Source organism: Bacillus rossius (genome assembly GCF_032445375.1).
Source record: "Bacillus rossius redtenbacheri isolate Brsri chromosome 4 unlocalized genomic scaffold, Brsri_v3 Brsri_v3_scf4_1, whole genome shotgun sequence".
Lineage (NCBI taxonomy): Eukaryota > Metazoa > Arthropoda > Insecta > Phasmatodea > Bacillidae > Bacillus > Bacillus rossius.
In genome coordinates, this window is record NW_026962010.1 from 25,343,116 (window position 1) to 25,404,063 (window position 60,948).

General features: G+C 40.5%; 1 protein-coding gene and 1 long non-coding RNA gene across 2 annotated transcripts; both read left to right on the top strand.

The window, feature by feature from the left end:
- The first annotated feature begins 27,133 nt into the window (after positions 1–27,133).
- Positions 27,134–42,605, top strand: LOC134541514 (endo-polygalacturonase-like). The gene is made up of 2 exons (XM_063385020.1): positions 27,134–27,215; positions 41,291–42,605. The coding sequence occupies exon 2, from the start codon at positions 41,305–41,307 to the stop codon at positions 42,532–42,534; it is 1,230 nt and encodes a 409-aa protein (XP_063241090.1). The 5' UTR covers positions 27,134–27,215; positions 41,291–41,304; the 3' UTR covers positions 42,535–42,605.
- A 13,791-nt stretch (positions 42,606–56,396) lies between these two features.
- Positions 56,397–60,300, top strand: LOC134541507 (uncharacterized). The gene is made up of 2 exons (XR_010076647.1): positions 56,397–58,321; positions 58,414–60,300. It is a non-coding gene; the product is annotated as an uncharacterized LOC134541507 (long non-coding RNA).
- Positions 60,301–60,948: the final 648 nt, after the last annotated feature.

Below are 60,948 nucleotides of genomic sequence, written 5' to 3' on the forward strand. Positions count from 1 at the left end.
ATATTTGTGGAACTTGCAAAAGGTACCAAGTCCTGGACTTGGTACCTTTTGTTGAAGATATCAATCTCTGGACTTGGTATCTTTTGTTAATTAACATGGGCAGGGCATTATAATAAAAGGTTTTGTTGAAGTATATGAACAGCTACAGGGGTTGGTTAATCATACCTTTCATCTCCAGCTCCCAGGACAGTTGAGAAACATTGTAATGCCTATAAACAAAGCTTACAGAAATGGAACTGTACCAATTAAAAAAACAAAACTTAAAGACATTCACAAGTGTTTGGGGTACATTGCAGTTCATGATGAAGCTCTCACATTCTACGACAATATACTTCATTGGTCTGCCACAGACTAACAGACATGCCCATGTATGCCACAAGTGCATTATTTTGTTTATGACTTACATTATTGTTTTTGAAGGATCTGTTTGTATGTTGTTTGTAGTTACCTATTTCAATAGCAGGTACTAAGGTTCCATTAATCTATACCAATGACACTATGCATTCTCAGATGCAGATGTGTAAATTTAATACTTAACATTTCTTTATGGCTAAATGGTATCAGGTGGTATTGTAAAATATGTTTTTGTGTATCATATTATTAATTTTTGCATTATAATATACCAACACTGTACTATTATCTAACCAAAACATTATGTTTTATGTGCCATTGTTTGAATGATTGATACTTCATTTGCAAAAAGTACCAAGTCCACTAACTTTATTGATTTTTAAAATATTTCAGACAAAAGTGTATATATGTGAATTACGTTTAAAATCATCACACACCCACTATACTTTCAATTGATCCATTACTGATAACCTGTTTCATTACCAGGTCAACAATAATATGTTTTCTGTTGTTTCCCAACAATCTACTTACTTGGACTTGGTACCTTTTGCAAATTCCTGATTCAATTATGTGATCGGCTTAGATTATTACTTGCATTGCAAAAATCCGGGAACACGAGCCATTCAAATGAAGTGTTGGCAATTCTAGAAGAACTCATTGAATCTGTCTACATTAAAAACAATTAAGTAAAAAAAAATGACTGCCAGACACGGTATTGCGCTTGAACTTCACAAAAGCGCACGCAAAGTCTTTCCTCGGAGACGTGTAATCACTAACGGTCTCGGCAATCTTTTACAGATCGATTTGGTGGAAATGCAACTTTATCACCGTGCGAATAAAGGATTCAGATATATATTGGTTGCGATTGATGTTTACTCCAAGCGGGCTTACGCGGTTCCGGTACTGAAAAATACTGAGGAGCTTGTGGCTTTAGCTATGAAACGTATACTAAAGGATTCTGGAGGTTTCACTCACGTGCACTCAGACTGCGGTACCGAATTTTATAACAGAAGATTTCAGACATTGATGAAAGAACACGGAATTAACCATTATTCAACCAACAGCGAGCTGAACGCCTCGGTAGTTGAATGCTTCATTAGAAGTTTAAAATCGCTTTTGTTTACGGAAATGACCGCTCAGGGAAACTATAAATGGCTACCGCTCTTACCAAAAGTTATGGAAATATACAATAGCAGATTTCATAGGACTATCAGTATGAGCCCCAACGAGGTGAAAGATAATTCTCTTCTTAAAACGGTTTACAATGTTGTGAAAAAATAGACCACAGGCGACTTAAAGCTAGTGTCGGAGATCATGTACGTATCTCAAGAAATAAGGATTTATTTGCAAAAGGTTATTCCGTAAATTGGTCCCACGAGATTTTAAGGTGATAAAAATACGCAACACTTACCCTAGAACATTCTACTTGTCTGATCTAGATGGAAATGAAATCAAGGACGGTTTTCATTCTCAAGAAATTCAAGTGACGAAGTATATACACTTATTTAATTAATAAAATCCACAAGCGACTTCCTACACGTCTTCTAGTCAGCTGGAAGGGATTCCCAGAATCAGTAAAAACATGGATTTCTAGAAACGATGTGGAAGACTAATGGAGTGAACCAGCCTTAACTGACTCTAATCGCGACTGTCTGGAGACCCTTGCAAAGGTTGGGGTGTAGACTCCCGCACACGTGTCACGACGGCGCGTTCCCCCTATGCGGGCGGACATCTGGCAGGGTTATTATTTAAAAAAATGACAATGGGGGAGGAAGGTTTTGGAGCTGCGACACGTGTGCTGGTGCACCCCTCTGCGAGCGGCTTCCCTATGCGGGCACCAGAGTCTGGGTCATTATTTAAAACATGACAATGGGGGAGGAAGGAAAGGGGTTGGAGCCGCAGACGACGGCGCGTACTCCCTCGCAGCTACAGCCCTTGGGAAAAAAATTTATTTTTTAATATATATAATGACTATAAATTCACAATACATTTTCTTTTAAATGTCAAGTGACGTAATAAGAATACTTTTTTTATTAATAAAAAAGGTGATATATTATAAATAATAATATTTTTTTAAGTAATGAATACTACTGTATATTTCATTTTCACAATACACACTACAAGAGAACATTATGTCTTTAACACATAAAAAACGATGTTTGAATTCACTGAAATACGTAAAGTATTATTTTTTTATTAACATGCTATAAGCATAAGTAATGCCTATAGTTTTTATTATTATAGACAGACATGCTACACAACAAATTAAGCATAATATGACTATACTGGTCTAGTACTATAAGAAAACATGGCTACACTTCAATGTGTGTTTTCAAAATATGGCATCTACTACTACTACTACTATAGTCATAGAGTAGTGGCTGCCGAAATAATACTTTTTTTTATATTCAAACTTGAGAAATGAAAAAACAATGACTAAATGGGGAAGAAAAAAAAGATGGCGGCCTGGTATGCTGTGCTACAAGATGGCAGCCTGGTGTGCTATGCTACAAGACGGCGGCCTGGTATGCTGTACTACAATATGGCGACTTTCAGCAATCGATTGTCATACATATAATATTATTTAATTTTTTTTCAAAGTTGGCTGTTCTGGTTACTTCCTAGCAGTCGAAATTATTTTTTTTTCCAATGTTGAAATAAACATGGCGGCCGACTAGCAGCTGACACTATATATTTTAAATTTCCCGCTTAGCACTATAAAAAATAAACATGGTGGCCGACTAGCAGCCGATGCACCTCGTTTAAATTTACGGCTTACCACTATAAAAAAATAAACATGGCGGCCGCATAGCAGCCGACACTATATATTTTTTTAAATTTCCCGCCGTTTAAATTCGCCGACTAGCACTATAAAAAAAATAAACATGGCGGCCGCATAGCAGCCGATGCGCCTTGTTTAAATTTACAGCTTACCACTATAAAAAAATAAACATGGCGGCCACATAGCAGCTGACACTATATATTTTAAATTTCCCGCTTAGCACTATAAAAAATATACCTTTTCTTTAAAATAATATTTTATAAGCATATATACATCTAAAATTATTTTCTCCAGCATGGTCTCGTGGTCCTGTGGTTCGCGTAACGGACTAACGATCCAGAAACGAAGGTTCCTATCCAAAAGCCGCCCGCCCTCACATTTTTATACTTGTAAAAATAATTCTGGTGCGCGACACTAGCGCTACCTACCTTCCTCATTTAGAAACATACACACACAACCCTCCACGTGATGTCAACAACCCTTTGCGGACCCCCTCCATGTGGCTCCCGGCAATGCCCACCCAACCACGTGGTGCCACGCCCACATGACCACGTGGTGCCACTCCCCCCCACGTGCTCAGACAACCACCTGTTCTTTGTTTATAGTGTCCCAGAACCGGTGTGCTCCCCCTACTGTTCTTTGATGGTGTATTTAGAAGAACTTTAAGTGCGCTTTACTAGCGGGAGATATACTGCATTGTACGGTTACATAGTATCGCTTACAGACATATAAACTATTTATAAATTGTGTTATTAATATTTATGTATTCCTTTATTATTACTAATGCTCCAATTTTGTTTAACACTGTTATATAAGATATCTGACCATCGAACTACGGAACTGTCATGCTACAGCCTAGCATCTATAAACATTGAACTGAACATAATACTATCAAACCTAACCTGATTTAATATTTATGTAATTGTTGTAACTTCACTTCTGTTATTTCTTGTATTTTTCTCACCACAGATACTTTATGTCTAATAGTTTTACACTTTGTTTTTCGGTGATTGTTAATTACCTGCAATATTTTACCTGTTCTTGGCTGCAGTGTTTACAGCCGCAGGCTCTCTTTGATAACAGCATACCGCCGTGGGCGGAAGTGCGACCGTGTAATATGTTATGTTAAAGGAAGTAAGAAAAGGCGTATTTTCGTCTGGGATTATCCCGATGCCGGCCTTAGACAAATTATTAAATTTTACATAATATTTAAAGTACTGTAAATTCAGTGTATGTAAAATAATTTGTATTGTTGTAACTACGAACGTGAGCGTTTTCAACGAGATCCAGCTACAACGAGATAAGTTATCTGCAACTTAGATTGAGGCCTATGCTATAAGCTAAAGTTAGCCATTTTTAGCTTTGTAGCGTCCCTAGCACGAACTTTTATGGAAATTCATTTATGAACATTGTAATTATTTCAAAGTCATTTACACCTACTTTTGACATTTTGGACATCTGGCTGAACCTTCTTATAAATTTAAATTATTATTTCGACGTTGATAACAGTGTAATTCTACTCAGAGGTCCTAGTGCAGAGCTTCTGCAAACCCTGAGCTATAGCTGAGGCATAAACATTATTTATTGGAGAAACACTGAGATAATATTTATTTCACGTACATTTTTACCGCAACTGAGCGACGGGAATTTGCGTAATTTGAGAGATTTGACAACTAAACTGTTTCTCGTACACGAACTTTTGGTAAACGATATTTTTAATTTAACGAACTCTTGTTTTGATTATAAATCTGTGCCAACATATATCCAGAATTTTTAAGCAGTTAAACATAACCAGGAAAACCACAATAAACCCTATTAATTCATAATTTTGTCACTACCAACCTGCACAACAAATCCCTACTCCTAATAAAATATTTAACCACAGAGTCTTGCAATTGAAAGTGTTATTGTTTTGTGTATTTGTTCTTGTTGTGTTTTTTTGTTGTTATTAAATAGTGTTGTGTTCCTTTGCAAGACACATACACTCTGACCATTACATTTAACTGTCATTATTTTAATTTATCTGTTTATGTACCTACTCAACTACATACAACCCATAGAATAGGCATAGTTTCTGGATAGTAAAGGCGCCCAATTACCTATCATACTACATAACACTATAGACATACTATACACAAAATTGTTGACACAACGTGGAACACGTACATAGTTGTACTACCATAACATACTATATATACAGAGGTGTTGGGATTATTAATATAGCGGTCCTGTTTTCATATGTCTTTATTTAAATACACTCCAGATGGTGTACAGAGGTGTTGGGATTATTAATATAGCGGTCCTGTTTTCATATGTCTTTATTCTACATTTTATTTAATTACTTATCTTAACACACCGCCGAGCGCCTTTACTACGCTTCACACAAGTGTCTGGGTGATTGCTGGTGCGCACTTTGCATGGAGTCCCAGCAGACGACATCTAGATGGCGGTGACTGTGGCGCTCTCTGAGAGCGGAAGTTGTCATTAAAGATGATGGTGCCCTCTGTAAGCACGTGGTGGGGTTAAATATGGCGGCGAGAGAATGTGACGCTCTTTGGGAGTAGTAAGGCATCATTTTTTAAAAATAGCTAGAACTATACTCAGGTGGCGGCTTTAACATAACTAGTACTGTAAATCGTAAATTGGCGATCGCATCCTACTGAGTTGAATGTTCGTAAATTGGACGTCATTTTCGTTAAATGTACGTAGTCAAACTTGTATTATCGTATCCTACTGATGAGATCGTATCACACCAAGTAGAATTTTATGTTGAAATGTGCTTCCTTTTAGACTAATGCTTGTCTCGTGTGTGTGTTGTGTGTTCATTGTGTGCATTCGTGTCAACTGCATGTCTTGAGTGTGTACTGTGTGTCCATTGCGTTTCCAGTGTGTACTGTGTGTTCATTTCATGTCAAGTATGTGCATTGCGTGTTCATTGCATGTATTGTGTGTACATTGCGTGTCTAGTGTGTGTAATTGTGTGTTAATTGCATGTTCATTGCGTGTATTGGTTTTAAATTGCGTTTGTATAAAATTGAAAAAAAAAATATTTTGTATTGCAAATGTGATTGTTTTATTTCTCAAAATCTGATTTCTATCTCATGCCGAGTTCTCGTAATATCGCTTCTAACTGAAAGATGTAAAAATATTTACCATTGTCTGACAAAATGGAGAGTAATAATAATCATGTCATACCAGTAATCAGGCCAAGTTCGATCAAAATGCAATTGAAATCATTGGAAGCCAATTGTAGTTGGAGCTGCTTGAGAAATTGGAACATTTGGAGCTTTGGATCACTAAGAGCTGTTGTCCATAGGCGCCCATGACTGTTGGAGCCAAAAACAGTAGAAGCACTTGGAGCCTTTGGAGCTGTTGGAACCAAGGACAGATCCAAAGACTGTTGGAGGCAATGACGTTTGGATGCAAAGACATTTCGAATCATCGTATCCTACCGTATCTTGCGAGACCAATCGGATCTTACGGTTATTCTGGATTTTTATGTCTGTAGTCAGGTGATTGGCATAGTGGTTCAGAGACATCTGTTCTATACCTGTAGTGTTTACGAATCTCTGTCACTCGCGCCGCCATTACATACACACTGCCCGGCACCCGCAGTACCAACTGCCTAATTGTATCAACCATTATGCACGCAATATATACAACACTACTTCTCCCCCACTTTCTTTTTATATGTCCAGTTTCTGAGGTTTTCTTACAGCTCTCCCACTCTGCGTTGTTCTATCTGGCAGCTGCTTGTAGTTCGTCCTGGCTCCTTCAGTTTCACTCCTTTGTCCATATTCGTCTGAGAATCCACGGAAGGGCTCTCCTCCTGGACTCGATTCTTGCCTGCTATCTCTCCTGGCTCCTTCCGTTTCCTTGCTCCGCACATCTTCCTCCAAGGAGTCATGGAAGAACGAAGCTCCTCCTGAACTCTGTTAGCTCCCTGGGAAAACCTGAAATGCAGGATTCTCTGCCAGACCAGGTGACTTTTCTCTTCTGGCCTGCCCACTTGTAGTTGCCATGCCTCCTGTTAATATTTGGTTGCCCCTCCTGTCCTCGTCTTTTTGTGGGTGCACTTCGATCATCTGCCGTCTGTTCCTCCGTAGTGTCCCTTTTTTGTATTAACTACGTATGAACGTGGCGATTGTGAGATATTTTTCACTCGACCATACCTCTTCATGTCTGTGATCCATACTTTGCTACCCACCTGAAGTGCTGGTAAGTCTCGTATTCCACTTTTCTCATCGTGGTTCTTCTTGTTCCTTTCTTTCAGCTTTTCATCTCTGTTCCTGAACTGTAGCATGGCCTCTGCATTCCATGATGTCACTAGCTTCGTCTCTACCATTGGCAGTGTATTTCTCAATTTCCTTCCGAACAGTAATTCTGCGGGTGAAAAACCAGACTCAAGTGGTGTGGATCTATATGCGAGGAGACCCAGATTAGGATCTTCTGATCGGGAGAGAAGACATTTTGCAATATCCACTGCCTTTTCAGCTTCCCCGTTTGACTGAGGGAATCTTGGGCTGGACGTTTCCATGGTGAAACCACAGTCCCTGGCAAACTTTCTAAATTCTGCAGATATGAACTGGGTTCCTCCATCCGTCCTTACTGTTTCACGTATCCCATGCCTGGCAAACATGTTTTTGAGTCGTGCTATAACAGCCTCTGCCGTGATCTTATCTAGGCTAACGATCTCTAGGAATCTCGAGAAGTAGTCTTGTACTATCAGATAGTGTTGTCTGTGCAGTTCCATTATGTCCATGCCTAACATGAGCCATGGTCTAGTAGGTAATGGTGTAGTCTTCAATGTTTCTGATCGTTTTTTTTATGTTATATACAAACTGTACAGTTCTCTACTATTCTCTGGACATCCTTGGATACGTTGGGCCACCACACCGATTAATTTTTGCGACGACGGCATTTTACTATTCCCATGTGCCCTTCGTGTATGCGCCATAGCATGTCCGATCGAAATACTTGAGGGACAAAAAGTCTGTTTCCTTTCATGATGAGGCCCTTGTTATATGTCATTTCTCCTCTCAGAGGCCAGTATACAGAATCTTTGTGGAACTTGTTCAAAATGTTTTCTTTTAGCTGTTGGCATTCCAGGTCACTTTCTTGTGCTTTTCTGATTGCTGCTAGAAGCACATCTGAAAATGGTGTTTCTTGTATTATATTCTGAATGTGCAACTCTTCTTCAAGGATATCCTTGCCTTCTTGCAATGGTTTTTCTGTTGGCGCCCTCGACAGTGCATCCGGCACGTGGAAGTCTTTTCCAGACACATATTTTAGGGTGTACCTGAAACACAACATCCGCATTCGCAGCTTCTGTAGCCTTGCAGTTAAATCTGCCAGTGCTTTTGACCCCAACAATACTAACAGTGGTTTGTGATCAGTGAGAATGTGTACACTTGTGCCTATAATATATTCCCGGAATATTTCACATGCCCATGTGATTCCCAGTGCTTCTTTTTAAATCTGGGCATATCTGGTTTCGGTCTCACTCAGGCTCCTGGACGCATATACAACCGGTTTCCAGTTGTTTTTCTCTTGCCGCTGCTCTAGGACTGCTCCTAACCCATACGATGAGGCATCTGCCAGGATTCTAACATCTGCACCTCTCTTATACAGTGCGAGTGTAGGATGCTGCATTAGCTATTCTCTGACAGTCTGCAATGCCTCCTTCTGTGAGAGGCCCCAAAACCACTCATTGCCTTTAATGAGTAATGCTCTTAGTGGCTGTATTTTGCTCGATAGATGTGAGATAAACTTCATCAGATAGTTGGCCATGCCGAGGAACCGATGCAATTCATGGACATTTGTAGGTTCTGGCATGTTCCTTATCGCTTTGATTTTCTCCACATCAGGTTGTACCACACCATTGCCTATTATGTGTCCTAAGAACTTCACTGTGAGCACTCGGAACTGACACTTTGTTTTGTTGAGTGTGACACCCACCTCTTTCAACTTTGCCAACACTAGGTCTACCGTTTATCATGTTCCTCCACCGTGGCCCCATAGATGAGGATGTCATCCACTTGATTCACAACTCCAGTCATCCCTTCTAGTATTTCCTGCATCCTTCGTTGGTAATGTTCTGGACCCGAGTTGATACCAAATGGTAAATGCTTAAAATAGAAGCATCCAAATGGTGTCAAAAATGTGGTTAGGGTTGCACTGTGTTTACTCAGTGGCACTTGCCAAAACCCGTTCGATGCATCACGTTTTGTGAATACCTTTGCTCCTCCTAGCTGTGACAATGACTCATCCACAGAAGGTAACTGGAGACGTTCCCGACAAACATACCAGTTCAGTTCTGTGTAATCAACGCAGATTCTTACCGCACCGTTCTTCTTAGGCACTACCACCATCAGTGCACACCATTCTGTTGGGGAACTGATTGGTGAAATTACACCTTCTTGAACCATTTTCTGTAGTTCAATTCTAACCACCTCTTTAACAGGCAAAGCTACTCTTCTTGGGGCTGGAATTGCATATGGTGTGTAGTCTTTTTCTAGCACAATGTCATAATCTTCTTTTAGTCTCCCTAACCCCCTGAAAATCTCTGATAACTTGTTAATAAAAATATTGGTATTATGTGTGCCAAGTTTCCCCTGCATTTCTTCTAGCATCCTACCATCACCAACTTTGACGATGTTAAAGGCTCGTAAGGCTGTCCTACCTAGCAGCGGTATTTGCTGACCTGCTACCACAAATATCTCCTGCTCAATGCACTGTTTGCCTATACACATAGCCATTTGAGTTACCCCAACAACGTCGATAGACAGTTTACCAGCACCAAACAGCTTCTTGTTGGTGCGTGTGATGACTAGGCCTAACCTTTCACTTAACTCTTGTCCGGTGACAGTTGCATCTGCCCCTGTATCTACCTTGAACTTCACTACAGTGTTTCCCACCTTTGCGTGAATAAACCACGGATCTGAGCATATTTCCATGGACGATATTTCCCCCATGTAATAATAATTACCCTCTGTTTCACTTAGGCCTACGTTAGCTGTGTCTAACTCTTGTATGTCCACACTTCTGCAACACCGTGCATAGTGCCCTTTCTGTGTGCATTTATGGCATTTTATTTTATCGGCCGGACACTTAAACCATGGATGTGAAGAGCTGGTACCACATTTCGAACATCTGTTTGAAGTGGCTTCTTTGTTGTGTTGATGGCTATCACTTGTCTGCATCCTCGGCTGTACCAGCTGTGCTACTGCTAGCTGCTTCCTTGGCTGGTGTTGGTAATGTCTGGTACTACGTATGGCATCAATAGACATCTCCGTTGGTCTCACTGTTTGTTGTTGCTGGCGCAATGTCTCCGCCTGTCTTATTCGCTTAACAGCCTGTTCTGCGGTTAGTGTGCTATCCATTTGTAGTGTTTCGGACAGCTTATCGTCTGCTACACCGATGACCAACACTGTGGTGATATGCTCATTTTTCAAGGTCTGTAATTCACACGTTTCCGCAAGTTTAAACACATCATTTATAAATACATCAGCTGGTTCACTGTCTTCTTGTCTACGTTTGAAAAATTTGGCTCGTTCGTAAACGAGATTTTTGTTTACCGAGAAGAAACTGTGGAACCGGCCTTTCACTATATCATAATTGGCCGCCTAGTCCTTCTGAAGTGCGAATGTTTTCATCATGTCATCAGCTTCTGGACCCATACAGTACAATAACATGTTGACTTGAGCTTCCTGTGACTTTGCTTGCAAGTCGGACGCCAAACGAAACCTTTCGAATAGTTTTATCCACTTCGGCCACTCGGACGGCGTGCGAAAGTCGAACTTGTCCGGTGGTACAATCTGAAACTGCGCCGCGCTCGCCATTGTGTTCACGACCAGTTCGTCCGCGTTTACAAGACAACAATATATCACTATTACCGTAGCACCACTCCTACCCGCTGATTGCACTTATCTCGTACCCATAAATAACCGTAAATGGTAAGAATAAATCGCGATATGCGACGTATAACCCATTATTTTACATCTGACACCATGTAGTATTTACGAATCTCTGTCACTCGCGCCGCCATTACGTACCCACTGCCCGCCACCCGCGGTATCAACTGCCTAATTGTATCAACCACTATGTACGCAATATATACAACACTACAATACCCTTACATTGTGCATGGCTTGACCTCGTGGTTTGAAGACACTTGGTCTATTCACCTAACATTTTACAAGACCTGGTTCTAAGGTATTCCAAGTAACGAAAAATTAGCTTTCCATGGTAGGCTTAGCGCAAAAGTATTATTTTGGCAACAGGTATCTTGTTTAAAGATTTTTTTGTAGAGGATGATTAATAAACACAAAATGTAATTGAAAAAATAGTTTAAAAGTAATTTTTAATTTGAGTTACTCTTATCACTGACTGTAAATCGAACCAAGGCCAGGAATCAATCGCGTCAATAATTATTTTAATGATTAAATGTTTGATGATTTTTGGAAGCCAATATGTTATCATCGGCTTACTGGAGACTGGTAGTAGAGTAATTTAGGCTGTTTTTTAGAACATTTTACTATATTTATTTAATTTTTTTTTTTACCTAAAACCACATTCATTTGGATCAAGCAAGGATCGAATCAAGCACTGTATTCTATCAATTTTTTTAGTATATAAATGAGTGGTTTTTACTATGAATTTTGGATTTTTTTTCCCGAATTTCTAGCTAAATAATTACGAATTTTCAAGATGGCACCGAAATGTCAAGATGGAAGGTATCCCAGTAATAAATTATTATTGCACTCTAGCGGGTAAAAAATTGAACTAACATGGCGGTAGCATAATCTAGCAGACAAAAACAATATGGTGGCCTCCAGCAGACGAAAACAAGATGGCGGCCTTCAGAAGACGAAAACGAGATGGCAGCTTCCAGCAGACGAAAACAATATGGCGTACGTTACTTCATATTAGCTGGCGATATATATTTACCTTGGTATAAGTGGTATAAGGTCGATCTGTCGGTGGCTTCCGAGGAGTAAAGATCTCTCATCTTTTTATTTTTATTTTAGTCCTTGATGGGTTCGAATCTATAATTACATCATGTAATTCTGTTTTTTATTAAAATTTTATTAAAGTAGTATAGTTTGGCCGGAACTGGGACAGGGTTCAGGGTGTGGAGCCGAGAGCCGAGCCACATATCTGATTCTGACGTCACGGCGGCCATCTTGAATGAGTGTAATGTGACACTGCGTAATGGGACACTGTGTAACGGGACACATTGTAATGGGACAAGTAGATCACGGCGGCCATTTTTTATCCGCCATCTTGGATGACGTCATTTTGTTTTCTCGAACATTCTGGCATTGTGTTATCCGCCATTTTGAAATATGACGCCACCGTTGCAGTTTCCGTTACGATCGCCATCTTTAAAATCTTTATTTATTATCCGATTTTAATAAAAAAAAATTAAAATTTTTAAAAAAATTCATTTAATAAAATTTTTAATAAAATATTTTAAAAAACAAGCATTTACGACACAGAGCTCGGAGTCCTCGGTTCGAACCCGGCAAAGGCAAAAAAATTAAAAAATGGCGACCGATCCAACCCTCACAGTGGCTGCAGGCAGACTGGCCCCCACCACTTTTTGCCATTTATATATATCGTCACCTAGTATGACGTCATGTCTGCCATCTTGTCTTCGATGCTGGAAGCCATCATCATTGTATCGTCGGCGAGAGTGCGCTGACGCCATGTTAGTTTAGTTTAACATCCGCTAGAGTGCAATAATCATTTATTACTGTGACACCCGCCATCTTGAAATTTGGAGGCCATCTTGAAAATCCGTAATTATTTAGCTAGATATTCGGGAAAAGTTCCAAAATTCATTAAATAAATCACTCATTAATTTACATATTGATTCGATCCACTCCTGTCCTCGGTTCGATACCCGATCGATGCAATAATGTTTAATTTTATGTAAAAAAAATAATAATTTCAATAAACCATGTTCAACATTCGTAAAGAGACTTTAAATCCTCTACTACCATCATCCTATCAGACATCAAGACCAACATATTGGAAATTCGTAATTTTAATGCTAGAGATTCGGGAAAAAGTTCAAAATTCATTAAATAAATTTGTAATCTATATACTGATTGATTAGATCGACTAAGGTCCTTGGTTCGATCCCTGGTCGATACAAAACAACTTTAATATTTTAAAAAAGTACTACTAAAGTGACAGGTTTGAGAAATAAAAACACCGCAAGTTCTTTTAAAAAAAACTTTTATTACATACATACTACACTACTACAAGTACAAAAAAATACACAGTCAAATTACTAAAGTTTTGTGGATTCTTCGATTTCCGCATCAGCCACCCACGAATTAAAGCGAGGTGGAAAGCCCCACCACTTGACGTAGGACCGTCCTTTTCTTCGTTTTATAATCTTCTCCACCAAGTACGTATCGGGATACAACGTAGGCTGAATCTCTTCGGCATAGAACGCCATGGATAGGTTTGTGGTCCAAATCTTCGAGGTAGTAGGTCCTAGGCTCTGATTCACGAATATGTGTCACATGGAAAAATTCGGGACTCCAGTTCGCAGTGAAACCTTTCTCGAAGATACCTTTCTGCTTAGAGATTCGCACAATGTCACCGACTTTAGCTTTACGCTTTTATGGATCTTTCTTCTTCGTGTTGGAAAACACTGTTTGAAGCAGGCGATTGTCCGTTACGTCCTTTGGCTTTTTTTTCGTGGTAGAATGCACCGTGGAATTATACTCGCTTATTAGTTTCGGTAAGATGTCAAGCCACTTGAAATTTCCGTAAGCCGTGAACTGCCGCCACATCTTGGAACGCAAAGTTCTGTTAAACCTTTCGACAACGGAGGCTTAGACGTTACTAAATGTAGAGTAGTGTTTGATGCCATACTTCTTCATCAAAGCCTTGAAGGTTGCATTGTAGAATTCTTTCCCGAGGTCCATTTGCAGGTGCGATGGTACACGTCCATCACGCAAAATATTGTTCATGGCCTTGGCTACGTCAGTTGCAGTCTTTGATTTTACAGGTCTCGCCCAAGCGAACTTGCTATAAACATCGATGACTGTCAACATGTACTTGAAACCTTTATTCAATCGGGAATACTGTATCATCTCAACAAGGTCCGCCTGGAATAAATCATCAATTCCACGAACTACGACTTTGCGACGAAGGTATTTCCGTCTAGCAGGAGCCTGAAGTTCACGAGCGATTCCGGTTCGACTCATTGTATGTAGCCGGCTTCCCTCAGTTCTTCAAGTATGGAGGCTATTTCGTTGATGTGCGAATAGTTTCCTACACTAAGCGAAGCATGTAGAATTCTAAGGCGATCAACTAATTCATTAGGGTCGTCCCAATATACATAGTCAAATATCTGACCACTTTCTAGCTTTTTTAAACCTTCGCCATGTAGTGTTAGTTCACTGAAGAGATTAGCGAGAATGTCGATTTTTACATGATCTTCGTCTTTATATACACCACTATCTGGATCGTTATCGCGAAAATGTGCATTGGTTAGCTCTAGCAGTTTTTTGTACTCTTGCAAATCTTTGTGAGAATATCCTTTAGGCTCCCTGCGAAACAGCAATTCGTACAGACCCGGAGTCCCGCGCGTTTTGAACGCTTCTACGCGCACGATATTTTCTGGTAGAAAGTCTATTTCTTTAGCACCAAGGAATCACTTATTATGTTTTCTGTACACTCCGTAGGTCGTGTCATTATTCCGTCTCGTAAACTATATCAGGTATGGTCGGACCATTGCATTAACTTGATGTCCCTTTTTCGGTATTTTCTTCTTGTGCATGGACTCTGTACTTGTTAAGTCCTCTTCTTCTCGATCTGGTTCATACTTTCTCTTCTTTACAGTCGGCATTTCTTCTTCAACTTCTGTCTTCACAATGATGGCTGGTTCTTCCTTGTTTTTAAGTTCGTCTAGGCGACTAGTGATTGGTTTAAATATCTCCTCATTTTCCATCTCACGTGCAAGTCTGGTTCGTCTAGGAAGTAAATATTTTTCACGAACAGACTGTATAGCTCGATGAAGGTCACTGGCCAGGTCCGACATTGTACTGGCTGAAAACTTATTGCAAGACCTCCTTTTATACATTTTATTCGTTCTCAGAAACTTCTTTCTTGTGTTTGGCCAAATCTGAATTTGTTGACAAGTGAGATAGTGATGCTTTCAGACTACTTTGAAAAGTCCTCAGATCGTCACGTCTTTGTGCATTCGATACTTCGATCATGTCGCGAATGCGAGAATCCGAGGCTTCCACACGCTGGTCGATGGCAACGAGATACTCTAGTAATTCCTTTTTCACACTGTCTACTTTTTGAGCCAGTAGCGAAATGTATTTGCGGATATCGCCGTCATGAGACTTGAGAGCAGTACGTAAGTCTCGACTGCTACGACCGAATTTCGAAATGCGATGACTCATGTTTGGCGATAAACTGATCGAAACCTCGTCTGTACCTGCCCTTATATAGAGGCCAGTCTTTGACTATAACTAGGAATCCGTGTTCTTCTTTCCAACACAAGGAGCACATGTCTTTGAATTCCTGGAATGTCATGTCGGTGTTTACGTGATCGTCATAAGCGTGGCGTAAATTAAGTTCGTCCATGCGAAACAAAACTATGACATTCGCGTTGTCTCGTAGGAGATGTTTTGGAAGACGACTGTACGTCTGACACAGGTAAACGCAGTCTACCTTGGCGTGTCTGCCCATGGAAAAGTACTCTTATATTATGCCTTGTTTCTCACACATTACATCGTCGAAAACAAACACGGAATTGGCTTTTGTTTTGTTTGGAGGTACCACATCAGCATTATCATTAAATGGAAAATACTCCAGACCATCCACCGAGCGTAGAACAGTAGCTAGGCGCTGGTACTTTGGCTGTTGCAACGACTTGGAATACAAGTAAACGTTCTCGAACCGAAGACCGTTTGGCTCCTCCAGTAAACTCAGCAGAACGCACGTTTTGCCGCAGTTGGACGGACCCGCCATTATGCAACGTACGGCAGAAGGCAACAGTAAGCCATGTCGTGATTCACGCCCACTAAATACATCGTCTTGCGTAATGCGCACGGGCAAATACACATCTTGCTTGACGACCTGCATTGTACTAAAGTAATTGTATAAAATCAAACACATTTATACTTTATGGTCAGTTGTGCGTAATGACTCGAAGAGGTAAGAACAAAAAACACATCGGTGCAGGACTCGTGAACTCGCTGATAAACAATCTGCCATTCGAGCTATACATTCCCGGCTACAGATTCTGCAGCCCCGACACTAAACTAGCGAAAAGGTTAGCTCGCGGTGACGTGAGCATTAATTCTCTCGACGAAAAGTGCAAGCAGCACGATATCGCATATTCATTAAGCAAGGATCTGGAATCCAGACACCGGGCCGACGAGATATTGGCACAGGAAGCCGAAGATATAAGTAAATCGTCGAACGCGGGACTAGGAGAGAAAATCGCAGCGTGGGGCGTTTCCAAAATCATGAAGGCAAAGACGAAATTAGGACTGGGTGCTCGTCGAGCCAGTTCCATCAAGTCAAAGACTAACTCACGCAAGACCAAACGCAAGACTGGTGCAGGCGTGCAAAAAGCCAAGCAAAAATTACAGACTCTCGACAAGAAGATTATAGGAGGATTTCTTCCTTTGCTTTTGCCTGCATTGGGTGCTCTCGGCGGCCTCATCGGTGCAACGAGCGGTATAGTGCGGGCAGTCAACACTTCGAAGAATGAGCGAAAGCAGTTAAAAGAAGCACAGCGACACAATGCCAGCATGGAAACCATTACCATGGGTAAAAAAACGGCGCAGGACTCTACTTGCAACCTCACAAATCAGGTCGAGGCATGAGAAAGAAACGAATGAAAAAATCCTAAGTTCTTTGCCGAAATGTCCGCTCACCAATATAGATTTGTTCAGGTATGCTCTAAAACTCAAAATACCAAATTTCCGCGGCGTGTTTATGCGAGACACTTTGCCCAGCAAGCCAAAAACGCACGAACGTGCCATCATTAATTTAGACACGTCGGCGGGTTGAGGCACGCACTGGGTGGCTAATGTGAAGTCTGGAAAAATGGCCGAGTACTACGATAGTTTTGGAAATTTACGGCCTCCGCCAGAACTGCGACAGTACCTGGGCCGGTCCACTACGTTGTTTTACAATTACGAAACGGAACAGAGGCCTAATCAAACAAACTGCGGACACTTGTGTCTTCGCTTTTTAACAAACAAAAATTAGCTGACAAATAAAAATTGCTATTTAAAGGTTGTGCAGTGATGATAATTTATTAGTCATGTCGATAACACTTACATTGACAGGTCACGCATCTGAGCTGCGGGCGGTTCATTTCCCGCCTCTGGATTTAGACGGAGAATGGTGTATCAGACTCGTAGATTTTCAAACGTATAATGCCATACCTAATATCGACGAGGAAAACTGCAAGATCTGCTTCCTGAAAAGCGATGGGACCGCTCATGAAATACAGTTACCTGTTGGCTCTTACGAAATTGACGAAATTGCAAAGTACATCAGGGATATGTTACCACAGGATGTAGACTTTCAACTGCGTGTAAATCCAAACACTCAAAAAAGCATTCTAACATGCAGTGAAAATGTCGACTTTACGAAACCTGGGACCATAGGTAAGATGCTCGGATTCGAATCAAAGGTGTATGATACAGGAAGAACGTACGAATCTACGCGCGCAGTAAACATTTTGCCTGTGAATGTCATAAGAATAAACTGTAATTTGGCAAGTGGAACGTTTCTCAACGGAAGACTAAGCAACATGCTGCACGAGTTTTCGCCGATGGTCCCGCCAGGATATAAACTGGTAGAAGTATCGAAAAGTATCATTTACGTTACAGTCGTCGTGAAGTGCGCACACGAAGTCGTCGTCAGAATCGTTGACCAGCGAGAACTTTTGGTGAATTTTCAAGACGAAGAAATTACATTACGTCTGCACTTGAAGCGATGGGCATAAAGTTCGTAACACCGAACAGTTATAAAAGAAATCGCATTGGCGTTAATAAGAACAGTTCTCTACCAGACATCGGTGCATTAACACCTGACAGCATAAAGTATCTTCTCAGTATTGGACAAGTGCCGAATAAATATGGAAGACAAAATCCACAACGTGTAAGATCCGGTCATTTTTGAAGACAGCATTACGAAAATGGAATTGCACGAGTACCAGCCTTTCCTGCTCGGACCATACGCACTACCATCGGAAGTACGCATTGCAGTACAGCACCAAGCAGTGGCGAGGCGTGAGGTTTACATGAGGGGAAGCAATTACTCCGTTCACACCAAAACATGATGAGGTTGGGGAGGGGGGGGTCTGGGGACCCTCCGCCGGGAAAATATGGATTTCAAGGTACAAAATGGTGCTATTTAAGTAGTTTTCTTAACTGAACATTGACTATTCCACAGGTAGAAAAATTGACATTTTTTTTAAATACATTATTTTTGAAAAATAATGATTGACTTACATTATTCTGATAGTAAAATACCTACTCTTCATTACTTATATACTAAGTGGGAGTGTAGTATCATCGTACGCCCACAAATCCCCCACGCACTGCCAGCCAACAGCCCGCGGGAGAGATGCGCGCGCCCCGAGAGACGACCGCCGACTGAAACGCGACATCGCCACCTGCCGTGCCGAACTGTACCGGACATAGCCGAAGCAGTCGGCGGAAAAATTCCACATTCTGCTTCGGCCATGTTCGCTCCAGTTCGGCAAGAAAGCGTTACCTTCGTAGCTTCTACCGCGTATTTTTCCAGCCAATCCCCTCCCTGAATCTTTGTACCATGCCACCCCCCTTCCGAAAGGAAACTACTGCGGCAGCCTTCCTGCTGAAAGCGATCCTACCAGCGCTTCTAAACCTAGCAACGCTTCTAAAACAGCATGTTTTTGTGTCAACGAGTTCTTTTTTTATAGCGCACAGCGCACAGTATTGGGTCCCAAGAAGATAGTGTAAAAAATACATACACCTAACTGCACGAGCCAAAGTAAAATACTATTCTGAATAAAATATTTATTTAAAAAATACAATGTCTGGAAACTGCCTGGGCAAGCACTGCTTGCCTTGCTTGCCCTGACGAGACATCACTGGCACCAAGATATTTGTACTTTACCTTCGCAGTCATTTCTACGTATAAGAGGCACGCTGACAAAAGCGGATGGTACGCACCCGACAACGACGTCAATATCCTGCAATGGTATTCTTCACCTAATCGAGTGCATTACATATGTACTCAATGGTGTCGAGGTAGACCAGACGAGAGATGTAGGCATAACATCTGCTATGAAAAATTACCTTTCGCTCACGCCAAATGAACTGTCTGCTGCAAAGATGGTCGGTTGGGCTCTCGAGGATGAATATAAGCTTCCGGTTTATGCCGAAGGGAAGTTCGAAGTTTGTGTTCCTCTGTCCATGCTTCTTGGATTCGCTGAGGACTACAAGCATATAATCATTAATTCGAAACAAGAGCTCGTACTGCTTCTAGCCAACACGCACATTAATGCAATTGTCGCCGCTGCAGAAAACCCTCAAGATGTCTCGCTAAAACTACAGTCTATCGAGTGGATGCTGCCCCACATCCAAGTGAGCACCGTTGAACGAGTCAAGATGTTGAAGAACATAGAAAATGGCAAGAACTTCGATGTGCCATTCCGATCCTGGAGCCTGGAAACTTATCCTGGCTTGCCTCACAGTCAGCGTATCAATTTGATAGTAAAGTCCAGCTTCGCTACGGAAAAACCAAGATACATCATCGTCGGGCTTCAGACCGGAAGACAGCTCAATACAGGAGTGAGTCGCTCCGTATTCGATAACTGTCAAATACGTATGTAAAAATATTTTTAAACAGCGAAAGTTATCCGTACGTAGACATGAACATGGACTTTGAAAGTGGAAGATTTCTTCTCGCATATCAAATGTATGCCAAGTTTCAGCAAGCTTACTATGGGCGGAGACAGTCACCGATACTGAGTCCCGACAGTTTCAAGAACAAGGCTCCGTTAATGGTGTTTGACGTTTCCAAACAGGATGATCGAATAAATTCAAACATCATCGACTGTAGGATCGAGATAACGACTAGCGGAAATATTCCGCCAAACACCTATGCTTTTTGTCTGATACTTCACGATCGGCTTGCATCGTACAATTGTCGAGACAAACTTGTGAAAATTCTGACATAAATACTGTTTCGTTTTCGATAATAATTTAGTTACGACCGAGCATTGCTAGCGACAAGATGTACTGCAACCTGCAAGGTTTCCAGAGTCAAAATGGATTCGTGCTCAAGGAAATTAGCGTCACCTCCGGAGACAAGACTCGAACACGCACTTTCCAACCTCTGTATCCGTGGAAACTACTAGACAAAAAAAGTAAACGGTCGAATGAATGGCTATGTAAATATTATCACGGACTAGAGTGGGACGAAGGAAAAATTCCGTACCACCAAGTGAAAAACACTATTGAAGATTTACTAGTTCAAAACGAAATAATCTACGTTGCCGGACCTAAACAGAAGAAATGGCTGAGCAAGTTGTGTGATGAGTCAGTTGTAATTGTAGACCGACTACGGCTGTCCTTCCCTGCGCAAGCTTAGTGCAATATACGACGTGCAGCCACGTGACAAGTTTGAACGTGTCTGTGCCTGTACAAACTCGCAGTTTATTCAGAAATGGCACGCACAGTGTTAGTAGGAGTCTGTATATATAAATGACGTACCTACGTACGTGCCTTCAGTTGTCGTTCGACCTGCAAGAAGATGTTTATGTTTCATCCTGCTAACGTGTACGTGAGCGCAAGACCTAGCTTCAGCAGTGTTGAGTACAGCTACTGGGATTCCGGGTATCTACGTACATATACAGAAACCTGTGATGGAGGCGCTCAGCATTGGCGGTTTGCGCACTTTCCTGTGTCCTACGAACTGACTCAGCAGCTGGTAGATTGTTGCAAACCTGGAAACTGTGCCGTCTATCACATGAGACCACACACAATCCTTCCTGCTAGCATCGCTGAGGTAGTCACCTCGTCTGCATGTGCAACACCAAACATGGACGTGTTGCAACCTGTTGCGACCTGTGATGCTTCTACGCAGACGTCCAAACGGTGTGCGTCTCGTCGTCGCAGTTCAGGCAGTGAATCTGTCCCAACTGGCACTGAGCCAAAGCCCAGGCGTAGACGTGGTCACAGACGTCATCGACCATGTCTTGTCGGAGTTGTCGACGTCGCAGAAGATGACCAGCTGGAAACCTGTGTTCCTGATCCCGTGGCCTGTGAACCAGCTGGAACCAGAGTCGATGTTACAGTGCGTGCGGCATTAAAGACTTTGCTTGTGAAAATGCATGATTCCTTAACCTAATGTGTATTTGTGTATATTTTATAAATAAATGTGTAAAACTTGAACTTGTGTGTGTTTTTATTTCTATAATTTTTAGGTACCTAATAAAAAAATAATTTTAAATACAGACAATATTTTGACTCATGTAGTATACCAGTAGACCGCGGGTATATAAGCGAGGTTCAGACAACTGGACCCGCAGTTCACCTCTGACCACGGTGCAGTACGGACTTGCTCTCTTCAGATAGTTTCGTGAGGTTTAGTTATGTCGACCGGAATAGACTGTTTACCGTCAACAGCGGGGACCTCGATGGCAGCAGCGATGATGATGGAGTCGGAGATCCCGATACCGACTGCAGAGTAGACCGCGACAGCGGTGGAGATCTCGATACCGACTGCAGAGGAGACAACGATACGTGCTGTTCCATCATCAGCTGAAGTTTCATCATCTGCATTCCAGACTTCAATTAATGAAGAGCGTACAGCGCATCAATGCAAATATTGTGGTGCATCTTTTACTAAACCTACAAATGCGCGCAGACATGAAAGAAGCAGCTGTCAGAATAATGCTCAAAGAATAATGTTTCAGTGTATAAAATGTAATAAACTAATTTCACGTCTCGATAGCTTACATCATCATTATAAAAAATGCTCCGAGAAAGTTAAGTGCGAGTATAATGAACATGGTTATTGTTTTGACTCATGTGTTGTACCAGCTGATGAGACTATATAAGTGAGACCCTGGTGTAATGAACTTCAGTCCGTATCTGACAGCGGTGATGAACGGATCGGATAGTTAGACTTGTATAACATAATAGACCGGTATCTAGCTATTCTTGAGAACTCGATGGCATCATTACCACTATCTACACCAACCTGGATCGAACGTCTACCATCATCAGTGCAGAGCACGATGACAACGATGTCTACAGCTACACCTGCTCTCTCAGCACAGCAGGAGATTTCGACGCGTGCAACATCTTCTGCAGAGCAGACCTCAACGGCTTCAGAAGTTAACATGTCAGCAGTGTTACAATGGTTGTCAACAGTTCCAGTGTCATTGATGAAGGAAGGAGCATCCAGCGGTGTTCAATCACCCGACTGCACGTACTGTGAGAAGATCAAAAACTTGAAATTACGGGATTATGTAATACACAATTGTAGTAATAACTCTGAACGCATTAAATATCAGTGCAACAGGTGTTTAAGCAAGTTTGTACAATATGGAAGATTAAAACGGCACCTCAGGAATTGTGATAGACTGGCTGTACATTCATCGGAATCAAGCTGTATATTTTGTAACAAAACATTGGCAAATATTCAAAGTGCATAACAACACGAAATATATCACTGTCCTTTTAATGAAATCGATAATTCTTCTTTGTGTGAAAATTGTGGTGTACCAATATGTCGACCAGATAAACAGAATAGACATTTACGAACATGTAAAAGACTTACTTCGTCCATTAAGAAGACTGTTTGAATCAAGGAATCCACAAAACTTTAGTAATTTGACTGTGTTTTTTGTACTTGTAGTAGTGTAGAATTTGTGTAATAAAAGTTTTTTTTAAAAAGAACTTGCGGTGTTTTTATTTTCTCAAACCTGCCACTTTAGTGGTACTTTTTTAAAATTAGAGTTGTTTTGTATCATCCTGGGATCGAACCAAGGACAGGAATCGATCGAATCAATCAGTATATTTATTGCCAATTTATTTAATTAATTTAGAATTTTTTCTAGAATCTCCGGCATTAAAATTACGAATTTCCAATATGTTGGTCTTGATGTCTGATAGGATGATGGTAGTAGAGGATTTAAAGTCTCTTTACGAATGTTGAACATGGTTTATTAAATTATTATTTTTTACATAAAATTAAACATTATTGCATCGATCGGGTATCGAACCGAGGACAGGAGCGGATCGAATCAATATGTAAATTAATGAGTGATTTATTTAATGAATTTTGGAACTTTTCCCGAATTTCTAGCTAAATAATTACGGATTTTCAAGATGGCCTCCAAATTTCAAGATGGCGGGTGTCACAGTAATAAATGATTACTGCACTCTAGCAGATAATAACTAAACTAACATGGCGTCAGCGCACTCTCGCCGACGATACAATGACGATGGCTTCCAGCATCGAAGACAAGATGGCAGACATGACGTCATACTAGGTGACGATATATATGAATGGCAACAAGTGGTGGGGGCCAGTCTGCCTGCAGCCACTGTGAGGGTTGGATAGGTCGCCATTATTTAATTTTTTTGCCTTTGCCGGGTTCGAACCGAGGACTCCGAGTTCCGTGTCGTAAATGCTTTTTTTTTTAATATTTTATTAAAAATTTTATTAAATTTTTTTTATAAATTTTAATTTTTTTTATTAAAATCGGATAATAAATAAAGATTTTAAAGATGGCGATCGTAACGGAAACTGCAACCATGGCGTCATATTTCAAAATGGCGGATAACACAATGCCGGAATTTTCGAGAAAACAAAATGACGTCATCCAAGATGGCGGATAAAAAATGGCCGCCGTGATCTACTTGTCCCATTACAATGGGTCCCGTTATGCGGTGTCCCATTACGCGGTGTCCCGTTACGCTGTGTCCCGTTACACTCATCCAAGATGGCCGCCGTGACGTCAGAATCAGATATGTGGCTCGGCTCTCGGCTCCACACCCTGAACCCTGTCCCAGTTCCGGCCAAACTATACTACTTATTAATAATTATTTTATTTTTACCAATTTTTAAACATAATTACTGGTTTTCAAGATGGCGGACGTGATGTCGTAATCCAAGATGGCGGAATTTTTTATTTAAATATTAATTTTAATTTTTTCCCGAATTCCTAGTAAAATACGGATTTTCAAGATGACGAACGTAACCTAAATTACAATGGCAAAGATGGCGGCCGTGACATCCTAATTTTCATGGTAATGACATCAGCGGCTTATAGCTGCTTGCAATTAGGACTTTTAAGCCGCTTTTAGACATTTTCAAGCCATTGGCATTTTTGAGGACTTAAAAATGGAATATTTTTCCTGAAAAACAGAAATTATTACTTCGAAATAGGGAAATTTTTAATTGTTCAACGTTTTGTTTGATATTTTCTGTCGCACTTTTTTCCCCAATAAACAAGATATTTTGGTTGATTTTGGTGAATATTTGGGTAAATTTTGATGGTCAAGGTAAAGTTTCAGGGTCAAAGTCATTCAATATGGCATCCGTTATGTCACAATTCAAGATGGCCAATATATGCTACTGAACGTGTACTTACGAAGGGAGTTATGATTTTTTTTTTTTAACTCAACCATTTATTTTTTCAACCCCTTGCAGGAATGGTTCGACTAATAAAAAATTGTTTCAGACAAAAGTTTTGGATAAAAATTATAAGATTAACACCAAATTTGCACGAATTCGATGTTGTTACTATGAAGGAAGTTATGATTTTTTGTTGTCCTCCAACCCTTGTTTTTTCAACTCCTTGAAGTTATGGTTGGTCATATCAAAAACTTATTCAGACAAAAGATTTTGGTATTACTCCTACAAGTTATAAAACGATCAAAACGGATGTGAGATCTTCCATGTTATAGGAGATACAGTGGTTTTTCTGTTTTAAAAAAAGTTTCCTATTTCTACCCGTTTGGTAGGATATTGCCCATTAACGAACTAGACCAAGATTTTATGTATCAGTTTGGAAGTGATTTTTGAAAAATGGCGACAGTTATCGTGTCAACTCAAAAGTGTGAGTTTACCGAGAGACTGCCTGGAGGGGATTGGTTGCTAGAGCCGAGAATAGGGTGGGGCTTAAAGAAGTTCGAGACAAGCTCGGTAGATGTCGCTCGCAGTGTGACATACAGGCCTAAGGGCCTGGCATCAGTTGCCGAAGTGGCGACGAGATTGCGTACAATGCGCGAAAACACGCATAGAAGTGGGGCCTAATTTATTTTCAACTTTGGCCAACAATGAGAGAGTACCGGTAGTGTGACTTAACACGGCGTGCCGATGGTACCTCAGGTGGTTCCTGGGGATCAGCCACCAGGTTAGGCTCAGAATAAGCAACCCCAAGCAGACGTCACTTCTGACTGACAGGGGTTTCATTATCGCCCGTGCGAGCCTAGGGGGCAGAGTACCGAGAATTGACATCGAACCACGAGGCCGTGAAGGAGTCCCAGGTCGCGTGATGCGACCCCTAACCTCCTGATTTGACTGATGTGAGTTTTGTTTTGGTGTTTTTGTGTACAGTGTTTCTAAAAATGCTGCGAAGCAGTGGTGAATGCAAGTGGCCAAAAAATTTAAATTTAATTTTGTGTGATGTTGTACAGCCCTCCCTTTAGTATAAGGAGGGGGTGGGGGTGAATTTAGTTTAAGCTGAGCAGCTGGCCTTAGCTGCTCAGGCAATCTTGATGATGTTATTTACTGTTATTTACTATGTTGATTTAGAATTTGTTTTGCTTGTGGGCAAAGGCTGGACTAATTTATGTGTTTTACTAGTTGTGTTGTGTGTCAGGCGAGGTTCCTGAGACCGTGGGCTGCTGACCCCCTCCCTTTAACGGGAGAAAGGGCTAGGCCGGCGGAGGGGACAAGTCCCCTCTGCCCACGGCTGGCTCGTGGTGTACCTATGACGGCTCAGCACCGCAGTTAGCATTTCTGCCAACTGCAGCACTGCGCCGCGAGGGATTGGCGGCAGCTCGTCGTGGCCCCAGGCCCTGGGGAGCTGCGGCTTGGAGTGTGCAGCCTCTGCTGCGTAGTGGGCGCCTCCAGCAGGCGAGTGGCCTCCTGAACAGTGGCGAAGGCCACTCTGTAGAGGCCGGTGAGGCGCCCTGTTGCTCTGCTGCAGATGCGCCAGCACCTGGTCGGCGTGTGGCCGGCCGAGCGCAGGGCTGCAGTCGGCACCCCGGCCCCACTGCCACCCCTGAGGACGACAAAGTGCCAGGGCGCACGGCGATCTTGTGGGCGGAGTTGGGGCGGGTCTTCCGAAGGCCGCCGCGCAGTGATTGGCCACCAGGTGTCGTGGTGCTGCAGAGGTGTGGAAGAGGACCAATCCCAGGAGAAGAAGGGATCACTCTTGCTACTGAAGGTAGTGAATAACCTGACACAGGGCAAGACGGTGGTAATCCCGGCTCGCAGGCAGGTCCAGACAATGCCTGTGTCTCGCCGTGCCGTGTCGTGCCTGGTGGCATGCCGTGGGACTTGGCTGAGAGCACCTGAGACCGTGCGTGCGGGCAATGTCATGCGCGAATAAGCATGGGGGGTGGCGCACGGCACCCGGTGCTGAAATATTAGCCGCGGTTAAGCCGCCTGTGAAATTTAAAGTTGGAAGGACCACACAAAAGCAATGATAATAGTTTTTTTTTAATTATGAAGGCCCTGAAAGCATAATCTCGATATCTTTACAATGTGCTTGATCAAAAGTCCAAGATAAAAATTTAATTTTTGCCATTTCGTTCACGAAACCTCGACCCTATCTTATCTCTTGTCAGTAACAGCCTTTCTTGTGTGGGAATGTGAAACTTAAGCAATCACTTCTCATGGTCGATAGTTCAAGTGGGACCATTATCTTATATGTGATTGTAATGACCTTAAATATAACTTGTGGTGGTGCTAACATTTGTAGGCACATAAAGTACCGTGCGAACGTAAATTAACATCACATAACTTTACAAGTTCAAGTGGGCAGCCATATCTTATGTTGTAACTATAGAAGGTGCGTATGTTAAATTTATATTGTATTAGTTTATTTAAATATTTTTGGTTATCAAAACAAAATTAGTTTTTTTGATTCATTAGATATTTTCAATTTTAAACATACTTTTTTTATTATTTAACGAAACACACATATATAGCGTAATGAAACTTTTTAAAACAAGTATTGTTTATGCATACATTAGTTTTTGTTAGTATAATCATGTAATCATACAAAATTTCTTAGAAGTATACACATAATCCTTATCAAAATTATAATTCATATCAACTTGTTTGACAGTAAGTCGTCAGTTGCATTGTTTGGGTATAAGTTATGTCAAATGCGTTCTCAAGCAGTTCATGTGACTTCGTAATGATTCGCGTATATTGTATGGTGTTAGGCCACGAAATGGCAGAGAAAACTGGTGAAATTCGCTCAGACCGTTTCTTTTACTGTGCAGTACAAGCTTCGATATTTGGCTGTCAATCACGTTTTTAATTAATCTTAATGGCCTACGCCAGAGCAGTCTCTCCATGTGGGCTGAATGAGCACGCTAGAACAGGCGTCTGTGCGCCATTGTCGGCATGTCTCGTTGCGGATATTGTGTCAAAGAATAGAAGAGCGGTCAATACAAATTCACGTGAATACGTTCTTTAATAGTAAAAATTACTTCTTATACTTCTTTTTCTCCTCCTCCATCTATCCATCGCTCTTCTCCCGCGCCAATCGATCACACTGCCATCGGGGAATTTAGTGTGTCGTGAGACAAGAAACAGAAATGTCTACTACTCACTCTGTGTATATTAGGCACCCCGCCCACTATTTCGTCGAATCGCTTGGATCGGAAGGCGTGTTCTGTAGGATAAGTGGCCATGTGGACCAAGAGTACTCTGAAATTACTTTTGTTTGCTTGGCGCGAGGGATTGTTCTGTGTTGGTGAGCAATGGTGGCTTGCACGTGTGCTGCAGTGCAAGTTGCCAGTTAATCTCTGGTGAGGCATGCAGTGTGGTGTTGTGCGAGATGGTCCATGTGGACACGTGTTCGAGCATGAAACTGGTAGTCAGATATGAAGCTCGGCATTGACATGTGTTTAATTCGGCCGAGGAAAAGAGAGTGGTCGGTCAGAGTCGCAGAGCAGTGCTGCCACATGTGCGCCCACTAGCGTCACCAGCCCTGTCCCAGAAGACCGGGTAACGCTGGTACTTCGTCCCGTACATATTCTCTCTCTCGGTCTTATGCATTCCTTTGTGCAAGGCATGAAAGATGGTATGTTAGCCACTCACTCCGCTCTCATAGCCGGCGATGCGCAGAGTTGTAGTACAATGTCCCATATAACTGTTTAATTTAGACTATTAACAACAAAACATACATATAACTGAAGGTTAACTAACCTAGTTTTTACACGTTTTATATTAGCTTCACCTGTATGTTTGTAACTGACTCCTTTGGGTGCGATTTTGACCCACTTTAAACGGCCAGATTTCATTGAAACTTTGTAGATTTATCGAGGACCGATGACAATACACTAATTTGATAAGATTATTCCATTAATCAATTTGCAAAATAAGATTTCTGTAAATTTATATAATTGGTAAAATGAAACAAAGACATATATGTACAGAAAACCATTTCGCTCATGTGCAAACTCTTTTCTTTCAGTTTGTCTTTGGCGCGATATAAACAAAGCCTGCTAATAAATATTGTGACATTTAATTAAATGAAAATTGAGAGTGGGTTATGATTATTGTGAACAATATACTTTCTTGAAGAGAATATTATCTATATTTGTAAAAATGTGAAGAAAAAAAACTGAAATAAGGGCTTTAAATGTTGTTTCTTTCGTTAAATAGAGAAACACAATTACGTCTTTGTTTCATTTTTACCAATTAACCAAGAGTGAAACATTATTATAAAACAACATTTTATGCCAATATTTCACGAAACATGGAAAAATTGAGGTTTGATTTTGCTGTGAAACCAACAGCAGATGGGAAATCAAACACCATATGCATAACCTCAATAGCTACACCTGATGGGCAGATTTTTGAAATTCCACTCGAACACCAACCTGCAAATCTACACCAAGCAGTTAAGCCCTTTTCACAATACCGCGACGCGACGCCACGCGGCGCGATGTGACGTGACGTCATACCAAACCAGCCAATCACAACTACATCGCCCGCGATGCGCGACAGCTCACTTGGCGACGAAGCTGTTTCGTCGCTTCGGCGATGTCGCTAATGACGTCAGAAATAACAGCCAATCAGAAACAAGATTGTGGTAAAGAAGAACTGAAAACAAGAGTTAAGAAACGATGTATTGATGCATCTAAGTAACGTTAGTAAACAACACGTCGATTTTGTTCAATTGAAATGAGTTTTGAAGAGCGTCTGATTGATGAAGTTCAGAAAAAGCCGTGTTTGTACGATGTTTCTAGTACCTAACAAATATTGTAATTAGATGGAGAAAAATAATGCTTGGTTAGAAATATATTATAATGGGCTTCGCGATTCATATCCATAATTAAATGCTTCTACCAGTCAGTCAGTGTACAAATATAATAACAATCTGATTATTACCGCCAAAAACTTTTGTTTACAACCATGTTGTAAAATATCACCACTGGGGAGCAGCAGCAGAGTGCAGGCTGGTTCGGTTTTTTTTTGCCAGCTGCATGGCGATCGCGTCGCGCTATTATGAAGTGCACTAGCTGGCGACATATATTTACGTCGCTGCCTTCGCTACATCGCGTCGCCAGATCGCGTCGCATCGCGGTATTGTGAAAAGGCCTTTACAAATACTCCAAACTATGCCAAGGTCAGTAAATCATTAAATAAAATACATCAAACACGGAAAATATGGATAAGTTTGACAGATGATATATCAAAAAACATATTTGGATAGAGAGCAAAACTTACAGTTTAAGGATTTTTACCTGGAAGAAATTGAGAAAAAAAAACACTTTTATAAATAAACCAAACTAAAAAGTAGAAAATAAATAATAGTTTCAAAAACTAAAAACACGCTTTATATAGAAAACCAAACTAAAAAATAGAAAATAAATTTTAATAAATTTGAATTAAGAATAGTGTAATTTTTTTTTATAAATATAAATTAACAAAAGTGTAAATAAGAAAATAATGTATTTTATTTTTTAAAAAAAGGCGTGGGGTGCTTTTTAAGATATTATCGAAATGATAAACCTTCTACTCATATCTGTCAATAAAATATTTATAACTATTGACACCATGCACCCCACGCATTTTTTAAAATAAAATACATTATTTTCTTATTTACACTATTATTAATTTATATTTATAAAAAAAATTTACACTATTCTTAATTCCAATTTATTAAAATTTATTTTCTATTTTTTAGTTTGGTTTTCTATATAAAGCGTGTTTTTAGTTTTTGAAACTATTATTTATTATTACCAATGTTCAATATGTGCACGGCACTCATCCAACCTAATGTCAAATTCTTCTCACACTTTGCTTAACACGTCCGGAGTAATGGAAGAAATAGCCTCTTCAGTTCTGTGTCTCAACTCTGGCAAATAATTCGGTAGCAGTGGAACGAAGACACGATCTTTTATAAAGCACCAAAGGAAAATATCGCATGGCCTTATGACAGATGATCGTGGAGGCCAGCGAAAAAGAGCTCTGTTGTCTCGACCATTACGAAGAATCAAACGGTCAGGGCACTTCGAAGTTCAACCACTCTCATACAAAGAGATTACAATGGGGAGGGGCTTCATGTTGCCAAATACAGTTAAAAGGTTCACTCTCTACTAACTAGAGAAATTGCAAATCTTTCGCGCTGCAAAAATAAAAAAGCAATATTCGTGCCTGCGCTTATCTAAAACTGTTTGAATTACTCTTTAATTGTGACCGTGAACCAAAACTTTTACAATAACTGGGATATTATTTTATGGACATACTATATTGTATTCGCACCTATTCTTCAAACTGCTAAACCTTCGACTAGCTACGCAGTCCCGGGGTTATTGCTGTTTCACATTTCGGTTTACAACGGCAATAGCTTCTTATCCTAATTCTACGAAGATGCCAGCGACTCCAACCTGATCGTCAGTAAGCTAGTAATAGCCTAATTATTCCCCGCGCATCCAGCAACCATCCAGAGCTGCAGTCCAGCCTCCGCCCCTCGCAGTAGGCTGTCCATTGCAGATGACTAGAGACCCCGAAATATGGTGAAGCGCGAAATTCACGAAATAACGCGAAAATTTGATACTTTAAACGAATTTTGCGACTTTCCTTTGATTTTGACATAGTCGCGAAATTCACGAATTTTCGCGCGAAATTCGCGCTTTTTCGCACAAAATAGTGTCCTTATGTCGTAAGTTCTATTTATTTACGCCATCATAAACATAGGCGTGAAATAAACATAGACTAAAAGACTAGTGCCGTGATATTATCTTCGTTTTGACACGTTACTGAAATTCACGTATTTTTATTACTCTGTTTACAAACAGTAAATCTTGCCATCGCAAATGAAAACAAAATGTAAAAATTGTCAACAATCGATATGTGCGCACTACCAACATAACAAATTGACTCCACAGTTTTCGTGTTTTGAATAATGGTCGTTTCTGCCGCAAGGCGTACTGGTGTCGATTTTTCTAACCTAATTTAATCGCATCGAGCTAAGATGGCAGTCATTTTTGCGTGCACATTATCTATGAGTGTTTACAACTACCGTCCACATCATAGATAAGGGAGTCCACATTTTGTAAGTTTTGTGATACAATTGAATTTGTGGCTAAGATGCCGAAAACTTCGACAATGTTTGATCGCGAAAGAGAGATAAAATCGGATGATTTTATATTTTTGATCAGCGGGACAAAATTATGATGTGCAAGTTCTGCAACGTGCGGGTTGATTGTACACGCAAAGACACGTGCAAAAAGCATGTGGCAAATGACACACACAAAACAAAACAAAAAAGACAATTATTTTGTCAAGCATTCTACCGTGTCTAAACAAATCTCGATAGGCGACAGCGTGAATAAAGCAAACAAGCTTTAAAGTGCAGAAAACAAGAATTTTTTTTCTGATTTTGTTAATATGATGCTGTAAGTTAACATTCCTTTGGAAAAAGCTGATCATCCAGCTATGAGGGAATGGTGTAACACCCATGTTGAAGGTTAGCCTTATTTATTTAGAAATGTTTTCCCCCTCTAATAAAAGTTCATAAGCATATGTAGGCCTACAATATTATCGATTAACTTACCTTTACTTTAAATAAATATGCAAGTACCTCAGATTAACAAACACATAAATAGGATGGATTGCATTGTGAAATGGTGAGCACACCACAAGATATTTTTGACTGATTGATTGATGGTTTGACTCTGTAATCCAGCAGTACCTAATCTAGAAAAGGTTAGGTTAGGTTTGGCTAAGAATTCTTTTGAGTAAATTAGCCCATTAATATTTTCAGCGATAACCTTATAAATGCTACCTATTTATAAGTATATTGTAAGTTATGTATACATTTTAGGTGCAGGGGATTTGCCATCATCAGCCAACACTCTTAGAGAAACTTATGTCCCAAAAATTGGCCAGGCAAATAAGGAAGCAGTAAGGCTATGATGTTTTTTTTTACACCGCCAATGGCATAATTTTTTCACAATTTTTTGGGACTCTACTGATTGCTTATTTTTACACCGATTTTTTGCACCGCTTGCTAATTTTTACACCAGTTTTTTGCACCGCTTTTGTCATTTTTTTACACCGAAATGAGCCAGTTTTATTTACCATTTTCTGGGGTCCTTACAGATGACCATATCGCATCTTGTATTTGTCATGCAAAAATAACACTCCACACGCATCTCAAGATGTCAGAGGCAACGACACCCACTAGAACAGTCAGAGAAATTTCTGGCGATCACAAAAGGAGCAGAATGACAACGACTGTTTGTAGCTGTTGGGGCAATAGACGCTGTGCAACATGCAGTGCCCTGTCGTTCCGAGCTGGCAGAGGCGAAAAACCAGTGGTAGAGTAGTCCGAGATTTCCTGGCGATCACAAGAAAGACAGAGTGAAAAAGCCTGTCTGTGGCTGTTATGGCATTAAAGCAGTGCTTCCCAGCAGTGGCCTGTCCTTCCAAGCTGTCAAAGGCGACGAACTCCCGGTAGAGCGATAAGAGATCTCCCTGGCAACAACTACTATCTGTGTCTGTTAGGGCATTAGAAGCTGTGCCGTTCGGCAGTACCCTGCTCGTCCCTGCAGCAATACCATCACATTTATTGTATGAACAGTACTTTCTGTATTTGAATGTTATTCCAAAGCTTTATATTATAATAATTTATTTTCAGATAAATTATCACGTTTTATTTTGATAAGTTAGAATATTGTACCAAAAATATATAATCTCAGATAATAATTCAGCGATACTCTCCATTTATTAGTTAAAAAAAATAAAGCGAGATTCTTACTTTCATTCCAATACCTGGGAGTTAATTTAAGAATTATGTCTTCTTACCAGCTAATTACCCGCAGAATCACTTGCGCAACCTCCAGGATATTTTTGATGCACTATTATTGCACAAACTATTTGATTTACTTCAACTCATAAATAAACTAACTTTGGTTGAAATTTTATCTGTTGTTTGGCTTAAGCCTGTTTGTTTTTTAGTATAAATTTCATGTGCTAATTTTATAACTCCCTTTTTTATGAACTTAAAGGTTAAAGGTATACCATATGTCCCTACAAGAATGTTCCAGTTACAAAAATTAATATTATCTACTGTAAGCGTTGTAGAGTGTAGGTTAAAAATCACATTAATTAAAGAGTAACTCAAATAGTTTTAGATAAGCGAATGCGCGTATAATGCTTTGTGGTTTTCTCGCTCGCTTGCAGCGCGGAATAATGACTATTTTCCTATTTACTTAGAAGAGGTTGAACGTGTAAACTTTATTTGGCAACATGATTTGCCAGAGTTGTGACACAGAATTGAATAGGCTATTGCTTCCATTACTCCGGACTTGTAAACCAAAATGTGGGAATATTTGGACTTTAAATCGAAAATGTGCCGTATAACTAAAGGTGCGCATATTGAACATTTGTATAATAGCTAGGTTAGTTTACCTTCATTTTGATGTATGGCTTGTTCTAAATAGTCTAAATTAAACTGTTATATTATACCCTTGAAACTGGGACATTCTTTTATGGACACCCCTTATTTTACAATCACACTTACCTCATTTTCGTTTGATGCGAGAGTACACACACATATATATATATATATATATATATATATATATATATATAAAATTGAAACACGCGCCTTTTTAAATGTTTTATATTATACCAAATTTAACATGTAAATTTTCAGTTAAAATTGGCCATATGCACTGAATAATAATAAAAATAATTAAATTTCTCCCTTTTCACCCCATTATGGATAAATACTTTAAGTTTTTTTTTTAATAATTGCATCTTTATTTGAAATATAGAATATATGTATCAAATTTGTTATCTTATGTATTACTTGATTAGTAGTTATGCTTAGTATTGACAATGAATATAAATAATATTTATGGAAGTCGCCAAGCCAGCTCAGATACATTGCGTAATGACGCAACCCCAGGCGACCGGGTTATGGCCGTCTTACAGGGAGATCATCATCGCTATAGCGAGCCCCTCCGCCTGACTGCCATGTTGCGTCAAGCGAGGAGGCTCGCAAAGAGTTCCAGGCCGCGGAAAGCTGCCCACTACCTCTAGTTATGTGTTTGTACCATTGGAATTTTCCGTTGCTAGTAGAGCTGCCAGACACGAGATGGCATTGTAGTCGCCTCGTGAAGCTGGTGGTGGTGTGCTGTGAGCCGGGAAATGTAATCATTCAGTTATAATTCCGTTTTTTTTATTGCGTTTGCTGGTTTTCTGAATGGCCCTGGAGAAAACATACCACGGAAAAAGCTGCGCGCTTGCTCCGTGGGTACTTGGGATGTGTTTTATACTTAAAACAGGAACACATTAATCACTAATGTTGCTTATGTCCTGCTATTTTGGCTGTTGTGGTTTCGATCTCAACTTAGATTTAACAGAAATAAACTAGAAAAAATCTAATAAAAACTTCTCCTGCTAAAAAAAACTTAACTAATTTCGTCATAAAGCAAAAAATTAACAAATAAAAACTTTCTTCAGAAAAATCGAAGAAATATTAAAATAGCTCTTTGCATTAATTATCGTTTTACATTTAATTATTCTGTATCTACCAATAACAGCTTAAGTTTAACATCTACCGATATCGTTACAATCCTATATCAAACAAAAAATTAGTAAATTTCCCCCAATTATGATTTTCAGTGTAGTAACGAAATGTGCTGCCTGACAGGAAATTCGTTTTCTTGTAAGCTTTCTCATTTAGAAATTTTTGTTAGGTATTAGATGTAATAGCCAGGCACAAAATAATGCGTTTTTTATTTGACTTGCCTCCGGTTTCATTCAAATGAAAACAATAAATACGGTGAATGGTTAAACGTTTGGTGATTGAAAATATGCTTCAATGCTGACTTAACTTCACGCAATATATTTTGATCTTCAGATCAAGTTTTTATTTGCTTCGTGGAAGAAAACTATAATGTGAAATTTTTAGGTGTTAATTGTTACTGTTTTTCACTAGGTTATTAAGGGCGTGCCTCCCATTTCAGGTCATGATTTTATATTCATATTAATCACTGATCAAATTTTAGACCTTTTTTAATTGTTTAACTTCACGAAATGAAAAAAATTATACAGCGCATACTTTTTGCATAATTAGCTGCCAAAATCACATTTTTAAACGTTTTTGGGTTGTACAAATAGGAGAATTTAATTTATTGCAGAACTGAAACTTTTTAAATTTAACTGCAATGCCACTGGCTACTTCATGGTACGGTAGGTATGGTTTGCATTTCTATCACAACAACTCATTTCATGTTTCTTGGCTGTCAAAATCGTAACAAATATGAGAATTTTGAAATGCCAGGTAAAATTAATTAACATTTTCTGAAAGAAATTAAAACTATTTCTTGAAGTAGCCAGTGGCATTGCAGTTAAACCTAAAAAGTTTCAGTTCTGCAATAAATTAAATTCTCCTTATTTGTACAAACGACAACGTTAAAATTGTGACTTTGGCAGCTAATTATGCAAAAAGTATGCGCTGTATATATTTTTTCATTTCGTGAAAGTTAAACAATTGAAAAAGTCTACAAGTCTATCTGTAATTACTGTAAATATAAAATCTTGACCTGAAATGGGAGGCACCCCCTATAGTATGGAGATATATGTTTAGTGGAAAGGAGCTTTCCGTTTCATGATGATAACCGAAGAAATTCCTTTTATAAAAAAGTTACTGTTTTTTAATTTTATATTTTAATAATTATTTATTTTCAATTTGGTGGCCAAAATTTCTGACAAGATGGCGGATACTACGACAGTTGACGTTATGATGATCGTCACTACTACACAATAGCGGATATAAATTATTTACATGTAATATTATAAAAAGATGGAAAGTTCTAGAAAACAAACTGGTGGACTTGATGTCAATCCAACATAGCGGCCAGGGACGATTTCAAGGTCAAAGGTACCCTCCAGGATATAGTGGAGGCTGGTAAATGGGGAATTGAAGCCTCGTTGGGGACATTTAGTCCTTTAAAAGGCAAACAATTTTGAGGAATTTTGAATTTTGAATTTTTGATGTAAAATTTCACATTATATTTTCAAAAATTTAGCATATTTAATAATATTTTGAACTGTTTTTAATAGTAAGGTTATTTATGATTGCGTAGAAAACATTTTAGTCACATTATCCAATAATTTGGTGCAGAAAGGGAATTTAAAAAATAATTGGTTGTCTGTAAAGTCGGTTTACGGACGATAGTTTAACGTGACGTCATAACAAAACATTGATGAAATGATTGATCCAGAATAAAATGAAATATCCAATTCGGCCTGAGACTGAGCCGTAATAGGTTTTTGCAACCAAACCATTTAAACATTAAAAATATGTTATTCTTTGAGGAAGTAATTTTGTTTTAATTTTTCTATCTTTTGTATGATAAAATCTACCTCTGCATACTTTTATGAATAAAATTGAATCATTTTTATTGAATTATCACTATTTTGTATGGATACAAAGAAGGAGTGAAATAAAATCTACAATTTACTTGATAAATTTACTTTTATTTTCAATAATTAATTCAAATATGTTTATTACTTTTGTAGTGTCGCGCGTGCCATATTTATTTTTACAAGTACAAAAATGAAGAGTATCGCGGCGGTGGGAATCGATCTGTCAACCTTTATATTGATAGTCAGCGATGCTAACCGCACGGCCACGAGGCCATCTTTGAAATGATAGTTTCAGATGTTGTCAGTAGCGGATCCAGAGGGGGGGCTAAGGGGCTCAAGCCGCCCCCCCCCCCCCCCCCCCAAAAAAGCATCTGGGTCCACTATTGTTTTAGTGTTTGCCTTGATAAAGCCTAGCCTCAGCTGGGTCAAGCCCCTCCCAAACCAAAATCCTGGATCCCCCACTGGATGTTGTATATATATTTATAAAAATTTTGTTTTGTGTTGTGGAAGTTTCAAAAACCGTATGTAGTCCGCCATGTTTATTTCTTATAGTGGTAGGCGGGAAATTAAAAATATATTGTCGACTGCTAGTCGGCCGCCATGTTTATACTAACTTCAAGATCGTCGAGATTGTTTTACGATTTTTCGCAATTACACATTTAACGACGAAGTTTGTTCGTCGTGAAATTAAACGCAGAATTTAATAAAAATGCCCTTGAGTTAATAAAAAAGTATTAGTAAGTTTAAGAAAGAATTTCGGCTTTAATCTCCAACCCAGATGCTCGTGGTGCGCTGGGGCAGAGATTAAAATTCGTCGAGAATATTTTACGTTTTTATGTCTTCCAGTGCTCAAAATGATATGCAATTGTGATACCCGGGCACGAAATTTTATTTATAATTCAAATTCATTAATAATAACGCCCCTCGCGATAAACAAAGGAAAATATGTATTAACGAGTGCCTGGTTTCCGCGGAAGACAATGAGCGTAATGGGACACATCGTAGTGGGACAATGTGCGTAACGGGACACTTTTTCGTGCGTGCAGCCGGCGTTCATCGATTTATTAGACGTTGTCACGTCAAAATGAGTAAATATACCTATCATCCGAAAAATTTAAATTTTGGTTTTTGATTCAGAACCGTTGTTTAGCCTACTGGCTATCAACTATTTTCGGTTTGACGATGAGTTAAGGGATGCTCTGTATGTGTGTGAGTGCATGACAGCCACAAAATTCCCTCCGAGCAAGCTAGACATGAACGCGCATGCCAAAGCGTTTTAGGCAAAGTCACAGAGAAAGGCAGTTTCGAAAGTTATATGTCATTCTTTATGTGTTATAACTTATAACCTAATCGACTCGTTGTCAACAAACTACAGGATGCCAATAAAAGAATGTCCCAGTTTCATTGATATATTATAACAGTTAAATTTAGACTATTGACAGCAAATCATGCATCAAATTGAAGGTAAATTAACCTAGTTTTTTTTCAAGAATGTTCAGTATGTGCACATTTAGTTATACCGCACATATCCAACCTAAAGTACAATTCTTCTCACATTTTGGTTAACACGTCCAGAGTAATGAAAGCAATAGCCTCTTCAATTATGTATATCAACTTTGGCAAATCATTAGATAGCGGCGGAACGTAGACACGTTCTTTTATTAAGCCCCAAAAGGAAAAAAAAAATCGCATGGCATTAGGTCAGGTGCTCGTGGAGGCAACAAAAAGAGCTCTGTCGTCTCAACCATTATGACCAATCCAACGGTCAGGGACTAAAACGTTCAACCACTCTCGTACAAAGACATTCCAATGGGAAGGAGCTTCATCCTGTTGCCAAATAAAGTTTACAGGTTCACACTCCACTAATTGGGGAATGGGCTATTCTTTCGCGCTGCAAGCGAGAAAACAACAAAGCATTATTCGCGACAGCGCTTATCTAAAACTGTTTGAATTAATCTTTAACTGTGACCTTGAACAAACAATCTACAATGCTTACAGTTTACACTATTAAATTTTATAACTGGAATGTTATTTTATGGACACACTGTAGATGCACCACTGTGTCCAATATACTCTAAATCCGACTGATGCGCGTTCCCAAGTTGTCTAGTGGCTGAGTTAATTACTAAGTTAGTGAGTGAGTGTAAGTTCTTGTGATTTCGCTAATTCCATTTCGAACGAGTAAATACTGTGTTGTGTTACGAGAGAAAGGTAGTAGACTGGCGAAGCGATGAATATATGGGGTTGGAGTGTTTCAACTAGATATTTTCTTTTGTAATTTTTATACTTAAAATAGTTATAAAATGCAACTAAAAATACACAGAATTTCTGAGACACATTTTGTGGTTGGACCATGGCACCATGTTAACTTTCTTTCAGTTAATTCGTTCATAAATATTTTATACTAATTCACGTGAATGCTGTAACATCCTACACTGTAGAATTATTACCAACAGCTTCTCGGGACATTCCTGTTTTAGGTGGACCCTGGGTGTCCTATCTTAATATTCCTATTTTTGGATCAGAAATTCCAAGTTTGTACACAACTTTATGAAACACGCTAAAATTATTTTGGTCGTTTAGTTACGTTTTCTCGTCATCAAAAAAATACACACTTTACATGCATTCTTTAAATCTTGATTGCATTTCTATCCTACCAGGCAGCTGATTAAGTTCGTCCCCGTGGATATACCCTGCAGGGACCGGCCCTCTAGAAGTTGTGGTCCTCTGCCAGCCCTCTTCGGTAGCGACCCTGGGCTCACCTACAACTGCTAGTCCATGCTCCCAGGCAGCGCCTCTTGTCGCTCCCGCTACTCTCCTGGCTGGTAGCGGCCCTGGGCTCACCTACAACTGCTAGTCCATGCTCCCAGGCAGCGCCTCTTGTCGCTCCCGCTACTCTCCTGGCTGGTAGCGGCCCTGGGTTCACCTACAACTGCTAGTCCATGCTCCCAGGCAGCGCCTCTTGTCGCTCCCGCTACTCTCCTGGCTGGTAGCGGCCCTGGGCTCACCTACAACTGCTAGTCCATGCTCCCAGGCAGCGCCTCTTGTCGCTCCCGCTACTCTCCTGGCTGGTAGCGGCCCTGGGCTCACCAACAACTGCTAGTCCATGCTCCCAGGCAGCGCCTCTTGTCGCTCCCGCTACTCTCCTGGCTGGTAGCGGCCCTGGGTTCACCTACAACTGCTAGTCCATGCTCCCAGGCAGCGCCTCTTGTCGCTCCCGCTACTCTCCTGGCTGGTAGCGGCCCTGGGCTCACCTACAACTGCTAGTCCATGCTCCCAGGCAGCACCTCTTGTCGCTCCCGCCACTCTCCTGGCTGGTAGCGGCCCTGGGCTCACCTACAACTGCTAGTCCATGCTCCCAGGCAGCGCCTCTTGTCGCTCCCGCTACTCTCCTGGCTGGTAGCGGCCCTGGGCTCACCTACAACTGCTAGTCCATGCTCCCAGGCAGCGCCTCTTGTCACTCCCGCTACTCTCCTGGCTGGTAGCGGCCCTGGGTTCACCTACAACTGCTAGTCCATGCTCCCAGGCAGCGCCTCTTGTCGCTCCCGCCACTCTCCTGACTGGTAGTGGTCCTGCAGGCCCATAGCAGGACTGTTATATCACAGTGTGTGACACATCAGCCTTTGGCTAAAACAAACTTCTTTCGAACTGCTTGTAACACTCTCTATGACCTTTAATTGTGCACACACACACACACAGGATTTTGTGTTTCCCTTTTTTGGGTTAGATAACATGTATTTGTTTTATTTAGTTTCGCTATTTTGAAAATAAATAAAAAATATTTGATACTTAATGTAATAAAATATATTAATATAATCAGGCTGATTATTGTTTTAAGAATGTTAGAAGCATTAGACTGTTATAAATATGTTTAGTTAAATATTTAATCAAGACATTTTAATTTGTATATATTATTTTTTAAAAGTAGTAACTACAGATGGAAAATTCTATTTATCTTATAATAAGAAAGCTAAATGGTTCTAAAATTTAACAAAGGCCATTAATTATTTGTTTCAGGTGATAAAATCAACATGCAGAAACCCAATCAGTTTGGCATTTTTGCAATCTTCACGATTTTGGCCTTGGTTCATATTGGACATGCACAGGATCTACGAAAAGTCTCTGAGCCCAAGACTCCGCAAACCTGCATCTCGCTAAAAGCAAGTGGCAAAGATGACACTGAAATCATTCAAAAGGCTCTCAACTCTTGCACGAAAGGAAAAGCTGTTGAATTGGCATCTGGCACTTTTAACTCTGGTCACCTGACCATACCATCTGGTGTGAGCCTTGTTGTAGATAGCGGAGTGACACTTAAAGCTATACCAAATCCTAAATTGTATGGTACAGGAAGTTGCGGAACTGTTAGTACCCATGGCAGCTGTAATCCTTTCATTGCCATATACGGAGCCAAAGGAAGTGGAATATATGGGAAAGGCACAATTGATGGACAGGGAAACCAGAAATTGACTGGCACAAGCACGACCTGGTGGGATCTCTCTCATATAGCTTTAGTTGAGGGAAAAAACCAGAACAATCCTCGCCTGATAAATATAAGAGACTCTGAAGACATAACCATACACCAGATCACTCTTAAAAACTCACCTCTGTTCAATATTGCCACCAGCAATACAAATGGCTTCACAGCTTGGGGTGTGACTATCGAAGCCCCTGCCAGTGCTCGTAATACTGATGCCATCGACCCAACAGGATCACAAAACGTCACAATCGCCCACTGCAACATAAGTGTTGGTGACGACAACGTGGCCATATCCTCCCTCCATGGACCCTCACGGCATATTTCCATCCTGAACAACCATTTTGGCTCTGGGAATGGTATGTCGATAGGTAGTGGCACCCTCTATGGCATCAGCGATGTGCTGGTGTCAGGATTGACTTTCGTCGGCTCTCTGAATGGCGTGCACATCAAGAGCAGCTCCTTGAACGGCGGCCTTGTGACGCGCATTACCTACAACAACCTTTGTGTTTCAGGGGTGATGAAGCCTATTGACTTGGACATGAGATACATGAACTACACCGGCAGCCATGTGCCTCACTATAGCGATATCACCTTTAACCACATGAAGGTGGTCACCAAGGGAAGATTTAAATTTCATGGCATCAGTTCGTCGAACGAAGTTTCGGCCACATTGAACGATGTGCACATCACCAAAGGTTCGATTTGGGACAAAAGCTATGCCAGTATCAAGGGAAGTGCGAAAGAAGATGCTACAGGTCATTGTGGATGGGCTGGGTATATGTAGTTGTGCGCTAGATTAACAATTCTTGCTTGAGAACTAGTTCGTATGTTAATAAATTGTAATTTTGAGGTCTAGATTGTGTTTTTATTAATAAAAATTAGGTTTTTTTGAACAATTCATTGCTTAAAAATATGATTAAAATTATTATATGAATCCTCATCTGGCACTGAACAACTTCTGTGCATTCACAGCCTAATGAATCATATTATTCGTCACCTACCCAAGAAAGATTTCCATCTTGTATCATAAAATATTAGAAACTCCTGCATGTTGTTACAGCAACCACGCTCTGATTACCATTTTGTTACAGAATTGCTCATAAATCAAAACAAAGCAGATAGAAAGTTAATCATGCTAAATGCTACCATTTTTGTTACGTTGAGGTAGTGTAGGTAAATCAGATTAACTACATAAATACTATCATAAATATTATACACAGCTGTAACAGTGGGTCTTTTAGATTCACAAGGACATGAGGAATGAACAGAAATAAGGTGTGATTCCGTCTGAATATAATTACTCCATATTTATTTAAGGAAACTTAAAACCAGATATTAAAATGAGTTAACATAAAATTTCAATTACATACTTAAAAGAGCTCTCGGATATGTTTTTTTAAAAAATATGGGCCGGCCCTAAATTATATTATTAAAGGTTTCATTAAACATAAAGAAAACAAATAAAAAAATAAGTACAAAGAGGCTCAAACAATACCACTGTAAATTCTTGAAGTCCAGAACGAAAGTTTTATATAATTCTTATTTCTTCGAACCTAGTATTTTAAAGATGGTTCCAAAAGGTTAAAAAATACTGTAGCACCGAAGGTCGGTGGCTCGCTGCCCGAAGTTCAGCAGCCAACATGGTGCCAGGGCGCCTGTTTGTTGAAGAGGAAGAGTGTGAAAATGCTAAGTCCGCATCCGGCTCTTGGACCCTGACAGGGAAGTTGGCTCCTAGGTTCTGAAGCGTAGCAAGTCCGGATCTGAAGATCGCGGAAACGCGGGAGGCGCGGACGTTTCCATCATTTCAAAAAAATATTTAAAAAAATAATTGTACTGTACTGTACAGACGGACTAAACTACTTAAAGAATTTATAGGGATAGCATCCCTTGTCTAATTGACTACATCGTCGGTTACAACCGGACAGAAGTCTTGTAGTACGTCTCGCCGATCCGCCGATAATCTAAAACAGTCCGTCTGGAATCGCGACGCGAAGTGTCTGCGGAAGGGCCGCGTCTCATAATTAAAAGGTATAGCTTAAACAAAAGGTGTGGGGGGGGGGGAAGACTAGGGCGTCCAGACCGAAAGGTTCCGAAGTTCTCTGAGTGGGAATCACAAAAAACTCTAACTTCGATATCTCGAAGTTGGTAGCACTGGCCGATTTTAGCGCTACCTGTTGGGGTGTCTGAAAAAAAAAGGGATCGACTTGCCCGAGGCGTTTACTACAGCCTGGGGCTAATGGCGCAGTCGGTGCTGCTCTCTGGCGGCCTACAGGGGAAAAAAAGAGTAACGTTATAAATGTCGCCACCAGGTGTCGCGGGCGTTAGCTCCACTAGCTGGCGACAAGAGAAGTTACTATTTCTGCCGCTAGATGTCGTGTGTGGTCCATATTTGCACATATTTTTTCTGTGGAAAATCGTCCTTGAAGTAGGCCACTGCCTGGCGAGTTCACGTCAGGGTAATGATCCTGGGCTAAATTCTGAGAACCCAAAGGGGGCGGGGCTGGGAGGTGAGGGTGGACAAAAAACGCCACGAGGCTGGGAAAGAGCGTCCTAACATGACTTTCTATGAGTGAACCTAAGACGTATGCGTGACGGGAAGAGCTGTTGTAAGGTCGTCTCTGAGAAGTGGTAACAGCTCGTCCAGAGCTGTTGTGTGCAAATTTAGTCATGCAGGGAAATAATGACAGGCCGGGAATGTGACTGCAAGCGGGAGAAATGTCATCCAGGCTGCTAACATCGTCTTAGACTTGCAAAAGATCAGATTGGCCCCTGAGAAAAGGTGCCTCGGGCTACTGCCGCAAAGTTTTACTAAGTAGAGTACACCAGCCTAACAAAGTGTTAATCACCCTTTTGTTACCAAATTAGGAAATAAAATTTCCAAAAATTATTTAAAATTATAATAAAAAATTAAAAGAAACGTGCCGAAATAGATAATTTCCGGCACAATGTGTACAGCATGAATGAGATGACTATAGCTCACCTACTTTGCTAAGACAAATACAGCTGCCAAGTTGGGGTTCTCAGGTTACCACTTCATCTAACTACAGTTAGCGTTAAACTGATCGACTGCTTGACGTCACACAGCTCCCGAAGCCTCCGGGAAGTCGAGAGATTTTTGTGGGGATTATCACATTAATGGTGACCATGTTGTTTCAAAGGTATGGGCATTTGCTTCACACCAAGATGGTCTGGATCCGATTCTCAGGAGGTTCGAACCCCTTAATTTTTGTAAGTGGAAGAAGATGCCGTAAGCTAGTGAGTTTTGTTTTATCGAGACATTCCCGTTTCCCCCATCCATCCCCATCCATGACTATTCAGTGTGTATTTATACAGAACAATTATATAAACCACCGCGGCAATGCGGTTCTGATATGGACGCAACTCGCCTTCATCTTGTATGTGGATGATGTGATGTCCCGGGTCGTCGGGATAACGAGGACAGCTCCACTCAGCGAGCAGAGTCACGAGTTCAGTCGTGTGCCTAAAGATCTTTCCCCTCGGACTCGCTGACTGGGCTGCACACCGCAGCTCCGGGGCGCAGAAGGCAACGATACGGCCCACTGACTCCCAGGACGGCTTCTGCAACAGTCTTGTCCTAGTCTTAACACAGGCAACAGGGACCTTACCAACACATAGCTTAGGGCTGGAAAATGGCACTCGTCTGCCGCACCCGTGGTCTTGGCAACTCGTTACTTGCTGCTCAGTTTACTGTGCGATATCATGTCACTTGAAGAAGTAACGCCATGTAAACTGTTATGCGGCAGTCTTAAATCAGGTACAAGTATGCACAGTCCCACTCGCCTGCTGCAAACCACGCTGTCGCCACACACCAACCTTTATCAGCCCATTACTAGTTGCGCCAAAATATTTCCAAGTCCAAACGAGTATCACTTATCACTAGCCTCGTTGACTGGCAAATTCTTCCAAGTCCTTGTAGCAGCATACAGGACAAGTCCAATACTTTAGGGCGTGAAGGAGAACAGAGAGGGCTTACCAATGTTCAAGTCCAGTAGGTGGCGGCGAAGGCGGCGACATAGCGCGAGCTTCTCTGACGGCGCCCACGGGCAGCGGTGGTGTTTGCCCCCTTCGCCTCTCGGAGGAGGAGGGGGTATTGTACTGTAACATCGCCCATCGAGAAGGCGGTAGAAGTAACTGAGCTACGGGCGCAGGTTCCTGTTCCGAAGACAGCCGAATATGAACGAGCGGCTCCGACGCTAGAACCACTGCGCGCGAGACAAGCTGTCCGGGTGGCATCGTCCGGCTTACTATAAAATAGTACAGATGTTTGGTTAGTTTAAGTAAGCTAAATTATATTGGTAATTCCTAACCAATAGTTCAAGCAATATCTTAGAATTTTTAATGTAGCTAACCTAGCTGATCGTTTTCACAATATCACACTATTTGTAATATGTAACCTAACCTCATCATTTGGATCACAAAAATGTTTGTAAAACACTTACAGAAGTAAAAAAATGCTATTTGGAGTGTCTAGCTAATTACAGTCAGTGTGTTATTTTCAATTTACTACATTTCACTGTTGACAAAGAATGTGTGCGCAAAGGAATTTCATCAATATAGACAAAGAGGAGTGCTGAAGGTGATGTTGCCCAGACATGATGATGGAGAAACTGAAGATGTATAGGCCTACAACAGCCTAGTAAGTGTATATATTTATTTCAACACAAATACTATTAAAATTTTTCGAAACATTTTTACATTATGTTCATAAAAATTTATTTTAAACGAGATCAATGTTATACCGTAACCTGACAAAACACATATTTGTTGTTTTTTGTTATTATTATTTTAACACATAAACAGTACATTATTTTCGTTGTCTTATAGCGACAAAAAAAATTTCTGTTTTCAGTAGTATATAATAGGGTATCCGGGGACAGGGTTCAGGGGACCGCGGGTGACGCGAGAGAGGACGGACGTGAGAAGAGGAGCTCCGCGCACTAGTATAGCCTGTGTACTTGTACACAGGACAGAGGTGGTATAGAGAATATAGGCTAAGAGTGTAAGCACACAAAACGCCCGGGGCGTAGCTGCCCCTACAGCCTAGCCGCAAACCTCGATTAATTTCAGGTTTGTTGGTCAGTGGGTGCGAGTGTGTTGTAGGATGTCTACTGTACAGAGAAATAACAGTACAGAGATACAGATGGAGGGAATCAATGTGCCCTTGCCGAGCGAGGACGAGGCAGAGATGAGCAGCGATGACGGATTCATCACTGTCTCGAGCAAGAAGGTGAAAAGAGGGGAAAACCGCGACAGGCTGCGTCCCCCCCTCACCAACCCCGCCATCGCGCGCCAGCACGCTGAGCGTGCGCGCAAACAACCGCGGCGACAGGGTGGCGCCTCAGCCAGCCAGCCGGCTGCGAGTGCAAATACAGGCACGATCCCTGCGCCACAGAACCCTGCCCCTCAGGCACAGAAAGTACAGGTAAAACCCCTGTTTGTATTTGTAGACCAAGGCCACAGCTACCCGGTCATCAAAGCTGCACTGGACGCAGCTCTCCATATGACATGGACGTGCGTAAGTCGAGGCCACGATCAATTAATGATCTACACTGCCACGATAGAGGACTACCATCGTGCAGTACAGGCATTAGAGCAGGCAGGTGTGCAGCACTCTGTTCTACTGCAGCCAGACGAGATCCCTAATAAATTCGTCTTTTGTCGGGTGCACAGCAGCATCGACAAAGAATTTATCCAGGCAGAGTTCGTAAAAATGGGCCTGCCCGTACAGAACTTCTGGTTCCTATGCAACAGGCAAACCAGGCGCCCAATAAATAAACTTGTGGTTGAGCTCCCGAAGGCCGTAAACTCAGATAGGATTTACGCCATAAAAACATTCTGTAACCTCAGCATTCGTGTCGAGGACTACCGCCACCCGAAAGGTCCCATGCAGTGTGGCAACTGCCAGCGTTTTGGGCATCCCACGAAAGGCTGCAGAGCATCTCCTGTGTGCCGCTGGTGCAGCAAGGGCCATAAAACAGAGAATTGCCCCGAGGGAGGGGACAGGAACAAGGCAAAGTGCGCGAGCTGCAAGGGCCCGCACTGCGCCAACTACAGAGGGTGCCAGGCTTACAAGCGTGAAAACTGGCGCTATCTCCCGCAGGAGGAACGCAAGGAAAGGGAGCTGCAGTCAAAGCGTGCAATTCGCGAAAACAAGCGAGCTGCAGCTGCGGCGCAAACACACTTTCAGTCACAACAAGCTGGCTCGTCCAGCTACCAGCCCCAGCCCCCCAGACAGGTATGGCGCGGCCCCAGCTGCCCTGTTCCTCAACAGTGGCAGAGCCCCAACCAGTACTCGGTGCTGGACGACAGGTACGAGTTGGAATACCCTGTTGTGGCCAACTCTTGGAGGCCCAGAGGGCAGCCACAGCCCCAGAGAGCCCCGAAAAAACACAATTCGGGACATAAAAATGGAAAGGGGAAGAGGGCCCCGGAGGAACAGCCTGCTCCAAGGCAGGTACAGCCTGCCCCGCAGCACCCCGCCCCCCCTCCCCCCAACGCACCACGCACGAAGCCAATCCCAGTGGCGCCCCGGGTGAATCACGAGCACGAGGACACTGGAATGCAGATCGAGTCAGCGCCTGCAGTGTTGCCAACTGCTCCACTGCAGCCCAGCTCCACTCGTAAGCCAGGTCCCGACCCTAAGGCATTTCTAAAGGTCGTGGGCCAGTCCAAAACATTTATTGAGGACCCAAACCTGTCCCAGGCCCTTGAGCCAATGTGCCAACTCATGGCCATCTGGTGCGACGCGGCCATGTCCCTTGAGGAAAAGATACAAGCCACCATGGGCTTCGTGCAGACACTAGCGGCCAGCTTCAATGCCGCACACCCCTAATTTAGGTCCTGTCACGAACACTAATCCCGTAGACAGTAGTTTAGGTACCATCCTCTACTGGAATGCACGAGGAATTAGAAACAAAATAATCGAGTTTACAGATCATTTACTAAAATATAAGATTAAAATCGCGGCCATCAATGAGACTCACCTAATACCAACAGATAGATTAACGATATCAAACTATAATGTTTACAGGTGCGACCGTGACACCAGAAGCGGAGGGGTGGCCTTAGTGGTCCACAGAAGCATTAGGCACACAGAATTTTATTTACCTGCATTTAATGAATTAGAAAATGTTGCAATAAATATTAAAATCAACAACCAACACATAGTACTTATTTCCATGTATGCACGGCCGGGTAGGTCTCTCACTTTGAATGAGCTGGACATATTATATGGCTCAGCTCCTGCATTTTTAGCAGTTGGCGATATTAATGCCAAGCATAAGGATTGGAACTGTCGGAGCAACACAGCCAATGGCTTCCTGCTGCAACGGCATGAGTCTAATAAAAATTATCAAGTTTATGCTCCCTCAGAGCCCACACACGATAGCGGAGCACTAAGGCAAACCCCCGACATACTAGATATCGTTTTAAATAAGAGAGTCCAAACGGGATTCGAACTCAGAGTCGTCCATGAACTGTCGTCTGACCACTTCCCAGTACATTTAATATTCGATGACGCGGACACTGACACCAATCCGCCGAGAAAAATCAAAGACTATAAAAAAGCTGACTGGCGAGGCTTTCAGACGCATCTATTAGATAACGTGCCCGCAGCCGATGCTGCCAACCTAGAAACTAAAGAAAGTATTGAAACAGCAGTAACAGAACTCACAGTAAATATACAAACTGCAATAAACTCGTGCATCCCAGAAAAGGAGGTTAAGTTTAAGCAGGGAGAGCTGCCGGCATACATAAGGGACTTAATATCACAGAAAAGTAGACTAAGGCGCGAACATACTAGGCGTAGACAGCGTGACATTAAAGCGCGTATTAATGAATTACAAAGAATAATTTCCGATGAGATAACTCTGTGGAGGGACAGCCAATGGGAGGCGAAAGTCTCCCAGCTCCAGGTGCAAGATGGTAGCACCTGGAGTATGACAAAGCGGTTCCTCCACAAGACAGATAAAATTCCTCCATTACAAACCCATACTGGAGTCGCTTATACACCAATAGATAAAGCACAGGCATTCGCGGACACATTAGAAGAAGCATTTAAACCTAATATCGAGCCCTGCGAACCAATATTTAATGCAATGATATATAGGGAATTAAGAATAAAACTAAATCAGCCTTTAACTTCAGAGCCTTATCTAACTCAATCGCAGGAAGTTAAGCAGGCTATTAAACGTATGAAACCGCGTAAAGCTCCGGGAATAGATGGCATACAGGCAGTTGTCCTTAAGAAACTGCCTGATGAAATTTTAGAGTACTTAGCTGAATTAATAAATGCCATGTTTAAATTGCAATATTTCCCTTCACAATGGAAACAGGCCAACGTAATGGTATTTCATAAGCCTGGTAAAGATAAAACAATGCCACAAAACTATCGGCCAATTAGCTTACTAAGTATAATGTCAAAGGTAGCTGAGTACATAATTTTGCAACGACTCAATACTCATATTAAAGAACGCAACATATTGCCGAATGAACAATTCGGATTTCGCAGCGCGCATTCCACTACGCAACAACTAGTACGCATGACGGAAGAAATAGTAACAGCGTTTACATGGAACAGCTATAATGTAGCAACGTTTCTAGATGTAGAGAAAGCTTTTGATAGAGTCTTCCACGCAGGCTTAATCTATAAACTATACCAAGCCGATTTCCCCGACTGCTATATAAAATTATTAGCCTCGTATTTAGCCAATCGCTCGTTCAGAGTCACTACAGAGGGGGCACTGTCAGACGAGAAACGAATCAGAGCAGGCGTTCCGCAAGGTAGCATACTGGGGCCCGTTTTATTTAACATTTACATACACGACATGCCTAAACCTGAGCATCGCCTAGTACAGTTCGGCCTATACGCCGACGATACAGTATTGTTTAGTAGGTCACGCAACTTAAATCTTGCAACAGAAAGGCTTCAAACTGCGTTAAACTCACTAGAAAATTGGTGCACGAAATGGCGAATTAAAGTTAATCCTACAAAGTCCGAAGCCATTGTTTTTACGCGGAAACATCTCCCGCCACTAGAAAATAGGCCGCAATTAACGCTATTCAATGCAGAAATACCGCACAAAAACGTAGTAAAATATTTAGGCGTACATATGGATCGTAAATTACTATGGCGCGACCATATAGAAGCAAAAAGAAAGGCGGCATTCACGAGATTAATGACACTCTATCCAGTCATGAGTCGACGACGAGGTAGCTCAGTTAAAAACGGATTAACCATATATAACGCGCTAATTAAACCCATTATTACCTATGCGGCACCAGTGTGGGCAACAGCAGCAGAATCCCATCTGAAAAAGCTACAGAGAATACAGAACAAGAGCATTCGTATCGCGACTGAAGCACCTGTGTATTGTCCCGTCAGGGCCATGCATAGGGAGCTAAAACTCGAATTATTAAAGGACTACTATGTTAGGACTACTCAGAAATTCTATGATAAATGTAAATTAAGTGAAAATCCGTTTATTTCCTCCCTTGGCGACAAAGATCCGGATTTGCATCGGAAATATAAAATGCCGGTTTCAATCCTGGCTCACAGGCCCCCGTAGCTGCGCTGTGGTTGGCCGACTTGTCCGGCCAATGAAAATACTACTCGTGAATTAAAATGAAACTTCAAGTTAATTTATACTTAATTACAATAATAAATAGTTAGGCTACCAAACGTAGCGACAAAGAGTGTCGTACTGCATTAAACCTGCCCTCTGCCCTCGCATTCAGTGAAAGTAAACACCGATCGAGCTGGGGATGCCGATACGAGTGGCATGCTGCTTGCTGCCGGGCATGGTAGGCCTGTGGTGCGTCGCGACGATATAATTTAAAATTAGTGGTAGAAGTAGTGTCCTGTGATACGTGTTTGCCCGGATAGTTAGTGCAAATAAACACCGATCGAGCTGGGGTTGCCGATACGAGTGGCATGCTGCTTTCCGATGGGTACCACTGCTGCAGGGCATGACTACTTAAAATTTTGAATATTTAAAACAATACGAGTGCTCTGTTCCCATTCGCCTGTGACTTTATATGTTGGCAGTTCTACCACTATATTTAAGTGCGTAGATATTAAGATACTAAATAAAGTAATATAATATATTAGGCTAAGAGAGAAAAATTAAAAATAATAAAAACAAAAAAATAAAATAAAATACCAAAAATATAATAGTTTAATTCATATTAAGTTATTAGCTTTAAGATATCTTAAATAATGTAGCCTACGCTCCGCACTAGCAGAGCGTACACATAGTGAAATATGTTCCGTTTGTGTATGTTTAGTAAGTAAGGTGTTCTAATTTTCTTCTTTTAGTTTAGGTGCTACTGGAGGCGGAGTGGGTGGCCCGGTGTGGCCAGCCACCACCAGAGGCGCTCGCGTCCCTGGTCAGAAGATCCAGAACTGCAGAACAACAAACAATGCGGACATTTAAGTCCAAGCGCCCAAACCCCGCATGGTAGACTCTTTCTGCTCTGACCAACTCTTCTTCCTGAACCATCCTTCTTTCTCCCGTATTGAACCTGCCTGAAATTAATGCATGAAATTTGGCATCCCGCATGAAAGTGCCCAGGGTTTTCCCTGTGTCTATGCAGGTTTTACCTGGGCCCAACTTATCTAGTAGTTTAGTCTAGAGTTAAGAGCGAGGGGAGTTAGTCATGGCGCCAATCGCTGCCATGGCTGGCCAATCCCCTCCTAGCACACGATGCATGCGACCCTCTCCCTGCATGGCTAATCCCAGCATGACTAAGGCGTATAGGCTTCGGCCTGAGACGCACTTAGGTCCCTCCCTAACCCGGACCCCTCCCAAATACACTTAGTTTTAGTTAGGTTAGGAAAAAAAATAAAAAATCAGGGTTCAGGGTGTGGTTTGTGGCGGTTTCTGCTGCATTGAAACCTACATCTCTGATGTCGTCACGGCGGCCATCTTGGATGACCTTGACCTTGAACTTGACCTTTGACTTTCAAAATTAGCCAAAATTTGTCAAAATTTACCAAAATTCGCCCAAAATTCGCCAAAATTTCCAGTTTAATGGAAAACAATTCCGCCAAAAAATTTCAAAAAATTTGATAATTCAAAATTTTCTCTTTTTGGGGGAAAAATTCCCGTTTCGAGGGAAAATTTACAGTTTTTAGTCCTTAAAAATCCCAGCGGCTAGAAATGTCCATATTGAGGCTTAAGCATCCATTCTACAGCCTTCGATAAGTCTCTGACATCATCATGGAATATGTTTTCATCATGGAATATTATGTCACCGTTGCGATTTCCGTTATAGCCACCATATTTAAAATCTTTATTTATTATCGGATTTTAATTAAACATTTTAAAACTTATAAAAAATTTAATTATTAATTTTTTAATCAAAAATATTTAAAAAAAAAACACTTACGACATGGAGCTCGGAGTCCTCGGTGAGGACAAAAAATATATAAATGGCGACCGATCCTTCCTCCACAGAAGCCGCTGGCAGACTGACCCCCCCACCACTTATGTCTACAGGCGCGTAGTAACCGTGGGAGGGGGGGGGGGCGACCCAGACGACTGCCCGGCCATAACATTTCATGGCCGGGCAAAGTGATGGTTTTGCCCGGCCATTGCATCAGATGAACAAGAGGCATTGTCTTCATTGCAATGCTAAGTGGTTTTGTGGGATTTTCTTGTCTGTGCGTTACTTTATTCTTAAAATAAATTAAGACTGCTCGATAAGTGTACAGGCACAATAAATAAGGCAACTTTTCTTGTTTTCTTCTAAATATTCACGTTTCACATTGCTGATAGCGGAAAAATTAGGTTTTGTGGGATATAAGACCAGTAAATGTTTCCGCTCGTTGCAGTAGCTTACGCTTGTCTAACTGACCTTCAGACCCTTGCATTCACCCCGCCTCGTTTCTACCTAACGGTAACGACCTGACGTGCAGAGCGCTTTCCACATGTCATCATTCAACAGCTGTACGTCTTGCTTTTAAGTCCAAGAAACTTTGTGAGCCATACTACAGAACTATTTAAAATAAACTTATTTATCTGTAATATCGAGTGTGAGTAGTGCGGAATGGCAGTGATGAAAAACATTTAGGGTTTAAGGAGAAAATTTATATCAGTATTTTAATTTTTGCGGCGTACAATGACTCAAAAAAGCATCAAATTTTTCTTCAACAACCATTCTGCACAGTCTTGCAGTTCATCACAACCACCGCCTAAAAAGCAGTGCACATTAGGCTGTAATGCCTGTGAAGACAAAGATCCTAAAGAAGAGATGGATTCCTTTAACTCAGGTATTACTTTTGAGCAGTTTAGACTGAGACGAATTTTTACATGATCCCGAAACTCATATGTTATATGCCTATTTAACATTAAAGTTTAGTATGTCGGTACATTATTTTTTTCCGCTCGTCACTCGTGATTATTCCATCGAGTAATCAAAAAATTTCTTTGAATCTACAAATCATTGAACAAAAATTTATTAAGCAGATTTGCAGTTATTTTTAAGCATCTTCACTCGCCTGCTCTGTGCAAATTGCCTTTAAAATGAATTCTGCGAGGCGAAAACTGAAAAGTGAACACTGTTTTGTGATGCCGAGCCTTAAGTAAATTTGTTATAAAAAAAGTTAAAATTTCTACTATTAGTACATTCTATTTTTATGTACGAAAGATGCTTAAATAGCACCATTTTGCTCCTTAGAATACAATTTTTTTTTCTACCGGGGGAGAGCCCCAGGACACACCCTTTGTTAAATCCACCACTTATAATGATATTCTCCTTCCCCCCCCCCCCCCCAATTAAATATTTGCTTCCTACGCGCCTGTATGTCAAAGTATATATATCGTCACCTAGTATGACGTCATGTCCACCATCTTGAAAATCCGCAATTTAAATGCTATAAAATCGGGAAAAATTATAAAAATTAATAAAAAAATTATCAATTAAATTTTGAATAAAAATCTTTAAAAACTTTGTTGCACTTTTCGGAACGGCCGCCATTTTGGAAAACCATAATTTTTATAGTAGAAATTTGGAAAAAATTATAAACACATTTTAATAATAACATTTTAATAAAATAATAGTTAAAAAAACGTACTTACGCCTTGAAGTCCTTGGTTCGAACCTGGTAAGAGCAAAAATAAAAATAAAAATTCGATAGATCCTTCTTTGATGGAAGCCACCTGTCGACTGGCCTCCCACCACCAATACCAAGCAATACCAATACCAAATCATCAGCAGGTATGATGTCATGTCAGCCATATTGTTTTCATCTGCTGGAGGCCACATCTTGTTTTCAGCTACTAGAGTGTGCTAGCGCCATTTTAGTGTAATTCTTACCCACTAGAGTACAGTAATCATTTATTATTACCGAGGCACCCACCATCTTGAAATTTGGGCGCCATCTTGGAAATTCGTAATTTTAATGCTAGAGATTCGGGAAAAATTACAAAATTCATAAAATAAATTTGTAAACAATATACTGATTGATTCGATCTATTCCTGGCCTTGGTTCGATCCCTGAACGATGCAAAAAAATTTATTTAAAAATTAACTTCAATAAATCATGTTCAAAATCCTAAAAGAGGCTTAAAATCATCTACTGCAATCATCCTATAAGCCATTACGGCCGCCATTTTGGATATTTGTATTCATTGTCTTATAAATTCGGGAAAAATTTGAAAATTCACCGAAAAAATAACTCATTAATTTACATATTCAATCGATGGATACCTGTCGTCGGTTTGCTTCTTGACCAGTAACAAGTATAACTAAATATTAAGTAAATGTTATATTTTGGTTTCCATTACCTTTCGCGGAGTTTATTAATCATGCCTAACCTGAAAGTAAATTTTTTCAATACTTAGAATAACCTCTAAACTGTTCATGTACAAAGCCATCCACACATATATACCAAGTGTCTTCGGACCGCGAGACCGGGTCATGAACTATGTCAGACGAACCTCATGACCTTCTTCGATGCCAGCTAATTATTCAATTAAACCCACGTAACATGTTTTACGCTTACAAGAAAACCAAGAATCCCTGAAAAATGATTTATCAAGAAAAAGAGGTTTTGGACTAGTAAAAATCCAGAGATACTCCAGCATTGAATACATGCATTTAACGAAATGTCACTCATTCAACAAAAGATCGCACTGAACATACAGTACACACAGTACACACGGGACACACAGGAAACGGAATGAACACACAGTACACACAGGAAATGGAATGATCAAACAGTACACACAGTACACACAGTACACACCAGAAACAGAATGACCACACAGTACACACAGTAGACAAGGAAATAACACACACACAGTAGCGGAAACACATGCTTATTTGGAAAACAGAATACGATAAATAAAACATTAAATTTTAGTAATTTGAATTATTTATTTTATTTCTCAACAATATACAAATGCAGGTGAAACAAGTCATTATTGTATGTAGCCAGCCTCTTTCAGTTCTTTGAGTATGAAGGATATTTCTTTGATGCACGAATAGTTTCCTGCACAAAGAGAGGCATGTAGAAGTCTTAGCTGGTCAACCAATATGTTTGGATCTTCCCATGATGTGTAATCAATCTCTTCTGCTACGTTCATCTTCCTTGCACGTTGTTCTGCACCTCCCTTTGTTACACTAATAATTCTATCTCTCTCTTTCTTTAATTTATTGTTGAAGTAGGGAGAGAAGGCAGTACAGGGTGGAGGAAAAAAGTGTAGGTACTGTGTTGTTGATACCTTCGTAAACTTAATAATATAACATTGCATAAAAACCTTAGAAACAATGCTCTAACAAATAAACAATAGTAGACGGTAGCAACTGACGAATCCAATCTGTAGTTTACTATGGAAATATATAATATTTTAATTATGGAGTAAGAAATTTGTATATTATGTGGATAGGAAATTGATTATTTAAAGAGTGGTGAAACATCTGAGGTTTAATAGTTTGAACCATAGATAGTAAACATAACACAGCAACACTTTCAATAACAAACATACACTGACATACATAACCTGAACCTGACTCTTGATACATATGAAAATTAACAATATTATTCAACGATATAATTAGGAATCTTTTGTAAGTTTGAAAATATTATAAGAAATATATATATTCATCCTTTCCAAGTGTGTATAAGAATTTAAGGTTGGTGGAGTTATAACAATTTTAATACTCAACAATAAAATATGAATTTACTTAAAAATTCTTAATTTATATTGTGACAAATCTTTCCTGGAGATTATTTGCAGTTCAAATGTCTTAGGATGTATGTTGGCACAGATCACACCCAAAAGTTCAAAAGTGATTTAATTAAGTCCAGTAGTTGTTTCAAAATTTATATCGTTCATAAATCAAATGATTTCAAAGTGAGTTAAAAATTAGAGAGTTTAATATCAAATTAAATTCTATTTTAAATAGAATTACACGGCTTTAGTTCAGCGGGAGTACGATTATCTTAAAAGTAGGACTTCTGGGTGTCTAAGTAGAATTACTTCTCTTTATATTATGTTATATACACCATCTAATTGAAGTTCAGTTTTATCAACTTTTGCAACAATATAGTTTGTTTGGCTAGAAATCTCACGTATTTATAAGCATGTAAGCAAATTTATACTGGCCGCTTAAGCCTTGAACAATGGCGACACTGCTTAATTATGGCGTCCCTAGCTAAGCAATTCTTAAATTGGCTTATACTTGGCATAACTGCTTTAAATCCAAGTAAATATTACTTACAGTTCGTTAAGATATTTAGTTGTAACAATTTCATTAATGTACACAACCGACGATACCCTAAACTCATATTTTTAATAATTTTAATTGTTCAGGCGTCAGGCCTTAGCCTACACGTAGTAACGCCAAAAATCACACTTTTTTAAGTTACTTCCTGTTCCTGTGTGGCTGAGATACGTGTATACCCAATATATATGGTTCATAACATCCTTTCATGGCCTTTGGTTACAACAATACGGTAAGGAACTAGAATAAAATTAATTGAATTTACAAATTAAACAGATGGTCAGAATAAAAAAATAAACGGTAAAAAAAAATTAACGAAAATTACAACAATGCAGATGAAAGAAAAAAAAATATTAATATTATTAAAGTTCCACAGATGAAAAGTTTATGGTTGTAATAAGGCGAAATATTTACTAAACATTCATAGCAGATATCTTAATAAACACGAAGATGTCTGTGCTATCACCATGTAATAGTACAGATGCTGTCCCATGGGATAATCATAAAACGAAGCGAGCACAAAGCATAAGATCGCCGGTTTATTATTAACCCATCTGTCTCTCTCACACACAGCAGGTGCGACCGTTACTCGAAGCGACGGTTGAGAATTGGCAAGGAGGTGGGGGTTGGGTGGCGCGCTAATCAGCGATCAACCGGCGGCCGAGGCGTGGCGTGACTGTTCAGTCTCGTGTCAGCCGTCTCGCAGTAGACACCTCGCTGCTTCGCGCTCCGTAAATGGCGCGAAAACTCCGTCGTCTCGTAGTCGTGCTGTTGATAGGGTGTTGGGATGGTGAAGAACATCAAGCAGGAACATAGCACTGGTAGGTTTACTTACAGTTGAGTGTAGTGCTCGGCTAGGTAGTGTCAGGTGCACCAATACTAACACTCAGTGGTTCTCCCGGATTCACCACAGCGTCGTGGTGTGCTGCCACACACCTGGGCAGGCGATAACGATACCTCCACGCCACCGCAGGGGGGTGTCGGCTACTGATCACGGCAACAGGATGTACCGTGTCGGGTGACCTGCGCTCGTGAGAACTAGTGGCTGACAGTGGCGGGTCCTGACGATGTCCGCTACAGTGCCGGGCTCGGCTCTCCAGGTGGCCCGTGGGCTGTCCCAGCCCTTGACCAGGGATGGTATCAACGGGGAATAGACGGAGGTCTCATGCTGACGCCGCTGTGTCAGCATACGTGGCGTCAACCTAATGTCTAGTAGGAGCAAGGCCAGCTCCGTCATCGCACCGCTAAGTATATTTCCGTGTTCTACACTCGTGGTTATTTCCGCACTATGCACACGACAGGTGTGTATCTAGTATATCGCGTTTCCATAACTCACTTTAACAGTAAACATAACAATGTTCTGTGCTGACTGGTTGCTGCTTGAAGTCGCTCTCACAGTAGGATTGGTGTAAATAACCAGGAAAGATTTAATCACTTTTACGAAAATTAATTACTTAATCAAAAAAAATTATATTCGTTACGAGAAATAGGAAATTGTTTAAAGAAAATAAATTCTAGTTGTCATTATTGACGTATTAATAATATACTATACATTGCAACAATAAGATAAAATCTTATTAATTATTCAACATCAAAGTAATGCTATAATTGTGGATTATCATAGGAACACAATATTTACACAATTGTACTGCTAGTTTACTTATTGGTTGACTAGTCTGTCAGTGGTATAACCTTATATTAGTTTTCTGGTTTTGTTTACAACTCGTAATTACCATATCAATAATTATCAGTGTTGATTTACACCTTTTTTTTTTTTTTTTTTAATTATCCTCATTAGATATCATGATAATGTAGCATACAATTGCTATTCAGCCTATTTTACTGCTACATAACAGTATTATGATTGGAATTTTATTCCACAAAAAAAAATATTATTCATATTTACAATGGTTTCAACACAGCATTTAACCTGTGATTTACTGAGTAAATTAGTTGACTACTAATGCAATTATCAGTATTATTACAATTTCTTACAACATATTAAGAGATTATTAAATAACATAACACAAGAAAAATATTTACACACAAGATTAACCAGTTGAAAAATTATATACATAATTAAAGTTATACATAATTGAATATCATCATTTCTTATGATGCAACAGTCATTATTATTTTACAGTTTGTTACACATATTTCATAACCTTATCAGTTCTTATGATATCTTGACAGATATTATTATTATCCAAGCCTAAAATTATTACATAGTGTTCTACAGATGAATAATAATTCAGATGCAGTCTTGGACAATTTCAGTGTTTTTTCTTGAGTATGGTGAGGTTTTCAGCTGGTGGTTTACAGTCTCTCACTATCTTACTCTGGACACAGCTGCACAGTAGATTACTTGCAGAATGCTGTTGTCTTGTTAGGTAGGCTGTCAGCTACTGGCTGATGCGGAGTCTCATATCATTTCAAGAATGTTCATGATCTTCCAGTCAGGTGTTACACCTATTTACCCTGACATATAAAAATTTCTTGCACTTTTATACATTTGTCACAATTCTGTTACAGTGACTTCCTTCAACAACTGGGCAGCATAAGAGCGGACTTTCTCTCGCAACACCAGTGTTCCTTGCTACTGTGGATAACAACTCAGAAGACAATCACATCATCATGTACTGCTGAACAACAGTGACGTCACTCGCGTGACAGTGTGATCCTCAAGATGACAGTGCTTCGAATTATGTGTTACACATCAAAATAATATTCGGAGTTCATAAAATTAATTTGTGCCCATAATTTATAAAATCAAATTCCAAAATAAATTAGTTCCAGTGCAGTTTTTTTTCTCTTCATTCTGATAGAGCAAAATAAATCACACAAATTTCTTCATATCAAGCTTCCATAATTTTTTTTTTTTTAAATTGCAAAATATTATTAAATATTTTTTTTTTTTTTTTAAATAAGATAGCTTTGTGGGTGATCCAACAACAAGCTAAGGCTCAGAGTGCTACGAGAAGGAGTATCATATCTGCAGGTAACTAGCAGTTAGAGTGTGCATGGCTTAGTAGTTGCAAGTGTTCTTGTGCTTGTAGTACGCAATGTGCATGTACTGCTTAGGAGTCACACAGCTGGTCGGCGAAAAAAAAATTAACACATAGTAGTCACTCTTGTTAGGTTGGTTAGCTCACACTATAGTGGATCAGTAGGTTTTTTTTTCTTCAGAGTAAACAACATGATTACACTGTTAGTAGACATCTAGTCCTGCTCACATGTGTCACCGAAGCTTCATACCCATTTAGGTTATGCCATAGCCATACATTACGGTACCATAATAACCCTAGGTTAGTGCTGTACAACAAATCCCAGTGCGGCAGAGCCTTAGTCTTAGACCGTCACGAGACAACACACTGGTTTTAAGCTCATCAGGCAACCAGACTAGTGCATTTCCTTACACTAACAAATACAGCATACCGTACAACCTTGG

What these genes read in the sequence shown, in the direction of transcription:
- LOC134541514 (XM_063385020.1), top strand. Translation starts at nt 41,305, where the DNA reads ATGCAGAAACCCAATCAGTTTGGCATTTTTGCAATCTTCACGATTTTG.